At 33.8% G+C, this 72089-nt stretch overlaps 2 protein-coding genes across 2 annotated transcripts; both read left to right on the top strand.

Moving 5' to 3' along the window:
• Positions 1 to 38866: 38866 nt before the first annotated feature.
• On the top strand, positions 38867 to 48100 carry LOC149944361 (E-selectin-like). The gene is made up of 3 exons (XM_090175926.1): positions 38867 to 39013; positions 46530 to 46748; positions 47888 to 48100. Exons 1-3 carry the CDS (start codon positions 38947 to 38949, stop codon positions 48073 to 48075), a joined length of 474 nt encoding a protein of 157 aa, XP_090032052.1. The 5' UTR covers positions 38867 to 38946; the 3' UTR covers positions 48076 to 48100.
• Positions 48101 to 51977: 3877 nt separating this feature from the next.
• LOC149944360 (2-Hydroxyacid oxidase 1-like) lies at positions 51978 to 63307 on the top strand. Its single transcript, XM_090174429.1, has 8 exons — positions 51978 to 52192; positions 53337 to 53488; positions 56429 to 56684; positions 57172 to 57323; positions 58884 to 58975; positions 60058 to 60216; positions 62931 to 63000; positions 63169 to 63307. The coding sequence occupies exons 1-8, from the start codon at positions 51984 to 51986 to the stop codon at positions 63252 to 63254; spliced, it is 1176 nt and encodes a 391-aa protein (XP_090030555.1). The 5' UTR covers positions 51978 to 51983; the 3' UTR covers positions 63255 to 63307.
• The last annotated feature ends 8782 nt before the right edge of the window (positions 63308 to 72089 follow it).

The following is a 72089-nucleotide window of genomic DNA, read 5'->3' as shown; positions in this document are numbered from 1 at the left end:
GGGCACATCATCCTTTATAAAAGGAAACTTAATTTTACCTTTTTAAACAATGTATTTACATTTGGGATGCTCATAATGTGGGCAGCTGAATACACATTACTTCTCTCAAGCATACTAGGAAAGTTAAAAGGAAAAACAAGATATTTTCGCCTTTAAATCCAAATAAAGCCGGAAATGATATTTAACGCCGACATATACATATTTCCAATAATAGGTGTATCAAAAATTTATTAAAAATAGTTTACTTTAAAAGGAAGAACAATGTAACATAATTTTTCATCTACTTTGATGAACTAGGACATAAATGTTATGATGTATAATTATTCAAATATAAGTGCTTGAGATTTCATTAACATATATATTATAAAATTAAGGGTCAAGTGCTGACCCTTGCGGCACGCCCCTATTTGATACAAAAGCGACATCTGTTAAAACATTATTGCACCTAATTATATCAGTTCAATCGCTTAAGTAGCTGGTTCTCCAATTAAGTATGTGTCCATTAATACCGTAACCTTTAAGTTTATTTATTAGGATTCCGTGACCCATCCTTGTAACCCCAGCCCCTCAATGATATTTCGGACCCCAGTTCTGGGGTTTCCGGCGATTGTCTGCTGAAGTCTCTCACTAATCTCTCTGATCTTATGCTCGATGGCCTCGTTCCTCAGAAAATCTGTTCAGTATTTTACCGCGCATGCCTTACCGCTCTCAATATAAATGCCGGGGGTATTCGATAAATAACTATTGGCGTATATTCAACAAGTTAGCTTGCTTACATATTTTGCCAAATCTTGGCCCTTTCTATCTAACTAGGCCAAAGCCTTGTTCACGCCACTCGCCTCTTTGTGAACCACGTGACTCTCCTCAGGCTTCCACAGTTTTAACATAAGTTTATAATAAGGTCCCTCTAAGTCAGAATCAAAGGAAATTTGGTTGGAAATCAAACGCCCTTATGAAGGGAAACGTAAGGAATATCATACGTTACTATCTTCATGGCTACTATGATTTGAAATAAATTTTCCCACGAAGACTGCGCGCAGAAGATCATGGTGGAAATAGAATAATCAAAAATCTTTTTGCGCAAGCCTTAGAAACGTTAGATAAAATCTTTGTTGGAGATATTTAATTAAATAACACATTTTAAAGAAATTCACATTGGGTTTTTATTGATTTTTTCTTAGTAAAACTTACTTAATTAAGGTCAAATTAAACTAAGAAATAAAATAAAATAAAACTTACAATTACTGAATCTTCTACGAAAAGTCAGTCTCCTAGCGTCCCGTAAAAAAATATAGCAGTACACAACTAAAGATTGCACTCACATCGTAACTACGAAACATTTAAAATGCTTATACGAGGTCAATGCAGTCTATATGGGAGTGTATTAGGGATTCTGGCTTAAAGGAATCTTATTATAAATTTATGGTTTTACTTAAGTCGATTTCTTAAACGCCTTCATTATGATCCGGCGAGACCGTCTCCTCGAATGCGATCTATTTGTTTTTACACCAATGCTATAAGGTGCCTTTCCATCTTATAAAAGGTTAAACAATTCTCTCATCAGAGAGTTGAGCAAGGAAATCCACCGGGTTCAGCGCTCGTTTGCATCATCTTGTATAGAGTGGCTTCTCGCATGTTGTCAGAGCTAAACATCCGGTACCTCGACAATTCGTCGCTGTGCGGGTGTCCAAGCTCAGTCTTAGACGATCTGCGTCTTCTCCAAACACTTTCAGCAGATATTGGCCTAGAGCTTAACCCTTCCAAATCCGAGCTCTTACTTCTTAATTCCTGTGGCTTTGACGTTCAATACTTTCAATCTATGTTCCATTCGGAAGCTCCTGGAATTTAAATCTTAGCTCTGAATACCTCATCTTGGGAGCTTCCCTTTCTTACGAGGCTATCGGCGCCTGCTTGATTTTTAAACGAAGCAATTAAGTACTAGGGTTGGAAACTTCCAGCATATATCTGCCCATTAGTGTTTTTTTTTTTGTTGGAAAACTTCTAAGCTAAACCAAAGCTGTCATATCTCATTCGCAGTGCCCACGCGTGGTAAAATGTCTCTGGCCTTTCGTTATTTGATGAAGCCCTTTGGTCTGCGCTTCAAACAGCTATGAACACGTGAATGGACAAATCTCTTTAGGTACAACCACGCGTCTAAACTAGCTCTCCTTGCCTTTCTCTCGTCGGTTTCCACGTGGAGTCCTTAGTTTGCGCTATTCTCCCTGTCTCTGTTGACTCTATTGGCTTGGATTTTCGCGATGCTTTTACTCAGTAAGAACTACTTCCAGGAGCGGTCTAACTATCCTCTGATCTCCGAATTCATCAACGTGTGTTGGATATACTAGAAACATATTTAAAACATAATAATACCAACTTATATTTTGGGTTTTGTAGTCCTTTGCGTCGAGGATTGATACAAAGTCAAAAAAGACACTGTTAAATTAACATTTTTTTTATTTAAAATTAATTATTAAACGACGCAGAAGCGCAAGTGGTCTGACCGGTTGCGTGAGGCTTCGGCTTCATCATCAGACGAAACCGGTCAGACCACTAGTGCTTCTGCGTCATTTATTAATTGATTTTAAATAAACATGTTTAAATTTAACAGTGTCTATTTTGACTTTAAGTATAGTAATACCAGTTTGTTTACGTTCATGCTAGTCGATATGATACGTTTCGTCCATGTATTTACACATTTTATCGAAAGTTCCTAAGACTATGATCAGATAATTTGCAAACGAATTTATGATAAGATAATTTGTCTACAAACTTACCACTCAACTAGTCGAAAAGTCTATCACATGGTTTTCCTCCCATGCCTCCAGTAACAGGGACAAAGAGCGAACACACTCGGTAAGCTTAGCTGCTGGCTTAACGCCCTTTCTTTGCCGTCCCTGGGCACACTTTCAGATTACGACTTCTTCTGTATCGCGGTCAATCTTCGGTTAGGCGCGGATATATGTGTCTCGCACTCTTGCAACTGAGGCTAGTGTGTAGATTCCTTTTCACCTCACGGTTTAAGTTGCAAAAGAAGTTCTAATCGGCTTTCACGCCACGATGCCGTCGATGTCTTACTAAAACGCGCTTTCCCATCGGTTTGTGTTCCAGCTATCCTAGAACCCGCCGGTCTGTCACAAAACGATGAGAAGCGACCAGACGGGATTTTTTTTATCCCCTGGTTCGGTGGAAATTCTCTAGTCAAGGATTTTACATGCACCGACCCTCTAGACCCATCTTACTTGGCTTCTTCCTCTTCAGCTCCAATCTGGGCAGAAACCCAGGCCAAACTAAGGAATAAATCTTAATTCAAGGGTTTGGAAAATCAGTTAATTTTCACTGCGTTCGTCATCAAAAAATCTCGGATTTTTAGGGTGAGATAGTCTGATCTTGAACTATTCCATAAGACTACGGATCAAGGAGGCAACTGGCAAGTCTCGTCCGTGGCTTTGCTTCCGTAACGCGTTACCATAGCGCTGCAGAGATGCATTGTGACGTCTGTGTTAAACACATTGTTTGTTCTCCCTGCGTGTGTTTTTTAATAGATTTCATGGCTGTGTAATGAATTAGGAAAGTGTAGTTTATAATTGATAAAAAAAGAAAAGAAAAGTAAAGTGTAATATTCCAAATAGAAAGACAGATGTTCTTAAACGTTTAGTACTGTTTTAAAGCATATCAGAAGGCTTTTTATTTATTTATATGTAATCATATGTCAACGCCAAGAACTGGGCTCGAGCTCAGCTCACTGAATTCATACATGAGCCTACGGATGGTCTCGGACTCACCTTGGTCTCACCAATTATTGGCCCGGTCTTGGGCTTGAGCTCGCAATCTAAATTTCCTCGCCAATGTGAGGTTTCGAGCTCAGTAGATTAAAAACCTACAAACCGTCTCGGGCTAGAACTCACTGAAGTTACAAATATACAGGCAGTCTCAGGCTCGCGCTCTCTATATTTACAAATTGACCGGTGGTCTTGGGCTTGGGCTCGGGCTAGCAACAATAACAATTTGACATGAGATCTCAGTCTCACTCTCCCTATAGTTACTTACAAATAAAATGGTGATCTCGAGCTCGGTATCACTATGTCTTAAAAGTACTAAAGGCTCAAGCTCGAGCTCGATGTTTCAAAATACTCAGACAAACTCAAGCTCGGGATCACTATATTGTAGATCTGCTCAACATATAATTAAACCCTGTCAACTGCTCTGAGCTCTAAAGTTGCTCTTGGTGCTCAACCCGATTTTTCGTCGCACAATTTATTTATCAAATAGCCCAATTAGTGTTTTCGAGTTCCATTCCGGCATCACTGGCACACCTGGAAGACCGTCGGAGGCGGTCAGGTAGCCCTGAGCCCGCTAATCTAGACGTCTCTAGGCCACGCAAGCATGGACCAAGTAAGGGTACACCTTACTTGATCAATGGCGCTAGCTTCAAACGCTTTTTTAGCCAAAATAAATTTCGAACGTGGGCTTAGGGCTAAACAATATCGCTAATTGGAAGGAGATAGAGCTCATCCTCAGATACGAAAACAGTATTCAAATCGGTCTCGGGCTCGGGCTCAATGAGAATCGTGAAGCTCGGGCTCGCCTCCGATATGAAAAAACCAAAATCAGTCTCAAGTTTGGGCTCAACTATTATGTTCGGCTCAAGGTTGAGCTCTTAGTACGTTAATTTTTAATACGGGCTCGGGCTCGAGCTCCAAGTAATGTGAATAATGAAATGGGTTAAAGTTCAAGCTCGAAGTAATTTGTATTTTAACAAGGGCTCAAGCTCGGGCTCACTAGTTACAATATTCGTTCCACAATACCTTAGCTCAGGCTCGGTTTTAAAGTGAAAACTTATAGGTCTCGTCTCATGCTTACAATATGTATTTAAAAATACCTGAGCTCGGTCTCACATTGAGCTCGGTTTCATAGCATGAGCCCGAGCCCGTTGACCTATGCATGTAATAGTTTTTACGCTATTAACAACAATTAGAATTTGATGTAGTATATTTGTTTCAATACAAATTGTTGTAATATGTGCAATTCGATTTTTCTTACAAATCATAGTGATTTATTGTTTATGTAATGTTTGTCCAGTAGTTTTATAAAGGGTAAAAGCTTAATACCATGAAATAAACTCAACTTAAAAAATCAGTTATATATATATAGTAGAGTATATCTGTTATCGAAATTAATGTAACTTGAGACTTGAATTTTGAGAGGCCTTGTCGGATAGTGTGCTTTTAAATATATTATTAAAGCTTTCATCGCCATCGGCAACCAAAATCAAACGGTCTACTCCTTATGGGTAACTTATTTCAGATTTGAAACGATTATTAAAACAAATTTTGACAAAAATTTTGTTTAAATATGGAATTTAGATAGGTCAAGTAAAGATGGGTGACCGTTCATAACAACATTAGTAATTTTGGAGCCTCATATAATTTCGAACGTAATTAAAAAATTCCAAAAGGTGCAATTTGTCGCCTACGCCAAAGGAATTTTAGCACTAAGAATATGTTTATCTTCAAAACTGCCAGCTTTGTACTTCTAGCAGTTTTCAGATCAAATTCAAACTGATCTTTACTGTAGGTCTGTTTGGTTATAAATGTTGCGATACCAATTTCTACGATCAGTACGTACAAGAAGAACCTAAGATTAGATTGTAAATGATTATTTTAAGTAATAGTATATGATTACTTACAAAAAACCAGTATGCAATAGTAATCAATTTCTGGTGGTAAAATAATTTGTTGATAATAAAAATTGTTGTTAGTTTATTGTACATATTATCTATTTTTTAAAATCATACATTTAAGCTTAGAGAACCTTAAAGCTTTAAATTTTTATGTGTAAAAACCTATATTTGGACAACACATTTTAGTTCAAATACACATTTTAAAATTCAAGAACAAAGCTAAGTATTTCTCAAATTTAATTTCAGCTAAATATATTCAGGTAAAAAGTTAATGAACATATTCTTCCAATTAGAACACATTGGCTACCTGACTATTACATCAGTGACGCTATGAATTATTTTGAAAATAAACTAGGGCCACCCTGGTGTCGGTTATACCCACTCGCAGAAATGTAAAACATTTCAAGTGAAGTAATTACACAATCAGTTATGGTCCCTGAACCAATGATATTGAGTGAAAATATTATTTTTCTGCCACAAAATATTGGCAGACCTTTATTTCTTCACAACCGTTCAAATCTATTCTCGAAAATGGCTGTACAAAAATTATAATCGTTATTTTATGGCTTTTGCATAATGATTGTCGTTAAATGTAAATAAGATAAACTTTGTCAAAATATTATTCTCTTCGTCCACGAAAACGCCTTTTAAAGCTAATCCAAGGCTTCTGTGTGTGTACAGGTGCAGACATAGGGAAATGAATAACATTATTTCGCCATATATATAAAAAATTACTTATATTCTACGAATGAAGTTTTTATCTCTAGTTACTGCCAAAAGGGTGCCCTTCATATAAAGAGATAGATTCACGCGCAAAAACGGGAAGTATTGTTAAATAGAGCGACCACTCCAGAAATATCACCAGGAGGTCGGTAATAATCACAAAAGCAAGATGCAACACAAAGGTTTTTACGCAGTTTGTTTATTTGGTAAGTGCCCTACGATGATATATAAAGGTTAAGTTGAATCTGCGATGCAATCTTAGCCAGCGTTTGAGATGAAAATTTAGGGAAAAAGCGTTTATTGTCTTATTTGTAAATAGAGAATAAGGGAATTTCTAGAAATGGTCTCTCAGCAGAAAAATCTTTTATATTCTCCAAATTTTCAACTGTAAATTAAAATCGAAATTCGTTGTTATGAAAGTGGTCACAAGTAATCTTCTAATCTCGTGTGTGGTTTTTTTTTGTATTTACAGCTTTCTTTTCTTGTACAGTCCAACAGGAAATGAATAGTAAGGCATTGAAATTTAAAGACGTTCAGAGTAGAATCTATAGATTTACTATAAAAATAATTAATTATTAAAATTATTTATTAAATTTACAAATTAATACAATTTGACAAATTAATACAATTTGACAAATTAATACAATTTGACAAATTAATACAATTTGACAAATTAATACAATTTGACAAATTAATACAATTTGACAAATTAATACAATTTGACAAATTAATACAATTTGACAAATTAATACAATTTGACAAATTAATACAATTTGACAAATTAATACAATTTGACAAATTAATACAATTTGACAAATTAATACAATTTGACAAATTAATACAATTTGACAAATTAATACAAATTGACAAATTAATACAATTTGACAAATTAATACAATTTGACAAATTAATACAATTTGACAAATTAATACAATTTGACAAATTAATACAATTTGACAAATTAATACAATTTGACCAATTAATACATATTTGACCAATTAATACTAATTTGACCAATTAATACATATTTGACCAATTAATACATATTTGACCAATTAATACAAATTTGACCAATTAATACATATTTGACCAATTAATACAAATTTGACCAATTAATACCAATTTGATTAACTAATACAAATTTGACCAACTAATACCAATTTGACCAATTAATACAAATTTGACCAACTAATACATATTTGACCAATTAATTCAAATTTGACCAACTAATACATATTTGACCAATTAATACCAATTTGACCAATTAATACCAATTTGACAAATTAATACCAATTTGACAAATTAATACCATTTGAAAAATTAATACAATTTGAAAAATTAATACAATTTGACAAATTAATACAATTTGACAAATTAATACAATTTGACAAATTAATACAATTTGACAAATTAATACAATTTGACAAATTAATACAATTTGACAAATTAATACAATTTGACAAATTAATACAATTTGACAAATTAATACAATTTGACAAATTAATACAATTTGACAAATTAATACAATTTGACAAATTAATACAATTTGACAAATTAATACAAATTGACAAATTAATACAATTTGACAAATTAATACAATTTGACAAATTAATACAATTTGACAAATTAATACAATTTGACAAATTAATACAATTTGACAAATTAATACAATTTGACCAATTAATACATATTTGACCAATTAATACTAATTTGACCAATTAATACATATTTGACCAATTAATACATATTTGACCAATTAATACAAATTTGACCAATTAATACATATTTGACCAATTAATACAAATTTGACCAATTAATACCAATTTGATTAACTAATACAAATTTGACCAACTAATACCAATTTGACCAATTAATACAAATTTGACCAACTAATACATATTTGACCAATTAATTCAAATTTGACCAACTAATACATATTTGACCAATTAATACCAATTTGACCAATTAATACCAATTTGACAAATTAATACCAATTTGACAAATTAATACCATTTGAAAAATTAATACAATTTGAAAAATTAATACAATTTGACAAATTAATACAATTTGACAAATTAATACAATTTGACAAATTAATACAATTTGACAAATTAATACAATTTGACAAATTAATACAATTTGACAAATTAATACAATTTGACAAATTAATACAATTTGACAAATTAATACAATTTGACAAATTAATACAATTTTACAAATTAATACAAATTTTACAAAGTATTAAACATTTTGCAATTTTATATAATTTGATGAAATAATACAAATTTGACAAAATAATACAATTTAGACCAATAAATAAAGATAAGAACAATATATACAAATTTGACCAATTAATAGCAATTAGACCAATTAATACAGATTAGACCAATTAATACAAATTATACCAATTAATACAAATTAGACCAATTAATACAAATTAGACAAATTAATACAAATTATACCAATTAATACAAATTAGACAAATTAATACAAATTAGACCAATTAATACAAATTAGACAAATAAGACAAATAAATACAAATTAGACCAATTAATACAAATTAGACAAATTAATACAAATTTGACAAATTAATACAAATTAGACAAATTAGACCAATTAATACAAATTTGACCAATTAATACAAATTTGACCAATTAATACAAATTTGACCAATTAATACAAATTTGATCAATTAATACAAATTTGACCAATTAATACAAATTTGACCAATTAATACAAATTATACCAATTAATACAAATTAGACAAATTAATACAAATTAGACAAAATAATACAAATTAGACAAATTAATACAAATTAGACCAATTAATACAAATTAGACAAATTAATACAAATTTGACAAATTAATACAAATTAGACAAATTAATACAAATTAGACAAATTAGACCAATTAATACAAATTTGACCAATTAATACAAATTTGACCAATTAATACAAATTTGACCAATTAATACCTATTTGACCAATTAATACAAATTTGACCAATTAATACCTATTTGACCAATTCATACATATTTGACCAATTAATACAAATTTGACCAATTAATACATATTTGACCAATTAATACAAATTTGACCAATTAATACATATTTGACAAACTAATACATATTTGACCAACTAATACATATTTGACCAATTAATACATATTTGACCAATTAATACAAATTTGACCAATTAATACAAATTTGACCAATTAATACATATTTGACCAACTAATACATATTTGACCAACTAATACATATTTGACCAATTAATACAATTTGACCAATTAATACAATTTGACAAATTAATACAATTTGACAAATTAATACAATTTGACAAATTAATACAATTTGACAAATTAATACAATTTGACAAATTAATACAATTTGACAAATTAATACAATTTGACAAATTAATACAATTTGACAAATTAATACAATTTGACAAATTAATACAATTTGACAAATTAATACAATTTGACAAATTAATACAATTTGACAAATTAATACAATTTGACAAATTAATACAATTTGACAAATTAATACAATTTGACCAATTAATACAATTTGACCAATTAATACATATTTGACCAATTAATACATATTTGACCAATTAATACTAATTTGACCAATTAATACATATTTGACCAATTAATACATATTTGACCAATTAATACAAATTTGACCAATTAATACATATTTGACCAACTAATACATATTTGACCAACTAATACATATTTGACCAATTAATACAATTTGACAAATTAATACAATTTGACAAATTAATACAATTTGACAAATTAAAACAATTTGACAAATTAATACAATTTGACAAATTAATACAATTTGACAAATTAATACAATTTGACAAATTAATACAATTTGACAAATTAATACAATTTGACAAATTAATACAATTTGACAAATTAATACAATTTGACAAATTAATACAATTTGACAAATTAATACAATTTGACAAATTAATACAATTTGACCAATTAATACAATTTGACCAATTAATACATATTTGACCAATTAATACATATTTGACCAATTAATACTAATTTGACCAATTAATACATATTTGACCAATTAATACATATTTGACCAATTAATACATATTTGACCAATTAATACATTTGACCAATTAATACAATTTGACAAATTAATACAATTTGACAAATTAATACAATTTTACAAATTAATACAAATTTTACAAAGTATTAAACATTTTGCAATTTTATATAATTTGATGAAATAATACAAATTTGACAAAATAATACAATTTAGACCAATAAATAAAGATAAGAACAATATATACAAATTTGACCAATTAATAGCAATTAGACCAATTAATACAGATTAGACCAATTAATACAAATTATACCAATTAATACAAATTATACCAATTAATACAAATTAGACAAATTAATACAAATTATACTAATTAATACAAATTAGACAAATTAATACAAATTAGACAAATTAATACAAATTAGACCAATTAATACAAATTAGACAAATAAGACAAATAAATACAAATTAGACCAATAAATACAAATTAGACAAATTAATACAAATTTGACAAATTAATACAAATTAGACAAATTAGACCAATTAATACAAATTTGACCAATTAATACAAATTTGACCAATTAATACAAATTTGACCAATTAATACAAATTTGACCAATTAATACAAATTTGACCAATTAATACAAATTTGACCAATTAATACAAATTTGACCAATTAATACAAATTTGACCAATTAATACCTATTTGACCAATTAATACAAATATGACCAATTAATACCTATTTGACCAATTAATACCTATTTGACCAAATAATACAAATTTGACCAATTAATACTTATTTGACCAATTAATACAAATTTGACCAATTAATACCTATTTGACCAATTAATACAAATTTGACCAATTAATACATATTTGACCAATTAATACAAATTTGACAAACTAATACATATTTGACCAACTAATACATATTTGACCAATTAATACATATTTGACCAATTAATACAAATTTGACCAATTAATACATATTTGACCAACTAATACATATTTGACCAATTAATACATATTTGACCAATTAATACATATTTGACCAATTTATACAAATTTGACCAATTAATACCAATTCGATTAACTAATACAAATTTGACCAATTAATACCAATTCGATTAACTAATACAAATTTGACCAATTAATACTAATTCAATTAACTGATACAAATTTGACCAATTAATACCAATTCGATTAACTAATACAAATTTGAACAATTAATACCAATTTTATTAACTAATACAAATTTGAACAATTAATACCAATTTTATTAACTAATACAAATTTGACCAATTTATACCAATTTTATTAACTAATACAAATTTGAACAATTAATACCAATTTGATTAACTAATACAAATTTGACCAACTAATACCAATTTGACCAATTAATACAAATTTGACCAACTAATACATATTTGACCAATTAATACAAATTTGACCAACTAATACATATTTGACCAATTAATACCAATTTGATTAACTAATACAAATTTGACAAATTAATACCATTTGAAAAATTAATACAATTTGACAAATTAATACAATTTAACAAATTAATACAATTTGACAAATTAATACAATTTGACAAATTAATACAATTTGACAAATTAATACAATTTGACAAATTAATACAATTTGACAAATTAATACAATTTGACAAATTAATACAATTTGACAAATTAATACAATTTTACAAATTAATACAAATTTTACAAAGTATTAAACATTTTGCAATTTTATATAATTTGATGAAATAATACAAATTTGACAAAATAATACAATTTAGACCAATAAATAAAGATAAGAACAATATATACAAATTTGACCAATTAATAGCAATTAGACCAATTAATACAGGTTAGACCAATTAATACAAATTATACCAATTAATACAAATTATACCAATTAATACAAATTAGACAAATTAATACAAATTAGACAAATTAATACAAATTAGACCAATTAATACAAATTAGACAAATAAATACAAATAAGACAAATAAATACAAATTAGACCAATTAATACAAATTAGACAAATTAATACAAATTTGACAAATTAATACAAATTAGACAAATTAATACAAATTAGACAAATTAGACCAATTAATACAAATTTGACCAATTAATACAAATTTGACCAATTAATACAAATTTGACCAATTAATACCTATTTGACCAATTAATACAAATTTGACCAATTAATACCTATTTGACCAATTAATACATATTTGACCAATTAATACAAATTTGACCAATTAATACATATTTGACAAACTAATACATATTTGACCAACTAATACATATTTGACCAACTAATACATATTTGATCAATTAATACAAATTTGACCAATTAATACATATTTGACCAACTAATACATATTTGACCAACTAATACATATTTGACCAATTAATACATATTTGACCAATTAATACCAATTCGATTAACTAATACAAATTTGAACAATTAATACCAATTTTATTAACTAATACAAATTTGAACAATTAATACCAATTTGATTAACTAATACAAATTTGACCAATTTATACCAATTTTATTAACTAATACAAATTTGAACAATTAATACCAATTTGATTAACTAATACAAATTTGACCAACTAATACCAATTTGACCAATTAATACAAATTTGACCAACTAATACATATTTGACCAATTAATACAAATTTGACCAACTAATACATATTTGACCAATTAATACCAATTTGATTAACTAATACAAATTTGACAAATTACCATTTGAAAAATTAATACAATTTGACAAATTAATACAATTTGACAAATTAATACAATTTGACACATTAATACAATTTGACAAATTAATACAATTTGACAAATTAATACAATTTGACAAATTAATACAATTTTACAAATTAATACAAATTTTACAAAGTATTAAACATTTTGCAATTTTATATAATTTGATGAAATAATACAAATTTGACAAAATAATACAATTTAGACCAATAAATAAAGATAAGAACAATATATACAAATTTGACCAATTAATAGCAATTAGACCAATTAATACAGATTAGACCAATTAATACAAATTATACCAATTAATACAAATTAGACAAATTAATACAAATTATACCAATTAATACAAATTTGACAAATTAATACCATTTGAAAAATTAATACAATTTGACAAATTAATACAATTTGACAAATTAATACAATTTGACAAATTAATACAATTTGACAAATTAATACAATTTGACAAATTAATACAATTTTACAAATTAATACAAATTTTACAAAGTATTAAACATTTTGCAATTTTATATAATTTGATGAAATAATACAAATTTGACAAAATAATACAATTTAGACCAATAAATAAAGATAAGAACAATATATACAAATTTGACCAATTAATAGCAATTAGACCAATTAATACAGATTAGACCAATCAATACAAATTATACCAATTAATACAAATTAGACAAATTAATACAAATTAGACAAATTAATACAAATTAGACAAATTAATACAAATTAGACCAATTAATACAAATTAGACCAATTAATACAAATTAGACAAATAAATACAAATAAGACAAATAAATACAAATTAGACCAATTAATACAAATTAGACAAATTAATACAAATTTGACAAATTAATACAAATTAGACAAATTAATACAAATTAGACAAATTAGACCAATTAATACAAATTTGACCAATTAATACAAATTTGACCAATTAATACAAATTTGACCAATTAATACATATTTGACCAACTAATACATATTTGACCAACTAATACATATTTGACCAATTAATACATATTTGACCAATTTATACAAATTTGACCAATTAATACCAATTCGATTAACTAATACAAATTTGACCAATTCATACCAATTCGATTAACTAATACAAATTTGACCAATTAATACCAATTCGATTAACTGATACAAATTTGACCAATTAATACCATTTGAAAAATTAATACAATTTGACAAATTAATACAATTTGACAAATTAATACAATTTGACAAATTAATACAATTTGACAAATTAATACAATTTGACAAATTAATACAATTTTACAAATTAATAAAAATTTTACAAAGTATTAAACATTTTGCAATTTTATATAATTTGATGAAATAATACAAATTTGACAAAATAATACAATTTAGACCAATAAATAAAGATAAGAACAATATATACAAATTTGACCAATTAATAGCAATTAGACCAATTAATACAGATTAGACCAATTAATACAAATTAGACAAATTAATACAAATTATACCAATTAATACAAATTAGACAAATTAATACAAATTAGACAAATTAATACAAATTAGACAAATTAATACAAATTAGACCAATTAATACAAATTAGACAAATAAATACAAATAAGACAAATAAATACAAATTAGACCAATTAATACAAATTTGACAAATTAATACAAATTAGACAAATTAATACAAATTTGACAAATTAATACAAATTAGACAAATTAATACAAATTAGACAAATTAGACCAATTAATACAAATTTGACCAATTAATACAAATTTGACCAATTAATACAAATTTGACCAATTAATACCTATTTGACCAATTAATACAAATTTGACCAATTAATACAAATTTGACCAATTAATACCTATTTGACCAATTCATACATATTTGACCAATTAATACAAATTTGACCAATTAATACATATTTGACCAATTAATACAAATTTGACCAATTAATACATATTTGACCAACTAATACATATTTGACCAATTAATACATATTTGACCAATTAATACAAATTTGACCAATTAATACATATTTGACCAACTAATACATATTTGACCAACTAATACATATTTGACCAATTAATACATATTTGACCAATTAATACATATTTGACCAATTTATACAAATTTGACCAATTAATACCAATTCGATTAACTAATACAAATTTGACCAATTAATACCAATTCGATTAACTAATACAAATTTGACCAATTAATACCAATTCGATTAACTAATACAAATTTGACCAATTAATACCAATTCGATTAACTGATACAAATTTGACCAATTAATACCAATTCGATTAACTAATACAAATTTGAACAATTAATACCAATTTTATTAACTAATACAAATTTGAACAGTTAATACCAATTTTATTAACTAATACAAATTTGACCAATTTATACCAATTTTATTAACTAATACAATTTTGAACAATTAATACCAATTTTATTAACTAATACAAATTTGAACAATTAATACCAATTTGATTAACTAATACAAATTTGACCAATTAATACCAATTTGATTAAATAATACATATTTGACCAATTAATACCAATTTGATTAACTAATACAAATTTGACCAATTAATACCAATTTGATTAACTAATACAAATTTGACCAATTAATACCAATTTGATTAACTAATACAAATTTGACCAATTAATACCAATTTGATTAACTAATACAAATTTGACCAATTAATACCAATTTGATTAACTAATACAAATTTGACCAATTAATACCAATTTGATTAACTAATACAAATTTGACCAATTAATACCAATTTGATTAACTAATACAAATTTGACCAATTAATACCAATTTGATTAACTAATACAAATTTGACCAATTAATACCAATTTGATTAACTAATACAAATTTGACCAATTAATACCAATTTGATTAACTAATACAAATTTGACCAATTAATACCAATTTGATTAACTAATACAAATTTGACCAATTAATACCAATTTGATTAACTAATACAAATTTGACCAATTAATACCAATTTGATTAACTAATACAAATTTGACCAATTAATACCAATTTGATTAACTAATACAATAAGATTATTTTAAATTATTAATTAGGTTAACTAAATGAATTTATTTATTAATATCAGTAATTCAAATAGCTAAACAATTAGATTAATTACATCAAAATTCAATTATTAACTTAAATTAGATTAATTCATATCATTCGTTATAGTTATCAAACCAATAGAGTAATTTATACCATTTAATCAATTAATTATTGCAATTTGTATAATAAATATTATTAATTGGATTAAATAATAAATTTCATAAGTTAAATTCAAAACTATTGAGTTATTTTGCTCCATAGTGAAAGAATGTTTATAAGAGGTAAATAATAGAGTATGTTTCATCACAACTAACGACTAATTCGTAATAAAGGAAATCATAGTAATAGTAAGGTTCTTCACTGCTTTTAGTTATGATATTAACAAAGACCCAGCAGCCTTACAAATCAAGTAGCTGATAACTCACTTAAATCAGTTTAAAGGCATGAACCTTTGACCAAATAATTTTTTAATTTCATAAGCGTGTTATTAATGGGCACAATTTTAAGAAAGTCTTTGATGGTAACAGTTTTTTTCTTAATTTAAATTGTCTCCAATACTATAGGAAATAGAAATATGAGGCAAAATGTTTATTGTAATTTTTTTTTCCAACACATAGTCCATCCAAAATTTTTATCGAATTTGCGAGAAGCTAAAAACGCAAAAAAACTCCTACTTGAATTCAAAAACTTTCGAATAAGATCGCATTTGGGTGGCTATGGAAACAAAGAAAGTTATTTAAGACTGTCAGCCATGGGGCAAGGGTCACGAGGAAATAGATGCTAAAAATTAACAATTGTTCGAGAAATTTGTAACCATTTTTTGGGGGATATCAATGAAATATACACCGCAATTATTTAAGCAAGCTAATGGGACGAGATCTTCATAAAATAAGAGCATCTGTATCGTGTAACACCAGAAAAATTAGTCTGGAACATCAAATGAACATACTGAAAACACTTGACGAAGGCAGCTCACTGAACCATACGCATTTGTTTCCAGTTATAAAAACGACAATAGACAGCCGTAGCAACTCATAAATAAGAAGAAAATGAAAAAGTTGAGTCCAACGGCGCTGAGGGATAGCTCGTTTAAATTAGTTTCTGGATTTGACGAACTTGTTAAATAGCGCGGAGTTGGAGGAGAGGCAAAGGTCTAGTGGGGTTGAAATCTGTACCAAAAAATAGAAACCCCTCAAAGGTGTTCCTTTTGGGGGACAGGATACAAAAATGTTTCGAGATTTGGGAAATCCAGGGCCACTTGGCAGGACCTTTCGAATTCTGAAAAGTTACCCGAAATTTTTACATTCTGAACATTAGAAAATTCGTCAGCAGTCCGCCCTCTACAAATACTGACCCGAGAACCTTCGTCAGCACCCCACCCTCTACAAATTTTTACCTGAGAACCTTCGTCAGCAAGTTGCCCTCTATTAATTCTGACCCGACAACCTTCGTCAGCAAGTTGCCCTCTATTAATTCTGACCCGACAACCTTGGTCAGCAACCCGCCCGCTTCAAAATTCTGACCCGAGAGCCTTCGTCAGCACCCCACCCTTAACAAATTCTGACCCGAAAACCTAAGTCACCACCCCACCCTCTAAATATTCTGACCCAAGAACCTTCGTTAGCACCCCGCCCTCTACAAATTCTGACCCGAGAACCTTCGTCAGCACCCCACCCTCTACAAATTTTTGCCACGAGAGCCTTCGTCAGCAAGTTGCTCTCTATAAATTCTGACCCGATAAACTACGCAGAAACCCACCCTTAACAAATTCTGACCCGAGAACCTAAGTCAGAACCCACCCTCTTAAATTCTTACCAGAAACATTCGTCAGCATCCCACCCTTTCGAAATATGAATGGAAGACCTTCATCAGCACCTCACCCTCTACAAATTCTGGTCCGAGAACCTTCGTCAGCACCCCATCCTCTTAAAATTCTTACCCGAAAACATTCGTCATCATCCCACCCTTTCGAATTATGAATTGAGAACCTTCGTCACCATCTCACCCTCTGTTGCGAATTTCGTTAAAATATATTTATCTAAAAAGGAAATATTCAAAAGTTAATATATAAAATTCTGTAACGAATAGTTTTATACATGTATCGCGTGTCATTTATTAAATTAAAATTAGGTAACGCGGTTTTTCAAAAATAAAAAGACTCTTCCAAATACCGATACATTTTTTTTGTTTTCATAATACCCTTTTCGAATTCTGAATGGAGGACCTTCGTCAGCACCACACCCTTTTCGAATTCTGAATGGAGAACCTTCGTCAGCACCACACCCTTTTCGAATTCAGAATGGAGAACCTTCGTCAGCACCCCACCCTTTTCGAATTCTGAATTGAGAACCTTCATCTGCACCCCACCCTTTTCGAATTCTGAATGGAGAACCTTCGTCAGCACCCCACCCTTTTCGAATTCTGAATGGAGAACCTTCGTCTGCACCCCATCCTTTTCGAATTCTGATGGGAGAACCTTCGTCAGCGCCCCACCCTTTTCAAATTCTGAATGAAGGACCTTTTTCAGCACCCCACCCTTTTCGAATTCTGAATGGAGGACCTTCGTCAGCACCCCACCCTTTTCGAATTCAGAATGGAGAACCTTCATCTGCACCCCACCCTTTTCGAATTCTGAATGGAGAACCTTCGTCAGCACCCCACCCTTTTTGAATTCTGAATGGAGAACCTTCGTCTGCACCCCATCCTTTTCGAATTCTGAATGGAAAACCTTCGTCAGCACCCCACCCTTTTCGAATTCTGAATAGAGAACCTTCGTCTGCACCCCACCCTTTTCGAATTCTGAATGGGGAACCTTCGTCAGCACCCCATTCTTTTCGAATTCTGAATGGAGAACCTTCGTCAGCATCCCACCCTTTTTGAATTCTGAATGGAGAACCTATGTCAGAACCCCACCCTCTTCGAATTCTGAATGGAGAACCTTCGACAGCACCCCACCCTTTTTGAATTCTGAATGGAGAACCTTCGTCTGCACCCCACCCTTTTCGAATTCTGAATGGAGAACCTTCGTCAGCACCCCACCCTCTTCGAATTCTGAATGGAGAACCTTCGTCAGCACCCCACCCTTTTCGAATTCTAAATGGAGGACCTTCGTCAGCACCCCACCCTTTTCGAATTCTGAATGGAGAACCTTCGTCAGCACCCCACCCTTTTTGAATTCTGAATGGAGAACCTTCGTCTGCACCCCACCCTTTTCGAATTCTGAATGGAGAACCTTCGTCAGCACCCCACCCTTTTTGAATTCTGAATGGAGAACCTTCGTCTGCACCCCATCCTTTTCGAATTCTGATGGGAGAACCTTCGTCAGCGCCCCACCCTTTTCAAATTCTGAATGAAGGACCTTTTTCAGCACCCCACCCTTTTCGAATTCTGAATGGAGGACCTTCGTCAGCACCCCACCCTTTTCGAATTCAGAATGGAGAACCTTCATCTGCACCCCACCCTTTTCGAATTCTGAATGGAGAACCTTCGTCAGCACCCCACCCTTTTTGAATTCTGAATGGAGAACCTTCGTCTGCACCCCATCCTTTTCGAATTCTGAATGGAAAACCTTCGTCAGCACCCCACCCTTTTCGAATTCTGAATAGAGAACCTTCGTCTGCACCCCACCCTTTTCGAATTCTGAATGGAGAACCTTCGTCAGCACCCCATTCTTTTCGAATTCTGAATGGAGAACCTTCGTCAGCATCCCACCCTTTTTGAATCCTGAATGGAGAACCTATGTCAGCACCCCACCCTCTTCGAATTCTGAATGGAGAACCTTCGACAGCACCCCACCCTTTTTGAATTCTGAATGGAGAACCTTCGTCTGCACCCCACCCTTTTCGAATTCTGAATGGAGAACCTTCGTCAGCACCCCACCCTCTTCGAATTCTGAATGGAGAACCTTCGTCAGCACCCCACCCTTTTCGAATTCTAAATGGAGGACCTTCGTCAGCACCCCACCCTTTTCGAATTCTGAATGGAGAACCTTCGTCAGCACCCCACCCTTTTTGAATTCTGAATGGAGAACCTTCATCAGCACTCACCCTTTTCAAATTCTGAATTGAGAACCTTCGTTAGCACCCGACCGTTTTCGAATACTAAATTGAGAACCTTCGTCAGCACCCCACCTTTTTCGAATTCTGACCCGAGAGCCTTCATCAGCACATCTTTTAGAATTCTGAATTGAGAACCTTCGTCAGAATTCTGTTATTTTGGAATTCTGACCAGAACATTTTGATCAGCACCCCGTCCTCTTCGAATTCTGACCCGAGGGCCTTCGTTGGAACCCTGCTTTAAATTAAAAAAATTTCATCTATCCCAAAAACACACGGCACGAGATATTGGGTTATGTATCACAAAAACCTATTTATAACACATGGCCCAAGTATTTGGTTACATTAGAGGAACAAAAACGTTTGCTAAGCGTCTGGCAGAAATCATTATCAAAATTCGTAATATTCTTGGGGAACTTTTAGAACGAATCTCCTAAACTGCCTTTGATAGAAGACTCACTGGCGCAATCAATACTTTTGGAAAACTCAGTTCGTAAAATTTTGCACTGACATTAGTAAAGTTTCCACATTGGCTAAGCTAAAAAAGTATTTTTCTAACAAAATCTGATTTTTTATGTCGATCATTGCGAATTTGATTGTAAATGAAAGAACTGCCATTGGAGGTTTTTCCCATAAGAATTCAATTTCTTCTCTGAACTTTTTCCTCAACATTTAATAGGGTATAATTATATTAATTTAAAACTTCAAAATTAAATGGAATATCACTTAGATAAAACATGGTCACAAAAAACAATACAGATCAGCCAACCGAAAATATTAATAACTTCTTTATGATTCATTAAGGAAAGGACCCTAAAATACAATCCGCAGCATCGTAACAACGTTTTTAAAAACATTGATAATTTGAAATTTTTCCGATCAAACGTTATTTCGTCAAATATAAAATTTAAAAATAAAAGTTTTCAAAATTTGACTTGTATTTCTACCATTTTAAGTTTTTGAGAAAATTAATTATAAATTTATAACTTGTCAAATACTTTCTTAACAAAACCGTAAGAATCCTTAAAATTCTTTGAAATATTGAGGTCGAGATACCGATACGTTTTTTTTATTTGTCACCTTTTAAATTTAAACAATACTGCGACTCTTTAAATGATTTTACTTAAACGTTCACAAACTTAGTTCTGGTCCATAGGGCTTCTAACGCTGATCTGGTGTCTGATGCTTTCACAGAGGAACTGAATTATTTTTAATCCGATACCTTTAGCGGATAACATATTTTTTACTCTAACGGCAGTACGCGGATACGCTTTTGCGCTTGTCTGACAAGCCTATATGACTTTCACGGGTTGATCTGTTTTTTAAATTGTATCTTTAACCCGCGATAACGGCGGATATACTTTTTTAGTATATCTTTATATTGACTTCTTGGAACTAAGCCATTTTTTTTGTTGCTATACAAAAATTTAAAAGAATAAAAAACATTCAACTAGATGTCGGAAAGTAGACATCATATAGACAGATATCTACGCGCTTATCAGATAAAATAACTGCTTTCTATATCTGTGGCCTAGTCGGTTACCGAAACGAGATAACAAAACTAGATTGCCGCAGGTCAGACAAAAAAAGGAACAGGTAGCCAGTGAATTCAGGTTTTTTATCGGCGATATATCTTATATGATAAATAGTAATCAGATTGCCTTATTCAGATCATCGTTAGAAGCCCTAAGTTCTGGATCATTATAGTTTTTATTTTTATCAACAAAAACTGTAAAAATGATTTTTTTTTCACCAAAAAGTGTAAATGTTTCATTTCAGATTTCTATTGTCCATCCATTTCCCAGCCAGTGAATGGTCAAATAATTGGAACGTGCTCAGGAAGCAAACCTGGCGATAAATGCACCTTTTCTTGCAATCCTGGTTATCTAGTATTCGGGCAAATGATATTAACATGTACCAATAGTGGACGTTGGGATTCTAATCCGTCATCTTGCCGAGAACATAATAGTGAGTACCAAACCCGGATTCTAAACCCGAAAATTAAATCTAGAGTGGTCTTCTATCGTTAGAAGCAACTAAAATAAATTAAATATACAGGGTGTCTCAATTTTCTCGATCAGGCCATTTTTCTCCAAATGTTTTTATGCTAGGGTTCTGAAATTTTCAGGGTTAATTTGTTGGGTATGGAAGGCTTTGGTTACTAAATTTCGGAAAAATCGAACGATTTTGTGCCGTTTTGGAAAATTTATTTTTTCACCGGTAGGTGTCACGGAAAATGTTTCAATAGAAAGGTTGTAGGGCATAGTCGAAAGTGTAAAAATAATTTTGGTTCGGTTGAAAAAGACCTATTTTTCACTGAGTTTGGAGGTCGGGTGAAAAACAAGCTGTACTAGCAGGCAACAGCCTTTAACGAATTGTAGGTAACATGCATTCCAGTTATAAGTTAAAAATAAACAAATAATAATTAGCCTAAGTGACAAATGTTTTTTAATGACTTCTACAAAATGTTTTCAAAAATGCCACCTTCTGATGCAATGCACAAATATGCACGATGTTGCATATTGCGAAATGCTCCCCGAAACAGTTCTGGAGTCACCCGGCGACATGCTTCGATGATTCTTTGTCGTAAATCTTCAACGCTCGTCACAGGTGTTTGGTATACGTAGTCCTTTATGAATCCCCAAAGAAAAAAGTCGAGTGTTGTTAGATCAGGGGATCTTGCAGGCCAACGAACAGGACCAGTTCTTCCGATCCATCTTCCAGGAAACTCGTCGTTTAGATATGCAACTACGTCACGATATTAGTGAGATGGTGCCCCATCTTGCTGGAACCAGATGCGTTTGTACTCGGCTAGAGGAATGTCGTCCAACACGTTGGATATTTCATTTTGAAGGAACTCCAAGTAGTTTTGACCGTTCAGACGATTTGGCAGGAAGAACGGGCCAATAATTCTGTCACCTAACAGACCAGCCCACACATTTAAGCGAAACTGCACTTGGTGGCGGTGCGGAAATCCCCAGTGTGGATTCTCGTTGTCCCACATATGTTGGTTTTGACGGTTGAAAGGCCCATCTCTTCCGAATGAACCTTCGTCGGAGTCGGACATCAGTAGTTGATCGTGAAAATCCTGGTGTGAGTCAGCAATGAGGCAAATCCAATTGCTGAAGTCGAGTCGGCGCTGTCTATCACCGTCATGCAGTCATTGGTGAAGTGTCGCTCGATAAGGATGAAAATGGTGTCTTTGAGTGTTCTCCAAACGTAGTTTCGATCCAACCCTAAGTAAAAGCTGGCAGTCCTGACGCTCGCTCGAGGATAGGTGAAAAAGTAGGCAAGTATGGTGTTTTCCATGTCGATGTCCTGAAGACCACGACCACGAAACCTCGGATTGATATTACCCCAGTTGTCGAAGTCGCGGACCACTCTAAGAACCGTCGTATGACTTGGTCTGCAATTGGGAAATCTTCGTCTAAATAACTGACTTACTAGAGTAGCATTACGACGACCTTCTCCGTAAATTAATTCTAGCATATGAGCGCGCTGATTTGGAGTCTAAAGAGGCATACTGGACAACAATCGGCCAAGCTGAGATAATGTTTTAACTTTGAAATGTAAACGCTTTAAATACTACTCGGACAATTGATATTTCACGATAAAAAACAACAAAAGAAAAATAAGCGTAATTTTTGGTCTACAAATCTTTGTTTGATGATCTTTGTCGTAACTAGGGCTTCTAACGATGATCTGAATAAGGCAATCTGATTACTATTTATCTTATAAGATATATCGCCGATAAAAAACCTGAATTCACTGGCTACCTGTTCCTTTTTTTATCTGACCTGCGGCAATCTAGTTTTGTTATCTCGTTTCGGTAACCGACGAGGCCACAGATATAGAAAGCAGTTATTTTATCTGATAAGCGCGTAGATATCTGTCTATATGATGTCTATTTTCCGACATCTAGTTGAATGTTTTTTATTCTTTTAATTTTTGTATAGCAACAAAAAAAATGGCTTAGTTCCAAGAAGTCAATATAAAGATATACTAAAAAAGTATATCCGCCGTTATCGCGGGTTAAAGATACAATTTAAAAAACAGATCAACCCGTGAAAGTCATATAGGCTTGTCAGACAAGCGCAAAAGCGTATCCGCGTACTGCCGTTAGAGTAAAAAATATGTTATCCGCTAAAGGTATCGGATTAAAAATAATCCAGTTCATCTGTGAAAGCATCAGACACCAGATCAGCGTTAGAAGCCCTACTCGTAACCACGTCGAAATGGAAGACGCGGTCTTTGTTTACTTTGCCTAATTAGGTGTTGAACGTAATAATTACCTCTCCGAGGGTACTTTGTACCATAGAGGGGTTATTACCTCTCCGAGGGTACTTTGTACCCTGGAGGGGTTATACAATCACCGTGTCTGTGGGTGGGTGGGTGTGTGTCCTGCGAACGCGTACGCATTTTCGGTGCAAAGTGTAATCACTGCGTACGCTTTGTGTTGAAATCACCGCGTTCGCAGTTGCTAGGGCTCTTTCCGTTCGCAGTTGCAAGGAATTAGGGAGCGAAGTCTAACGGATGGCAAAACCACCGTTTAACGGTGAGCGCTAACGGATTACAATGCGTTTGGGTTTGGTTTTGATGGTTTTAAGCTCACCGTCGCGACAGTGTGGATGCAGTTTGATTGGATATTACGTTATTTTAATGTTTATGTGTAGGGTGTGAATGTTTAGTTTGTGTTATGACGGTTGTGGGTATTGAGTGTGTTATGTTAGTATGTTCTGAAATTTAGTAACCAAAGCCTTCCATACCTAACAAGTAAACCCTGAAAATTTCAGAACCCTAGCATAAATACATTTTGAGAAAAATTGCCTGATCGAGCAAATTCAGACACCCTGTATATTCAAATATAGTAAATAGTTTTTGATCAAGAATATATTGAAACCGCTGCGAGCAGATAAATATAGCATTTCAGTTGATAAATGATCCAAGAGAATTACTTATTTACATAATATAAGCCTAAAACATTTCTTCAACGTTTTTCAAATAAAATTCTAAAAACGATTGTTATTACCAATAAAACTCATTACACCAATGAATTTTTTTATCAATTGCAAATGTTGTTTTAAATTATTTTGAATGATTTCAAAGGCTGCATTATATTCTCGATTAACATACATTTAACTACCAATTTTATTTCCAATTAAGTCAATGGTAATAAAGCGACACTTGAATAAACCCTTTCAGTGACTAAATGAAAATTTTAAGGCTAAATTTCCAATGTATTTTTCTGTAAGAAAGTGTTCCTTTAGTTTCGGTTATTTAACCTTTGTGAAGCTAATTATCGTGCATTGGTATTCTTTAGAATGCCATTGTCGCGCTCTTAGTTCACCGTCCAATGGACAAAATGCTGGAATGTGCTGGGAGAGCAAACCTGGGTCGACTTGCTCGTTTTATTGCAACCCTGGTTTCGCAATTCAAGGATCTGCCAATTTGACGTGCGGCCAAGACGGAAAATGGAGCTCTGCGGCGCCCTTCTGCCAACAGCGACAAAATAACTATCAACCATCGCAAAATTATCAGCCATCGCAAAATTATCAACCATCGCAAAATTATCAACCCTCACAAACAAGAAATAGTGAGTTCTATTCCTTTTCGGTTTTAAATAAATCATTCTGTCTATTTAAGATTTTTCGACTGATAATAATGATACTGAATAATGATTGTGGGCGAAGCAGCAAGAGGAGCCGGGTTCGATCCCAGCTCGTGGCACTGGGTTGAAAACTCGGAGCAGCTCCTTCTGCGTTGAGTTTGCAAGTTCTCTCCCCACTGGTTTTAGGGTTTTCCAGCAAGCTCTCCGTTTTTACCTTCCATAAAAACTTGTAGAGGTTAACGGTAATAGTTAGTGTAAGAAGCTGTTGGCTCGCGTGGCATGAAGGGCTTCCCACCACCCTCCTATACTTTGTAACCCGGCCACCTGAATTAATGGCTCTAAAAGTCACTTGATAAAAGAAAAATTTTAAGTTTTATTTTTGTCACCAGCAATATACAGGGTGTTAACTAAAAAATGGACCAGGGCGAATATCTCAAAAATGTGTTTTAGCTACGATTTTGAAATTTTAGTTTGTTATAGAGCGCTCAGGGGTCACCCAACTATGAAAATTTTAATGACCTTAAACCATGTCTTCAAGGTCATTATTAACTTGAGAACCGTAAGAGCTACGAAGTTGGTTCCAATTAGAAAGTTGTTCCCCGTCACATTTTATGGTTAACTAGCTTTGACTCGATCAGATTTGCGAAATAGGAAGTCGAGGAATGTTAGGCCAAAACAATACGGTCGTTAAGTTGATAACGTGTAGAAGACGAGTTTTGGGAGCTGAAATTTTCAAACTAAAAACCCTCAACCACGATGAGGTTGTCTAACAAATTTCAGTACTCTAACAAGAGTACTTTTAAAGTTGTCAGTTGAACACCGTCTTTAACACGTTATCAACTTAACGGCCTTCTTGATTTTGGCCTAACATTGCTCAACTTCCTATTTCGCAAATCAGATCGAGTCAAAGCTAGTTAACCATAAAATGTGACGGGGAACAACTTTCTAATTGGAACCAACTTCGTAGCTCTTACGGTTCTCAAGTTAATTTTCAAATGACCTTGAAGACATGGTTCAAGGTCATTGACATTTTCATAATTGGTTGACCACCTGAGCGCTCTATTGGCGTTTTCCATTGGAGTCCTCTGAGCGCTCCTGGAGCGCTCCTAAATATAAAACGTGTTCCATTGGGACAAAAAGGGCAACTCCAAAAAGGAGGCACGTCTTCCATTGGCACTGTTGCTCCCTCGCGGATTGATCCGAGCGGCCCCAAATCGAGGGACGGGGCAACCAAAATAGAGCAATTTTTAAGCAAAGTGACTCCGAGAAAAATTCGTATTCCATTGGGAGGGCTGGAAGTCTAGTCCTCCGAGCTACTAGCGGAGTTCTCCGTGGTAGAGCGATGACGTAGAAGGCAAATCCGGATCACGCTCGGAGCAGGCCCAATGGTAAACGCCATATAACAACCTAAAATTTCAAAATCGTAGCTAAAACACATTTTGAGATATTCGCCCTGGTCCATTTTTTAGTTAACACCCTGTATAACCAAACATATTTTTAAAGGCTTGGACAGTTCATAGCATCATTATCTAGTTCATCTTTAGGGTAATACTGTGTCTTTGAAATAGCCAAAGAATGTTAATTCTGATTGAGATCCAAAAATTTGGCGGGGTAAAGTAGGTGCCAAAATACCGGGTGATGATACGAAATAGTTATCTCAAAGTCGTATGAGCAATTGGTTATAAAGACGTGAAATGTCTCGCCGATTATAAAACGATTAAAATTTAGGAATGATGAACGGCGAAATTCTAACCTTTTGACCAAAATTGTTTTTATTGAATTTTTAATTGTTCCTCTTTGTGTTTTAATGTTCGTTTTTTCTGAAAAGCTGAAATGGTAATACAGTCAACCTTCGACTAACTAACAATTGTAAGACGTTATCCAGTAACTTAAGGGTTTAACTTCGGAAATATTTTCTACCAGCCGGAATTTTTGCAGGCACCTTCATTTGGTCATAATGTATGAAGTGTCAAAAGTCCCCATCGTTTGATTGTATGCACAATTTTTAATGGCGGGAAATAGGTGCACGAAAATGGCTTTTGGCTAATATCTCAAACTGTATAGTATTTACGCCTATAAACCCAATTACTAAAATTATGGACCTGCTATTTCCTACAAACACGGTTCCTATGAATAATTTGGTAGAAGCTACGTTTTTTTTTGCGCAATCGCAGTTTGAAAGTTCTACCCGTCCAGTTTTGGGCCAATGAAATTTTAAAGGAAGGAAACGGTTTGGATTGTTTCCCGCCAGGCTGCTGTCAATTCCACTTAGGCCATTTGCGGATCCACCTTCATGTTCACCTTTTACGAACTACTCTTGGCCTAACCACCAAAGATGGCTTTAAGCTAACTCCAATAGAATTTCCTGTTGTTGGAAGATCCGCTGGATTAATTTTTCCTTCGCAATGCCGCCAATTTATACGTGAGCTAGTTAGTTGACGAATTTCGTTCTCTGGATTCACGATAAAAAGTAAAAATTCATCAGGTGGTCCTCTAATCCATCGCGAGACTTAAGTAGAATCCGTAAAAAGTCTTTTGTGTTCCAGCTTTACTGAAAATGTTGGCATCAGGGCGTCCGCGAGACGAGACCCGATATGCGCGCCCTTCAACTCCAGCTGAGCTAGGGTTCTCTTTCGATGCGATAAAGGACTATGTACCTTCCCGTCGTGCTCCCAGTACCGAAAGTAGGTGACCACCACGTAGCCCTTTTCACTCACGTCAACGAACTCGAGGAGCTCTAGAGTGACTCCTTCCGGTTTTCCCTAAAAAATGTGGCTCGGAATTTGAATAAATTGAATATTTGGAAGCTCCTCACAATTGTAGTATCTATCGGGGACATTTTCGTCAGTAGTTCGTCATTCCACGCGATGACCATTTCCTAATTCCTATCTTCAATCATAAATAATGTCTCAAGAAATCTTTAAAATAAAATTGACGAGAATCTTTGGAATTTCTTAAGGAATTCCCTAGGGAAATATGGGGAAAGTTGGCCCCTATTCCCCAAGAACGTTCTTAAGAGTTTTTTATGAAATAATTAATACATTTCTTAAGAAGCCCTAAAGAATGTGTTTTTCTAAAAATATGTATTCTAAAGAATACATATTAACATTTCCCAAAGAAATTTAGACAGAAATTAATGTTACTGAATAACGATGCCTTGGCATATTTCTTGACCTCGAAAAGGCATTCGACAGTGTCCCGCACCAAAAACTTTTACAGAAACTTGAATGTGTGGGCATTAGAGGCACAGCACTAAGCTGGATTGAGAGTTATTTACATAATAGAAGAAGTGTAACTAAAATTAATCAAATATTATAAGACCCAAGGGTAATATATATTGGAGTCCCACAAGGATCGGTCCTATCACCTTTGTTTTTAAACATTTTTATAAATGATATAATAAAAACCCTGCCTCTCGGAACTCTGACGCTATATGCAGACGACGCAGTCTTACTTCTGGAAAATATTAACCTAGAATTATTAATTAAGAAAGGAAATGATTACTTAGAAATCATAAATTCTTGGTTGGTTAAAAATTGTCTTAAATTAAACAAAAGTAAAACAGAGTTTATTATATTTACTAATATTGGAAAAAATAAATGACTCCCTATGCAAAATACACATAATGGGAACACCCATCAAAAGAGTATTGAACTTTAAATATCTCGGTATATGGTTTGATAACTATCTTAACTGGAATGAACATGTCAATCAAATTTGTAAAAAGATAGCAAACGCCTCATACACCATTCGTAAATGTAAAGAAATATTTCCAAGGAGTATTCTATTTCAAATGTACTACAGCTTTTTATACCCACATTTAACATATGGAATTGTAGCTTGGGGAAACACGGCTAACTATAATATAGATAGAATGAAGAAACTTCAAAAACGCTCGCTGAGAAGTATATATAATGTAGAATGGCTGTCACCAACGAAAATACTGTATAAAAAATGTAAAATGCTAAACGTAAACCAGGTGTTTAAAAACGCATGTTTAATTTTTTTCTACAAAAACGCAACAAGTGATTTTTACCCATTTTTTAAAATTAATACAGCTATAAGAAATACAAGGTCAAATATATATTTAGAAATACCCCGGTGTAAAACTCAAAAAAAATACTCTCAATTTTCTATGCTGGTGTCAAATTATTTAATGAAGTTTACTCGGAAGTAAAAAATCTCAAATCACTTGCGTCGGTTAAAAAAAAATTAAAAATTTATTGTTAAATGACCTAATCTAAAAACATTTTTTCCCTGTTACTTTTGTTTCGTAATTGTTATTTTTAAAATTTATTCATTTATTACATTCTATTTATTATATGCTGATAACAAAATAATTGCATATTTACAAAACCGGACTATAAGTCACTCATGACTTGGCCCGTAACCAAATATTGTAAATTCACCATGAAATAACAATAAACTTGAACTTGAACTTGAATAATTCTTTAAGGATGTTAAAATATTTGACAATATATTTCGATTAGACAATTTTAAATTTTAAAACTTAATAGATTTTATATCAAATGTTTTTGTTTAATTTTTAAATGGTTATATATTATTTAAACTCAATACAGTTTTATTTATATATTATATGATTATATTTGTCATTTAATTTTTTCCAGTCACAAAAATTTAAATAGTAATACAATCAAACATAAATTTTTCCAAAACTTCCCTTATTTAAGCAAAAAGTTCTTAAGCCTACTATTTCAAGTAAGACCAAATTTTTCTCTAAAATTGTCTGACGTGTTTCAAAAACAGATTTTCCCAATATTTCCCTGAAAGTTTTCTTTCAAAATTTCCATTTGATTTCCTTCAGATATCTTAAGAAATATTTTCCCAATATATTCCAAAGAAATTTATCTCAAAATTTCCCTTTAACTTTCCAAAGAGTTCTTATAATAATATTTCAAAATGTTCAAACCCCACTAAACTACTTAGATCTCCCTAGGATTTTCTTAAGATTTCTTGAGACAGTTGTTGTAAGGGTTGGTGGATATCCGAAGATATCCTGTCAGAAACTTTTATCAGGCCAACTAATGGTGAACCAGAAGTAGGTTGTGACACATTTTCAATGTACAATTAATGTACTTTCAATATAATAATACCAGTCTATTAACGTTCATGCTGGTAGATATTATACGTAATACATCCATTGCTGTTGTATTTATACATTTTATATTAAGTTCCTAAGACTATGATCAGATAATTTGCAAACGAATTTATGATAAGATAATTTGTCTACCAACTTACCACTCAACTAGTCGAAAATTCTATCACATGGTTTTCCTCCCATGCATCGAGTAACAGTGAGTTGAGTGGAAAAGAGTTCTTATGATAATATTTCAAAACGTTCAAACCCCCATAGACTACTTAGAGCTCCTTAGCATTTCCTTTAGATTTCTTGATACATTTTTTGTAAGGGTGCGCCGACATTAAAGCGTAAAATGTCTATTTCCCGTTCCATGAGAGCCTCAGAACCTTCGTGGATCTATCTGGGAGGCCGGGGTTTTCTACTCACGTCACTCCGAGGCGCTCGCGCAACTCCTCGGAGTTGCTTCTCCATTTTCCAAGTGTCACGCTGGCTGCCGATGAAATAGTCCCCCCTTTCTTTGGAGAGTTTTTAGGCGTTATCGATGCTGTCCGAACCGATAATAAATCGCCTCTGTAGAGTTTGATGGGAAGGCTTTCGCTGGTGCTAGGATATTTCTCCTTATAGCCCTGAAAGTGATGTCGTATAGGTGCTGAAAGAGCGCCATTTATCATCTCTTCCACTACGTCCAACGTCGGTGAGCTGAATTTCGCATTACAAATATTTCGCGCTTCCAAGGCAACGAAGGCAAACCACTTTCCCGGATGCCAGATGTTGGTGAAATTTTACCGCAGGAGTTTTCGCTTATACGGAACTGGTGAACCGTCTTCCTAACAATGAACGTTAATGGTATATTCTCCTAGGACCTCGAGAATGTGTCTTTGCGACAGACTTTCGATGATAAAACTAATTTGACTGCCACTGTCAAATGAAAACCATGATTTTATTTTTTCTAACGCACACCGGATGGTGGTTTTTCATCCCACCAATCAATCACTCGATCCATGACCACACTTGAAACATATATAACGCAACCAATTTCTGAATACAAATAACCCTGCGCTTTCACAAAATGGGGAAATTGTTGACATTGTTGATTCTACTACCAACCCCGACACTTACAAGGAAACTACCCGAGGTGCTCATCTCTGTTTTGGTTCAAACCCGTGGGGTTTGTAAACCTTCCAGAAACTTGAAACCCGCTGAAGGGAATACAATGGGCCATGGCAACCGAAACTGTTTTTGACCAAGAATTTTCCTATTTAAAAAACATGATAATATAACGGATGTTCAAGGTTCACCCTATAAAAATATTAATAAAATTAAATTTATCTTGGGAAAAATTTAAACCCCAAATTTATAATTATTTTGGTAAATTTAAGTAAAATTGGGTATATTGAGCAATATAAGTAAAATTCATATTTACCAAATGTTTTCATATTTACCAATTTTATTAATATTTACCAATTTTTTTCATATTTACCAAATTTTTTCATATTTACCAAATTTTTTCATATTTACCAATTTTTTCATATTTACCAAATTTTTTCATATTTACCCAATGTAAGTTAAATTTACCGAATTGTTTGTAAATTGAATAATTTTACTTAAATTTACCGAAATAATTATAAATTTGAGGTTTAGATTTTTCTCAAGAAATATTAAAATTTTTAATCTTAAAATCGGTCAAATTCTCATCGTATTATTATTCGGAAAATTATCATTATAAGTTGTCAAAAATATTTTCCGTTGCAATGGCAAAGCGAAATCCCAATGCAAATTTTCCCTTTAGCGAGTTTCAAGTTACATGCAGGTTTACTAACTGCTCGAGTTTGAACCAAATCAGAGTTAGACACATCGGGTAGTTTCCTTGTTTCAGAGATTTCTTTGAATAATTAATCTTTACTGGACATTTTTATTTTGAGGGTCTGATCTTTCGATACACGTGATTTCCGTTTGAACAAAAGTTAAAAAATCCCTAAGTTCCCATTCTGACCGCTTATTAACCTGTCTTCTACCAATAGCTTATCCGATTTCTCCGGGTTTTTACCCTTGAATAATATGCACCAAAAAACTGCCGTGACCGTAGTTTACATCCAACGCCTCTATACCTCGCAAGTATCACATAAATCATTTGAAGCTCGAAAATGTTTTGAGTCAGTTACTGATTTAAAGTTAAATGACGGCACTTGTACATATAAATATTGAAGAATTATTTAAAAATTAACCTGATGAAGCTCCCGAACGGGAACGAAACTAGTCGTCTAGTTTTTTAATAAAACTTAAATTTTATTGTACATACAGTGGTTTTTAATTTTTAAATAATTCTTCAATAGTTACTGATTTATTTGTAAGATATTATTAATGTTTTTTTTTTAATTATACACTCTGGTCTACCATATCTATCTTTCATATTCATAATCTCAATTGCTGTGCTAGCTAAGCCCGCTAGGCCCTTACAAAAATGTCTGCAGAAATCTTAAAAAATTTCTAGTGGGCTCTAAGTAGTCTATGCGGGTTTTCGCGTTTGAAAATATTCTCTTAAGAACTCTTTGGAAAGTTTAAAGGAAGTCTTGAGAGAAATTGCTTTGGAATATATTGGGAAAATATTTCGTAAGATTTCTGAAAAAAAATAAAATGGAAATTTTGAAAGACAACTTTTAAGGAAATATTGGGAAATTCGGTCGGTGGAAAACGTAAGAAAATAATGAAAATTTTAGAGAAAAATTGGTTTAACTTGGAATACAAGTCTTAAGAACTCGTAGCATAAATAAAGGTAAGTTTTGAAGAAATTATGTTTGATAATATAATTTTTTTTCGAAAGACAAGGGCCGAATATTAAGCTTTTTGAGACATAAGAAAAAATGACCTGTGTAAATATAACCAGATTTTGTTATATAAAAAAACATTGTTTTGAGTATAAATATTTAATAACCATTTAAAAATTAATCAAAAACATTTGATATAAAAATCAATAACCAGTTGATTGACAGTTGATTGAGTTTTAATATTGAAATTAAATCTAAAATTAACACAATTAAAAAATGTCAAATTGAAATAGACTGTCAAATATTTTAACATTCCGCAAAAAAATTAATATTATAATAAAAATCAGCTAGGCTAATACCTAAGGCACCACCTTAGGCCTAAGTCATCAAGCTAGTTTTATTGCCTTTAATTCAGGTGGCCGGGTTACACTGCGAAGGAGGGTGGTGGCAAGCTCTTCATGTCGCGCAAGCCAACAGCTACTTACACTATAACTATTACCGTTAACCTCTACAAGTTTTTATGGAAGGTGAAACCGAAGAGCTTGGTGGAAAACAATTAAATCAGTGGGGGGAGAGCTTGAAAACTCAACGCAGAAGGAGCTGCTCCGAGTTTTCACCCAGTACTCCAAGCTGGGATCGAACCCGGCTCGTCTTGCTGCGAGGCGAAAGCGCTAGCCACTCCGACACCTCACAATCATTATTCAGTATCATTATTAACAGTCGAAAAATATTTGGGAAATATTTAAAGATTTTTTGGTATTCTTGAGAAAATTTGTTTTTTTAGAAAAACACATTTTTTAGGGTTTCTTAAGAATTTATTTTAAACATTTCTTAAGAAACTCTTAAGAGCGTTCTTGGAGAAAAGGGGCCTATTTTCCCCATATTTCCAAAGTTTCCTTGTGAAATTCCAAACATTGCATTTTCTTGAGACATTTTTTATAAAGGTGGCTCTTGCGGCCTTTCCTTCCTTATAACTCGTAAGAAAAACCAACTTATTTAATTTCTGTCCCCAAGAGGCTTGCCACTTGAGGTTGTCTCCGTCGCATTTCGGTATTGCCATCTTTGGGAGGTACACTGTAGGTATGGTCGAAGTGGTCAAGACTCTGACTGATTGGTTATCCTCCTATCGCCTTAGTATGGTCGACCCCGATGGTCCGCCGGCTGTTGTTGTGATTGATACCAATGCACAAAACGACACGCCAGGTCCCGAGTAATAAAAAAGCCATTCGTGGAAAATAATCACTGTTTCCAACGAGGGGCTAACCACTTCCTCAAATTCTGTATTCCGATTACAGTGAGTACAACCTTTGGTAGTGCTTAATCTGTAATCGATTACGTAATCACTTTAGTACCGTCAAAGCTACGGGCTTGTACACCGATTACGGATAGTGATCAGCCCCTCGGTTTCCATTTCCTGGTCCCGTTTCTCTACTTCTTTCCATTTTTCGTGTTTAAAAATCCGATCCAATCTTCCAGAAATATTAAATACGGGTCCGATAATTTTAAATTCGTCTCGATCTTGTCCAATGTTTTAGTTTTCCACGCTTTAACCTAGGAGCAACAAACACAACACCCCACACAAGGAAACGCAACCCGTCAAAAGTCGTGGATTTTCTTGTGTACATTTTTCATTGGCTAGACGCTATAGCGCCTGCTGCCGTCGGAAGGGGAAAATTTGGAAATTGTCTTCCCCCCCGCCCGTAAAACGTTCAGCTTAAAGGCTCGTGACGCTCGTCCAATGAAATTCGTACACAACCCTTCGTTAGCGTGTTTAAAGGCTAGCTGCGTTCTAATTGTGTTTGTTGCTCCTAGCTTTAACCAAACCCTCTGAATAGCTAGGCGCACCAGTTTCTTTTCTTCGCACGAAATAGTGAAAAATTGCAGTTAATTTTACCGGAATTTACTGGGCAGAAAATTAACAGGAAAGTTCCTGTAAATTTACAGGTTATTTTTCCTGTAAAAGGTATCCTACTTAACTGCCAGCCTTCATATGTACCCCGTCACTTTAGTGTGTTTAAGCATCCGGTTACCGTAATAATAACAGCTGTTTCTAGACTGACTCTAATCAACTCTGAGTTTTAATTTTCAATTTAAATTTTTTAATTTTAATAGCGAAAGATGTCATATTTAGAAAAAACAATTATTGTTTTTGGTTATCTTCATCTAGTCCACAATTGTCGTTTAATGATTGTTAAAAATATAAATTTTTACTTAAAAAATTATACGTAGAATTTGGGGGCATAGGAATGCTGAGTATTACTATTAGCCTAGCCTCGCAGCCTCGAATAAAGGGTGTGAATTTCTTATGAATTTTGCCCGTAGGAAATACCATACCAATTTCCAATCATTAACTAGGTACGGCCGACTTCAAATGCGATAAACATCGAAGTTGGAAGTACATTTATAGCGCCCGATACAGCCAACTTCGACCACGGGTGAAATCGAAGCTGGCCATACCCAGCGTCCTGGACCTTTTTTTATTTGACTACACTACTTGTGTTAATTACTGAAAATTTACTGTAAATATTACGATCAATCGACTAACAGGACTAAAGCTGCTGTTAACAGTAAATATCTAATTACCCTTAAGGTAAAAGTTGGTATTTTAATTTAACTGTAAAAAATTTACAGTAATTTAACCGGAAGCTATGGTAATTGTTAACAGTGTTTATAAGGTATCCCACTCTACCAATTAATTTTTGAACCACTAATCTGATGTAGGTACAATATTTATCCGCCACACGTTAACGCTCCAAAAGCTCAACTGATTTTTACAGAAAAATCTTTTCTTTTCCTGGGGCGCTTACTTCTGGACACGGGAAGCGCGAAACATGCCACACCGGACGTCACTTGGATTTACTCCAACAATACACTATGCGCTAAGGCAAAAGTCCAAAATATTTACAACAGATTTTTACGGAAATGGGTTCTTCCATAAGTATATATAGTGTAGGGAGCTGTTGGCTCGCGTGGCTTGCCACCATCCTCCTCCGCATTGTAACCCGGTCACCTAAATTAATGGCTTTAAATGTCACTTGATGACTTAGGCCTAAGGTTGGACCTTGAGTATTAGCATAGCTGATTATTATTATTATTATTATTATTATTATTATTATTATTATTATTACAAATAGAAAATACAACAAGAAATACAAAATAACAATGAAAATAATACAGGATTTATATAAAATGCATTATAAAATTTTCCAATTTAAACATGTAATTAGTTAAACATTGATTATTCTCATTTATTTACTAAAAAGGAGTAAGAATTTTATTTTCAACAGGCGATATTTGTCAGTTCACAATTTACGTAACGTAGTTAAAGATAAAGTGCCTTTTTAAAGGTTTAAGGGGTAGAATGATTCCCGGAAATATTTTACGTCACTTCTCATAATTCTACAGCGGAACCTAAATACACAAATTTTAAGGTACACAAGGAATAAAATTGTTGTTATTTTATTTCAAGTACGTGGTTAGTTTTTTGAGGTAAAAATAATTAACACCAATTTGGAAGTATTTAACAAATTACTTAACTTATTATTAAGAGGGTGACAATATTTGTTACATAATTCAGGGGGTGAGTGGTCTGGGCAGTAGTTTGTGAACAGCCCCTATAAAAAAGGCAGAAAGATATCTTAGTAATTATAGGTTCCTATCTTCACTTGCATAAAAACCAGATTTACTGTTGAGCTCGATATCTCATTGTTAATATGTTTTATTGACGATAAGTCAGACAGTTGTTAGTGGTCAAAGTTTACACGTTTGTGAGAAGAGCACATATTTTACGAAAACAATTTTAATAACAAAACAATAAATGACGGGAACTGAGTGAAACATTCTCATAGCAGAAATAGTTTATCCAGGTTTCCCAAATTGCTGACCGCATTCGGAATCTATTTCTCCATTAAATGAAAGCGTATAGATTATGAATTATTGACCATCATCAAATTTTTTAACATAGCGGCTCGATGTTTCTTATTGATCGATGTTTGTTATGGATCTTTTTACGAAATAATTATTCTCACCCGCATAAAATAATAAGCTTTGACTATTCCATGAACGCACGGAGCGACGCCAAAGAAATTTCAAATGAAGTGTTTGAAAATTCTTCTACGATTCCGATATTTGCAACCCTTTCTCTAGCGCAGGACCCCTGCTCACTTGGCTGTCACTTTGAGTTTTCCAAAGAAAGTTGATGAATACAAGTGGAGGCGCGAGTTCTTCATGCCAATGATTTATTTTAAGAATTGGGCTATGGAATCGGAATGTGTGTGTCATCAAGCGATACAGAACTGCTATTTTTGAATATGAGCTGATATAAAAAAATGCAAGTTTCAGCGTCGTTACAACGACATTTTAAAAAAGTTTGCAAATTTTAATTTTCGTGATTCTCGGGTTTTTTTTTTCAATAAAAAGCTGTTTCGTGTGCTATATATTTCTAAAATTTAAATTTGCGTGATCAGATTCATATTTTTACATTCTTTAGTTTTTGAAAAAAAATTCTAAGTGGGAATTTTTCACCTGTCAAATTCTTTATTAATACAGTGAACAGGTATTTTAGAAGTGGTTTGCTCCTTGCTTAATTATTTGCGCTCTACGACAATTTATATGTTCATTTGCCAGGTTAAGTTGAGACGTTTAAAGATTTTAAAAACCTTCAAGATAGACAGAATATTTTGAAACATTCGGTCTGAATTTCAAATAGATACTTCCATTTCGTCATCTTTAAAATTTCAACCACTCTGTGGCTATTTACATAATTACACTTTAACGTTTGCGATTAAATAAATTACTGAAAACGTAACAGAAAAGAGTAAAAATGTATTCACTTCTTCTTGGATCTGATTTTTATTATTCTTGATGAAAAAAACTTAAATCAGAATAATTTTGAACTAAAACGTAAATGCGATATTTCAGAAATACGTTGTGCAGAAACTTCTGCGCCAGTGAATGGTCAAATAATTGGAACGTGCTCAGGGAGCAGACCGGGCGATATATGCACCTTTTCTTGCAATCCTGGTTTTGAATTAAACGGAGCAATGCAATTGACGTGTACCAATAACGGACAGTGGGATTCTTTTCCATCATCTTGCCGAGAACAAAATAGTTAGTACCGAACCTAGCCGCCTTTTTGGGGCTCAGCGCTAAAAGTAATGTTTTATTAAGTAGCTAATCAGCTTTTATATTAAGAAAGATGATATATTTTCAAAATACCGGGTGACCACTGAAAATTCCCAAAAATGTTATTGCAATTAAAGGATATTTGAAGTCGATTTATTCGGTTTTATGGGATATTGTTTAGCAAATTAAAGGAAAATATAACATTAATTTGATTAAAATTACAGGAAAATATATTTAAATTATTTACGAATTGAAAATCTAGGGTTTTTGATAATTGGTTAAGCAAGCGTAGAGTTCTAATATTATAAATCTTTCTTACTTTGTGGATTTTGATATGTAAAAGACAGGTGACGCCCGAAAAATTCCACAAATATAGGTAACAATAGTAAATAATGTCAATAAAGGAAGTTATAGGAACACAAAAATTATGAAATATAGGAGTTGTGGTCACCCTAACAGTATCATAGTTAATTTATAAATTTGATATCTTTAGATACATATATCTAAAGATATCAAATTTATAAGAATATTAACAAAAAATGAAAACAAAAAAGGTATTACTCTATGGAAGCCCCCGGAGGAAAGTGTTCAAAATGGACATCGCATTGCCGCGCTGCATTTTTGTAGTCTAGCATAGCTTAAAAAAATTCCTGTGTCCACCTCAGTCAGATAGTCACCCTCCCTCTGGTTCTAATTGTAAAGACCCCGCCCCTAAAAAAATTAATACATACTAAAACCTTGTAAAATCGCTAACAACTTTGAAATTATTCAATTTATTTCAAAATAAAGCCTTTAATTTATGGTTTAACATCTGAAAAGAATTCATACCATTATGGACCAGGAAAAAAATGTAGTTATAATTGTGACTACAAGCTAAAATCATTTAACATTTTTCAATAAAATACAGAACTTTGATATCTTTCGTAATATTTAAGCGCCCCGTTCCTTTTTAAAACTAAGATGCGATTAAGCAAACCCACCCACAACCTTAGTGAATTACGCAATTTTTTAAGGATCCCTTAGGAAAATAGGCGGAACAAGCATATTTCCGTGCTTGAATGACTTTTAAATTTAACACTCATCGAAACTATATGACTGAAATAGTACAGGCGTTCTACTTAAATGTGTTTATTAAAATTATACTCCATGAAACTTAAACGTTACTTGCCAGAACCCTCCTACGCATTGTAACCCAGCCACCTGAATTAATGGCTTTAAAAGTCGCTTGATGACTTAGACCTAAGGTGGTGCCTTGGGTATTAGCCTAGCTGGTTATATGAAATCACGGATCTTTTAGGTCTATCAAAACCAGATGAACCCATTTTATCGACGGGGTGGGTCTAACGGACCAAACGACCGAAAGGGCCCAACGGATCGAAATCTCTCGGGCCGAAGTAAATAAGTTTTTAAGGGGAAAAGGTTCAATGGACCGAAAATAAATACACCGCTAAAATTATTTTAAATGGTGTCAACGAATCGACTAAGACGGCATGATTTAATTATTTAGTTTTCTTATTTAAAAAAGGGTTTTGTTTTAAAAATTAGAGATATATCCAGGTAGGTTTTGGGGAAAAGACATTTTTTGCAATTTTAGGCACATTTTCTTTTAGGCATTTTTGTCGTATTATCAATGAATTTTTCGACAATTTGAATGCATATCTGTTGGTTTCCCAACATCCGAAAAGGACTAAAGCAAAAAAGTGCCTTTGGGTGAGGACAAATGTTCAAAGAATTATACGGGTATTTTTGGAAAAAATACATTATTTAACGAGAGAATAGTGCGTTTATCGACGATTTCGCTATGTACTGTCCTCTAAGTCGCGATGCTAGACCAAGGAGGATAGGAAGGGAGGCGAAGTAGGAGGGATGAACGCGCCAGCATCCTTGTAAGAAGCTTAGCGCACGTTCGGCGGGAAAATTTCGGAAAAATGGCGGCGAGATTGCGGCCGCTACGCTACGTGTTGCCGCCATTTTTCCGAAATTTTCGCGCCGAGCTCGCGCTAAACTTCTTACAAGGATGCTGGCGCGTTCATCCCTCCTACTTCGCCTCCCTTTCTATCCTCCTTGGCTAGACGGCCCACCGTTATAAGCAAGAATGGGGTTGGCGTGGCGCCACGAGCCCCCATCGCTCGAGTGAACGTGCGGCGCCGTCAGGTGCCAATACTTAATTTTGATTCGTTGAAACTTTTTACCTTTTTTTAGTAAAAAACATATTTTAAACTTTCGATCGGATGATGCTTTCCTTCAATTCGACGGGCTTTGAACCGTTGGACCCTTCGATCGCCTGGTCTTTGAACCATCGCTCCCAGACCATTTTAGACCATCTGTAGATAGGAGCTTGTTCTCAGTTATTTAAAAAAAAAGATAAAAATCACTATAATAATTCTTTAAGTAAACGTTTCTTTCACTTAATGGGGGCAAATGCTGGCTTAAGAATCTGCTTTAGCCTAACATAAAATATATATAAGACCAGTAAATAGTAAGTAATGTACTACAGAGACAGATACTTCATGGTTTAAAATAAACTTTTATTAATAACTTTTAATAAAACTTTATTTTAAACCATGAAGTATCTGTCTCTATAGTACAATACTTACTATTTACTAGTTTAAATTAACCATGGTTAAGTTTTGCGTCTATGAACTAATAAGACCATTTAATATTCTAAAGCTATTATTATCTACTAATATGACAATTTAATATTCTAAACCTGTTATTTTTATAATAAAAATACAAAAAATTTACTTAAGCTATTGTTTACTAATAAGACAATAAAATATTCTAAAGCTATTATTATTTAAAAAAGAAGACAAATAAATATTCTTAATCTATAATTATTATATTAAAAGGCCATTAAATATTCTATAGCTATTATTATTAACTTAGAAGACAGTTAAACATTCTTAATCCATTATTTACTAATAAGACAATTGAATATTCTTTAGCTATTATTACACACAATGAAGACAAGAAATATTCTCAAGCTATTATTATTTACTTACAATGCCATTATTATTATTTTTTACAAATAAGTCAATATAGGGTCAATGGAGGTAAGTGTTATCAAAATATTTTTTTGAGCGTTTACTTGAAATTACTCTTAAACTAAAAATAGCACCCTCTTTAGAATTCGTACCATTAATACGGCCACTTTATCCTACACAACCACGCAATCAAATATAATATCAATTAAATAGTGATATAAATATTAATTATTTAATTTAACTCGGTTACTGATCACACTTACCCCCAAAATAAATCTTTATTTTTTTCGTAGATCTAAAATAATATCTTCGTGTGTTCACACCTACCCCCAAAATGCGGGGCAAGTGTGATGGGGGGGTGGGGTAATTTTGATCACTTGAAATCCTTGACCAATCGCAACGAATTTGCGTGGCATGCAGGGCTTGTCACCAGCCTCCTACGCATTGTAACCCGGCCACCTGAATTAATGGCTTCAAAAGTAGCTTGATGCCTTAGGCCTAAGGTGGTGCCTTGGGTATTAGCCTAGCTGATTATTATTATTATTACAGAGGTTAAAAATGGTGTCCCAATAAAGCTTATTTTTTTCGTAGATATAAATAATATCTTTGTGTGGTCACACTTACCCCCAAAATGCGGGGCAAGTGTGATAGGGAAGTTGGTTAATTGTGACCTTGTGAAATCCTTGACCAATTGCAATGAAATTGCATACAGCGGATAAATATGGTTTCCCAGTAAAGCTAATTTTTTTTCGTAACTGTAAAATAATATCTTCGTGTGGTCACACTTACCCCGCACTGCAAATTTTGAAAGATTTTTTTCAGATTCAATTTTGAAAACCTCAAAATATTAGCAAAAACACCAAATTTTCCTAGCAGGTAAAAGGTTAAGCAGACTTCTAAATACCAAAATGTAAAACCGGTTTGTCAGTTAGAAAAAAAATTACAGAAATTTTCTTTTGGGCATAAAATCTCTAAACACGAGTAGAAGAGTATAATATTTTTTTAACTAAAATTTTTAAAAACTAAATTTAATTTAAACTAATATTGAAAGTAAACAAAATGTGTATAATTAAGTATATTTCAATATCCATTCATCAAATATTTTTTATAATAATATTTGGGGACATAATAAGGGGTGATCACACTTACCTCCATTGACCCTAACATTCTAACTTTAATTTAATCAGATAATTTAAATTAGGGATTGAAGGTTTTTTTTCATTTTCGTTTCAGCAAGTAAAAATATACGTTTAATTTTTCATTAAAGATGAGATTATGTAATGTAATATTGCGAAATATACCCCTAACATATCCAATTCCATAGTAATCAGATGCTAGTAATTCCAATGGTATCGGTTCATGTTTTAATAAAGGGGAATTTAATTATTGGACCCCAGAGCCTCAAATCCTACTCACCGAGTCACCCAATTCCATTCCATACTTAAAGAATATTTTATAACTGAAATGTTACTCTTTTGAAATTTCCTTGAGATTTCGATTCGCGGATCTTTTTCAAAACAACAACGACCCGCGGGTCGAAAGTTCAAGCCTCAATAAACATTCCATTTAAATATCCAAGTGCTTCCTTCGATTAAATTTTTTTTAATAATTTTCCATAAAACCATTTTAAAATTGTAATAGATATTACCAACTAATTTGTTTGAAAGATATTTTTAATTAACGTAAAACGTTTATATTTTTGGAGTGCCAGATACCTAGTAAGTAGTGTATTTGAGGAAACAAATATGTCTTAAAGAAGATTTAATATTAAATGTCCCAAACTAAAGCATAAAAACAGTCTCAGATACAACTGAATGACAACTGCAAGTGTTTATTGCCAATAACTTTATAATTATAACAAAGCAGTTTAAAGGCAGATTAAAGGGAGGGGGGCTAAATTAATTATAAAAAAAACGTAATAAATATGTACATTCGAGAAATGTACGTTTATTTTGCAAACAAACACTAACATATTAGGAGGAAGATTTTATAAACTTCGATATTAAGTATCGAATAAACTGCAACCTTGTACCTCTTCGTGGTGGAAGGGAGTAACAGGTGGAGGGGAAACCCTTCATGCTGGCCAACTAAGGCTCTGCTTCTTCCTTAAGCTAAGGTGTGAGGTATCGTGCTGAGGGCTGAGTGGTACCGGGGAAGCGTAAATACGGTATCGTGAACGATCCCCTCGGGGCACCAGGCGACACCCCGTTGTATTTTAGCCTTCCGCCAGGACAGAGGATTAAGGGCGGTGACCTTCTACTTTCCTCTTTTCTTGTGGGACCAAATATGGAAACACAAAAAAAACAAACAAAAAAACAAAAACCGGGCAAGGGTTCGAAAGAATCCGGCCTTAAGCAAGGGGAGGGTTCGAAAGGACCCAACCCAAAGCAAGGGGAGGGTTCGAAATAACCCGACCCTAAGCAAGGGGCGGGTTCATCTTCGGATGTTACCCCCCCTGTTTCTAACCTGGAGGGGGGACTTTCCCCTACAAGAACCCGGCCTAGCCTTCAAGGGTCTGCCTCTGGCAAGACCCAGTCGGTGAAGCAAGAGTTCAAGGGGGATAAACCCCTCAGTAAAACTCAAAAGCGGAATCGACGCCGCAGGGAAAGATTGATGCAGGAGGAGGTCCCTGGTAAGGACGACCCCCCGCCATCACTTTTAAAACGTTCCAGGGAAAATGACTCCCCCGATTCCCAGTCTCAGGTTTCCAAAAAGGTGAAGTCTCACGACCAAACCTATAGCGAAACCTTAAGCTCCACAAAGATGGCCATCGTTAAAGAAGGCTATCCTGTGAAGACCATCTCCGCAGAGGAAATGGGCACCATCCAGCGTGAGGTCCTGAAGCGGATAGATGGGTCACCTTCGGGAGACCCTCTACCTCGTTTTGGGAACTTTCAGCTGGTTGGGGGCGCCATTCACTACCTCTGTAAGGATGCGTTTACAGCGGATTGGTTGGTGGGAGGATTTGACCAGAAGGAATTGGTCTCCGGGAGGTCACGGCTTTCAGTAATGAAGGCCGTCGACCTACCGAAACCTTTCAAGGTAGCCTTCCGCACCAAGGACGTCTACACCAAGGATGGCAATGTCCTCCTTCGTAGACTCAGGACCTACAACAACGCGCTAAATAAAGCAATGTTGGAAGGTCGTAAATAAAGCCGAAGAGCCGACTGCCATCCGCTGGATCTTCCAGGTGGATGGAGAGTCGTTTAAGGCTATCAAGGAGGCAGGACACCGAGCCTTAACGGGTCTGGACAGTGGTATCTTTAAGATACTTCATGAACCTGACCCGACAGCTCCGGTGGATCCTGTAAAGGAGGGTGGTCCAGTCGAACCCTCTGCCTTGGAGATCTCAAGGATGGAAGATGAGGCTCTGGCTGGCGGGGACTCCGGAGAGGACATTCCAATGGAAGATAATCTCGTGGTGGAGCTAAAGGCCTTTGCCTTGTCGGACACCGACGAGATCAAAGAGGTTGTACACTATGGCACTGGTGCTGGGATGTATTGCCTTACTAATAATTTCGGCTTTTATGAAAGCCTAGGGATACACACTAGTGTATTCCAGGCTGAAATTTTTGCCATTTTCTCCTGTGTTGCTCACTGTTTACATCAGGGGTATCATGGGAAGGTTATCCAGATTTATTCAGATAGCCAGGCTGCTCTTAGAGCTCTCAGCCAGTATAGTATTCTTTCTAAACTGGTTTTTAGCTGCTTAGATCCCCTCTGCACTCTTGGGTTGCACAATAAAGTTCAACTTTGTTGGGTACCTGGGCATAAGGGGCATCTTGGGAACGAAAGGGCCGACGCCTTGGCCAAGGAAGGTGCGAGGGCTGGGTTCATTTGTCCAGAACCTGCTCTCCCCATCTCCCGAGGACTTGTACGCGGCTTAATCTCCAAGTTTATGTCGGATCGTCAACTCAGACAATGGTCTGAAATTGAGGGTCAAAGGCAGGCCAAAGAGTTCACTGTTGGCCCATCTAGGGAGAGAGCTAGAGAATTACTCTCGCTCTCTAGGTCCAGTATTAGGATTGTTACTGGCCTACTTACAGGCCACTGCCATCTTAACAGACATTTAACGCTTATTGGGGTCAGTGATGACCCGATTTGCAGATCTTGTCTAGCTGAGGAGGAAACTGCCTCACATGTACTCTGTAGCTGCGATTACTATGCAGCCCAGAGGTTTGAGCATTTGGGTATGCATCGGTTGGAGACGTATGACGTCTCTAATATCACGGCCGGGCAGATTTTAAGCTTTATGTCGGCAATAGGACTTATTTAAGTCACCCAGTTTGGGGATGCACAATGGACCTTAGGTCGAAGTGTTTGGCTTGCCACCCCACTCAATAATAATAATAATAAGTATCGAATCATATTTTCAGAAGCATAAATGTGTTTGGTCTAAAAATAAAAAACAATAACACGCTATTAGTCAAATAAAAAAAGCCTTTGAAAATACAGAACCTAATTTTAAATTAGATGAAGCTTGTTTTCTTTTATAATTGGGCCTTGGCTATTTTTAGAATTCTATTGCCCGACTCTTGGGCCTCCTGGCAATGGCCAAATGGCTGGAATGTGCACGGAGAACAAACCAGGGTCGACTTGTGCCTTTTCTTGCGACTTGGGTTTTGCAATTGACGGATCTGCCAATTTGACGTGCGGCGACAATGGAAGATGGAGTGCTATGACGCCTCGCTGTTTTCAGCCAAATCGACCTTATCAACGTTTAAAATACACCAATAGTTAATGTGGTTTTCTTAATTCTGTACACCCTGTAGAATGATACTTAATTTGTAATGCCATTTTAAAATTATTAAGACCGAAAATTCCACTCTCACTTAAATAATCGGCAAAATTTTAATGATTTTTAATGATGTTTAAACAACGTCGACTTACTTTAATTGGTCACGAGGTAAATGTTCAATTATAAAATGAACCAAGTGGTCTCAGAAGCGAAGATCGATTAAGATAATCTGGGGCTTTGAAATAGGAAACCGAATCAAGTCACTTCATGAATAAATTATTTTAAAGCTGTTGGCAAACTCCGGGACCGACTTCTGGATTTTTTAAATTCAGCATTTTCAGCTCCCAAATTATCATTGTATCAAGAAAAAGCAATGCTTGCAGGTAAAACGTCTGTTTGATTTTTGTAAGAAGGATATAGTGATATCAAGAACGCAATTACGTAACATTAGCTCCTGGTTACATGTTCTTGTACTGTAAAGCTTCATCATAAATCTCACCGGAAGCAGCATTTCAATATTGCAAAACTAAGATATTATTGTAAGTAAATGACCCAATTTCAAATCCTACACTCCCAGGAAAACATTTTTTATTATAATTTAATATATTTTACCATAAAGTATGTAAAAATAAATATTTACTCCCAAAACTTTATAACAAAATTCTTAGCATTATCACTATAGTTACAGCAAAATATTGAACATTTTGTTAATTAAAAAAAATACCCATTGTATTGTAAACATTATTCGTCTCAGAAAATTACTTTTTAAAAAATGTTTAACTGTAGGAAGAATAATTTGATCCTCGGCCTTTCAATAACAAAAATGTTTCGAGTTTTTAACCAGCAGATGATGCTACATTCAGATTGCTTTTCTGTTAAGTATAAAAGCATGATTACGAATTGTCTTGATATCGCGTTTTTAGGGTCCAATATACACTTTAAGCAAAATATAATTGACTTAAAGTGTTTTGGTAGCGAGTATTTGATCGTGTTCAGTGATTTTTATCTCAGTGCTCAATTATATAAAGTTCAGACTATCTTGAAATAAAAGCTTCTACAATTTGCAAAGATAATAGTCAGCTAATTATTCGACTATGAAATATACCTATTGTTTTTAATGTGTTTTTCTTTGATCAGACGCGAATATGTGTCCGGATATTCTAACTCCAAGTAATGGATGGACGAACGGCGTGTGCGTTCAAGCGACCAGGAACTCTATCTGCAAATTCGAATGCCGCCCAGGATTCAAACTACAAGGCTTGCCGTCGCTGCTGTGTAATCAAGACTGTAACTGGTCCGGAATACCTCCAACATGCAGGTGGTAGCATTATTAAAGAGATGTACCGTGCCTAGTACGAATATTTTGATTGAAAATTGTCAATTTTGTACAATTAGATTATATTTCATTAAATTTCTTTGCAATATATGATCTTAGCACATTTAAGTATTCTGTATAGAAATTAATATATTGATTTTCATTTTTTTGTTAAGATGACTTCTGTGTTATATAAATCAACATTTAAGAATACATAACTTCAGTAACACAGCTTTTTGTTATAGCCACCAGGGGTGCTTGAATAGATCAAAAATTAATATAATCCACTTTGCCGCGTCCAAATTTTAGAAACTCAAATGATTCAATATAAAAAGCCGACAGTTTTAAAGGGCTCCTCTGGCTTTTTAAAAATGAAATAGCTTTACATCTTTGTGATAGCAAGTCTGACCAATTAGATTCATACATTTTTCTTCTCCTTTACGGGGAAAAGCACGCGAAACGAATGAAACTCGCAGGCCTTTGTGTTCGTTTAAGAAATAAGAATCGAGAGTTTACTAGCGATAGTTATATTTAAAAAAATGATTTAAAGAAGCTTGAAATAAAAATTATTTGCTAAAAATATCGATTGTGGCAATGGCCTAATATTATCTGCATCATTTTGGTTTAATATATTGAACCTTTTCATTAAAATATTTTCCGCCAAAACTATATTTCCCAATAAATTGAATATTTAAATGGCTGATTTGTTCTCACCTAGAGATATGCATTAAAATGGAATTGTGACGTAAAATATTACATCATACGAAGAAATTGTTTGAAGCTTGTTATTATATTATGATATAATCTTCGTTACGATCGTATTTTATACTCAATAAAGTTGAGAAGATTACAGTTGTCGGGCATTTTTAGGGATTGGCAAGTTAATGATATGTCGATGTTCATTTTCTTCAGTCTATCCCGGGTAAATTACCTCGGGAATGCCACAAAAATAACAGAAGTTTCCGTCTAGTTTTAGAAGAGTCACGATTTTCCGAATTGACTTTCTCTCTTCTCATCTATTATAAAATTATTTCTTTCTATGAATTTGTTCAGAGAAAATAGCGTCATAAAATTTGTTATTCCTATTAAAAACGATTTATATATTTGCGAATAACCATACTACTTTTTTCACAGTTTTCACGGAAATCCACATCAGGGTTAAGTAAAAATATCCGCTTAAAATATATAATTTATACAAGAATTACTATGCAACCAGCTATTTATGTTGGCCGCTCATTTCTAAGGTTAACTTTCTCATTCAACCCGGAATTCAATTATATTACTTGGCCCTAGAAAATTTGGTAAAATTTAATAGTGGACCAGTAATGCCAATAATTAAAAGGATATTAGGATTTTCTATAAGAAAATTATATTCCACACATTTTACGTTTGATGGTTATAATGTTTAATGTTTAATTTAGAGTACACATAAGAATTGATAATGTTCCATTTAAGGTAAAGATAAGAATTTATAGTTAACTTGAGAATTTATAATCGTTTATTTATAGTAAACATAAGAATTTATAATCTTTTATTTATAGTAAACATAAGAATTTATAATATTTTATTTATAGTAAACATAAGAGTTTACATTCCATTTATAATAAACATAAGAGGTTACATTCCATTTATAATAAACATAAGAGTTTACATTCCATTTATAGTAAACATTCCATTTATAGTAAACATAAGAGTTTACATTCCATTTATAGTAAACATAAGAGTTTACATTCCATTTATAGTAAACATTCCATTTATAGTAAACATAAGAGTTTACATTCCATTTATAGTAAACATAAGAGTTTACATTCCATTTATAGTAAACATAAGAGTTTACATTCTATTTATAGGAAACATAAGAGTTTACATTCCTTTATAGTAAACATAAGAGTTTACATTCTATTTATAGGAAACATAAGAGTTTACATTCCATTTATAGTAAACATAAGAGTTTACATTCCATTTATAATAAACATAAGTGTTTACATTCCATTTATAATAAACATAAGAGTTTACATTCCATTTATAGTAAACATAAGAGTTTACATTCTATTTATAGGAAACATAAGAGTTTACATTCTATTTATAGGAAACATAAGAGTTTACATTCCATTTATAGTAAACATAAGAATTTCTATTATTCCATATAAGTACAAAATTCACAATTTACCATGTTCAATTTATAGTAAATATACAAAAGCACAATGTTCCATTTTGAGTAAACAAATAATTTCTAATATTCCATTTATAGTACACTTATTTAAAAATATTCCATAATAATTAAATTTATTTAAAAACCTTACATAATAATGAACTTAAATTAAAATGTTACATAATATGTATAAAATGATTTTGAATAGACTATTTAATAGAATTATGATGTTCTTGAAGGCAAATTTATTTTTTTACACTTCAGAAATAGGCAAATTAAGAAAATTAAGAGCTCAATAAAAAGTAAACTTAAGAATTTTTGCATTTTTAAGTTCCGTAAACATTGAAATTAATTTAAAGTGTCCCATTATTAGTAATCTTTAGAAATTATAATGCCGAATAAATAATTAACTTAAGATATTAAAATGCTCATTAAAAAATTAAACTTAAGATATTAAAATGCTCAATAAAACGTAAACATAAGATATTATAATGCTCAATTAACAGTTAACCAAAGATATTATAATGCTCAATAAATAGTAATTTTAAGATAAAATTATGCTTTTTAAATATAAAACCTAAGCATGTATAATATTCCGTTAACTTTGAACTTAATTGATAGTGTTCCTCAAATAGTGAACTTATTTTAAAATATTCCTGAAAAAATAAACTTAATTTATAACATTCCTTAAATAGTAAGTTCGTAATTTATATTATTACTTAAATAATGAAATTTATTATAATAGTCTTCAATAGACAACTTTATTCAAAAATTTAATGAATAGTAATCTTAATTTAAAGTAATAAATTAATAGTAAAATCTATTTTAAATATTTATTAAATAGTAAACTTTATTTAAAATATTAAATAAATAATAAACTATTATTAAAATATTAAATAAATAGTAAACTTTATTTATAATATTAAATAAAAAGGAAACTTAATATAAAATATTAAATAAAAAGGTAACTTAATTTCAAATATTAAATAAAAAGGTAACTTAATTTCAAATATTAAATAGTTAAAGATAATTTACAACATTCCATAAAAGATAAACTTAATTTTTAACCTAATTCGTGATGTTTCATTCATATTAACTCAATTTTTAATTTTCCCATAAATATAAAACTAAAACAGATTCTTTAAATGGAAAATGTATTCATATATCGTTTGCTATATTATGTTTCAAAACATTGGAAATGGCTAAAAAAAAATTGTACGCCCTTCTCTTTTAAAAAATAGTTTTCTCCGGTCTTTTATGTGAGTAAAAAAAGATACCCATTTCAATATCTAAATCATAAAACGTAATTTTTTTATTTTTAACTCCTCTGCCAAATTATCAACCTGCGAAAATTGTTTGAAAGACGTCTTTTGGATTATGGCCATAGTGCAGCTGTAGAGCCGTTTTCATCAATCCGGTTATTTTTCTCGGTATAATATAAAGTGTCAGGCTTTAACCGCAGTTTCCACGCGTGACTAACAAAAAGGAGAGGAAATTTGGTGCAATTGCCCATTTGAGAGTAATTTTCGTTACAAAGTTTTCACTTAACCATTTATTAACTACCGATAGGGATTTATTAAAAAATAAATTCTTGGAAATATACAAATTTCAGTAGAAAAATTAGTTTCCCAGAAATTATTCATCTCGTGTTTAAATAATACCATCTCAGTCACCAAAAGAAAACGGTCTGATTTGGATTCGACGGCTCGTCTTGTTAAGACCTCATCGTTATCGTTAAGTACGAGTCGTTCAATTTAAGGACTATAATGCGTTTTATTTTAATTGGAGCTTCGATAATTTGCTTTCTTAAATTTTCTGCCGGTGACGCTGTTGATTTGTCGTGCGATGGTTTCGTGAACGTTGAGGATTTTCACAATTACGCCAAACAGAATGTCGAACCTCGGGCTATGAATTATTACGATGGCACCGCTCTGCTTGGATTCACTAACGAAGAAAATATTAAAGGCTTCAGCAGGTACGTGAAGTTTTTTTTACGCAACTCAATCAACCAATTTTAACTGTAGGGGTTAAGGACTGTGACCCATCTAATAATGTAGATTAAGCGTGGTGCTTCAACCGATAATTCGAGCGACGAACACTTGGTTCGTTAGTCTTGAGGTGAGTCTTTACCCGAATGGTCAATCACATCTTTCTGTAGCCCACAAAAATAATATATGCTAATCATCTATCTCAAATACCCATCTTAAATTTTCCTACCCGTACACGCAGCTAACCCGTTACTTTCGAAGCCGTTTTTAACCTCCACTTTAATTTGGAGCTTCCATTACTACAGTCTAATCTGCTCGTTCAAGTAAATCACCAAAAAATTCATCTGATTTTCCACTGTTTTGTGAAATATTTTTTAAAGTATGATCTAGATCGAAAATTCGTCTACTAACACGCGCTACTACTTGATTTAAACTTAAATGGCAGCGACCACGACTAACTTAAAACCTGTTGGCAGTAATGTGATATTCGTTTATCGTCCATATTGATGGAAAGTAATACTACTTTTATCGGTGTTTAAAGTATTTTCAAAATTGAGCCTAGCTAAAAATGTGTAGTATTTTATTTGAACATTTTTACCACACTAGGCCTAATCTGCGCTTTTCTGAAAATTAACCTGATGCACAGTATTTCGAAAAGCCTAACGTACATTGTGGTCCGATTCGAAAAACTGTAACGTTTTAAGATTAAGGCACGGTCAAGCAGCGCAAAAATTATCAAGCTACGCACCCCCCCCCCTTAGTAACCAGGTTAGATTCGCATCAGCAACAGCGGGTTTTCTTTAATGACATTCGATAGCTGTTAGGACATGGGAAAGAAAAACAATATTAGTAAGTTACTTCAAACCCTGACTTACAGTATTTTTAGGATTTCAAATTGAGTACTAGCAAGTGGATTTCTAGAATTTTTCAAAACAAATATTTTAATAATCGGTCATTAAACGACCCAATATATTATCTAATTAACCTATCTGGAAACGAAAAGCGTTCCGTTAACAAGCGAGTCCACAAGCCATCGATGATTGGTTTGGCCACTGACAATTAATTTTTCTGCAAAATGTAATTTGATAAGATAATTGATTATTCTATAAAACAGTTATTTTTTCTTTATAGGCTTCGTATTAAGCCACGTTATCTAAGAGATGTTTCGAACAGGAGTTTGGCCACTTCCGTTTTAGGACGAAGTGTTTCCGTTCCTATTGGCATATCTCCTCACGCGGCGCAGTGTGGAGCCCACCCGGAAGGCGAGAAAGCGACCGCCCGAGGTATCGAAATTATTTAGCGAAAACATAAAAAATCTAACAGATTATTTATAACGAAGGATTTTGGCTGAGCCAGAAAATGTTTAAAGAGGGTCATAAACAATTGGCATTGAATTTTTTTGTCGTGGGGCTTTGAGAACCTTAAAACAAATTTTATTTCATAATTTTCTTAAGCTGTGGCAGTTAGTTGAAATATTTACGGTAATTGTTAGTGTAGGGAGCGGTTGGCCTGCGTGGAATGAAGGGCTGAATTTATGGCAATAAAATTCACTAGCTGACTGAATTATTATTATTACTATTACTATTATTATTGATTTTTATTTTTAAGATATGGAAAGAATTGCCATTATACGCCAAATAAAAAATGACCTTTCTCAGATCATACCCGACAACAATGACCTTGTCCGAAATTTATCAAAAAAGTGTGTTCATTTTGGAAATCCCTTTCAGAAATATTTAAAACTATCTTATTTCCGTATCTTTCATGTATAAATGGGGAACCAAAATTAAGGAAACGTAAAATTTGTTTTATTGAGTTACGCGACATTTGCTTTTCGTTAGTTCCCGTTTTTAAAGCAAACCGATTGCTGCACGCGCTTGCTTTTAATTACTTACGTGCCAAAATATTGGTCGTAGTTTATAAGGTTTATATCAAAATAATATATGTCATCTTTATAAAGCAACATTGCTATCATGAACATATTAAATAAAAAAGAAAAGAGTGAAAAGTTTAAATTTAATCTCTGCAATATTAGGGTAACTTACATCTGGTAACATAAGACCTCTTAGTATGTCACTTGTAGCCTTGCTCAGGTATTTTTCTGACATCCTTTCTTCACCCACTTTTAATCTGTAAAACGACTAGTAACTCGGTCACCTGGAAGTTTAACCCTCTTTGTTATCTATTGGTCATCCAAAAGAAGTAAGCTCAAATTCAGCGAACCATATATTTCTCCAGAACAATTGTATGTTGCATAACCATAGAGCGGCTAAATACTCATTAAGCCTAAAAAAGGCTTTTATTTGAAATCAAGAGCCTATTTCCCGGAATATCACGTGACGGAAGTTGGGTTAGATTAGTTATTGTCGCCGCTACCGAGGGGTGCTATTCACCCAAAAAATTGGCGTCACTGTAAAGAAAGGATGTAGTAAAAAAACTAATGTCATACTTAGGGGTATTATGTTACTTATGCTGATATACTACAAACTAGCCTCTTTTATCGATATACAGGGTGTCCGCCAAAAATTATCCAGGGCTCATAATTAAAAAGATATTTTCGCACGTGCTAATGGGGTCATTAGATGATGTAAAACCATGTAATCAAGGTAATTTAAAATCTATCTCGAGAACCGTTGGGCTTAGAGACTCTGTTCCAATTAGAAAGGTGAGCGCAACCATCTTTTATGTGAAAGTGGCACCAAACTGTTGTAAAATGATCATTAGGAAGGTAAGAAAATAAAAACAAAAAACAAGAATGTCAACAACAAAAATGTCCAGGAGATAATGCTTATGTGTTAATTATTTAGAGTATATGTACTTCGGCATCGGCATTGGCAGTAGCATTTTACGGGAAATCAGTTAGCAAAAGTAGTTTTTCAATTGTAGCCCCGGAATCTATTTTGGTGGACACCCTCAATTTAACCAGAATTTTATCCGGCAATCAATTGCTTTTAAACCGATACGGTGTGTTAAAATGGGTGGTCATTAGAAAATGACCAACTTAACCTTCAAATGTTTATCGAAAATGTACTAAGCCGTATGAAAAGAAATAACTGCTATAATCATGCCGATCTCCATCGTTATTTAAAATTGAAATCATTCGTGTCGTGGAAGCTATGGTTTCTATTCATCTATTTTATTTTATTTGATTTAACAAACTTCAGCACGATATATTTTGTCATTTGTTATTAAATAAAATCATGTTTTCTCCTAGAAGCTTGACCTTACTTCGATTTAAATAGGAATACGTAAAAACTAAACCAAGATAATATAACTATAAATTTTATAACTTAAAGCTTGGCTATTGCTAATTAAAGATTAAATAATTTATTTTGTTGTAGTATTAGAGCCCTATTTTGTTTGTAAAAACTAATTTGTGTTATAAACGATTATCAACGTACCCCCTAGTAGCAAAGATATTTCAACTTAAGAGCGTTTAGACGGTTTAGGCTTAAGTTGGTGCCAAGGGTATAAGCCTAGCTGATCAAAATAAGATAAAACTTTAAGATATCATTATTCGTTTAAAATGAATAAATTAATTTAAAGTTATCAGTTTTGAAAAATAATAATTTGAAATGGGACATTACCTATTTAATGATGTCCGAAACGTAAATTTTTAACTGCGTGTTTCCGAGATAAAATTTCTAGTGTTAGGGGGACGGTGGCCATCGTGATGACGTCATAATTTAAATTGCACAACTTTCTTTCTCGGCAGTCGCTAGATTCGTGATCCGCATCCCCAACAATTTTCGAATTAATTAAAAGGCTTTTGTCCGTCAGAATCTTGACGTTTACATAAAACACTGGCTTCATAAAACTGCCCCCCCCCCCCCAGCATATTATAGTTATAGAGGATAAATTGATAGCTTAAAATGTTTATCCTATGTTAAGAAAAAAACAATTTAGTATAAATATCCCGCAAAATAGCTCCTAAAGGCTTCATTTTCGTTTGTTAAACCGATGTGGTCTATGCCTGAGAAATGGCTGGTTTTCAATATAGCGAAAATGCAGCGATCATTAATTAATCAAAGGAAAGATTTAAGTCTTAAAAATTCCTAAACCATTTGACTAGTTTGACTTGGGTATGGATTGCGGTTGACTATTCTATCTAGCCAGGCGAAGATAGCAATTGACCCACCAAAACTTATTATCCAAAGTTAGCGCTTTGGTTTAGTAAAACGGAGGGTAAAGTGCTTTTTTCATTGTGCTTATTTGTACTTTAGCCGCGAGGGATTCCGGAGCCATTATGGTTCTGAGTACCTACTCGACGATATCGATGGAAGAAGTCGCCGAAGCTGCGCCTGGAGGAATTCGCTGGTTCCAACTGCATTTATTTCCCAACCGAGACCTCACTTTAGACATGGTCAGACGAGCCGAAAGGAACGGATACAAGGCTCTGGTCCTTACCATCGATTTCCCTTTGCAAGGAATTCGCTATTTCTCGGACAGAGATCATTACGGTGTACCGGACGGATTTAGGTACACATTTTTACATATCTAAAATTTTATTATTTCATGACTTCAGTTTTAATGAGATATTTGCTTCATATTTGACTAGATAGCACCAATTTTTAGGAAAAGATAGGTTTTGATTTTGGTTAAATATAATCAGAATTCACGAAACGCGGGGAAAACAAGTGATGCTCTAGTGTCAAAAGTTGTTACCGCTAAAAAATTATATCCATTATTTAACAAATGATATATGATTGATTTGTATATCTAGTTAAAAATCTACTTTAGTGGCCAATTTAACTGTTCCAGATTACGAAATTTCCCAACCATCCAAAATTAGTTTATATATTTAAGATAGCAGTTGGCTTAGAAAGGTGAAAATATAAATCTTTCGAGCGTTAGTTCTAAGCCACTCCATCGTTGTGTTGCATTTACACTTGTTTTCCTTCCATATAATTTGCGCCTTTACCAGTTTTACTTCCAGGCCTTAACTTATTTTAATATTATTTTTTAGCTACGCTAATTTTGATATCTACTTGAATGGAAAACACCCGCATATGAAACTGGCCCACGTCGTTGGTCCGGATGAAAATACCAGCTGGGCCGATATCACGTGGCTCAAATCAGTCACTGCTCTTCCCATTGTCTTGAAAGGAATTCTAACAGGTAAGTGTCTTTTAGTTGTTTTTACTAGCCAAAATGTCACCAAGTTTATTTGTTTTTGATACTGAAAATTACGATGATAATTTAAATAAAATAAGGGCCATGTTCATGACCCCTAAAGCGATCTTGGTTGAGGCATTGCTTTACCCACAAATGCTCAAAATACGGACCTGATGAAATTTCTTTAATGTTGTAAGGCATTGATGTCATGGCAGTTAAGCTGGTAAATTTACGGCAAAACTAACTCTTGGCTAAGGGCCCAGTGATATAAACCTAAATCCACGATCACTCAAGACATAAAAATAGTTTAAATCGGTTTGATTACCAGTTTTGAACAACGAATTTTGGAGAAACTAGCCATTTATTCAAGAGTCAGTGCATGAAGTTTCAATCAGTTTGATTCACGCTTAACTTAAAAAATTCAGTTATTATTACAAATTAGGGTACGAAAACAATTTTATATATACTAGAAATCACCATCGTCTGCGATGGTTAAATGCAAAGGTCTAAATTATTTCTTTTACATTTTGGGGGATCATCTATTATATTAAAAAATATTAATTTAAAGGGTTACAGAACCACAAAGCAGACGTAGTCTACTGTGATATAACATAACGGTTTATTTGGTTATTTCAAGTTTGACTAAGGGAAAATTAACTAAAATTATATCCGAAATATTTCTACACCTTTTAAAACCTCAGAAATATTTATTGTTTTGCCTTTCATAAACGATTCTTCTGTCACTTCTACAGACCTTAACAGACGTCCAAAGACGACTCCCAAAATTAAATTTTTTATTCAAGCTTTTGCATTTTAGTTTCTATTAACACAAGAGATTTCCGTACACCAAATTAAACTAGGAACTTGAAATTCATTGGCTTAGCTTAAATCAGTGAACAGACAGTCGTTTTTAAGGAAATCGGTATCGAAATAAAACCATAAAATGGATTAAGTCGACAATAAGTTCTTTGAAAAAACGTTGTTTGGCTAAAGAATAGTTTGTGCACATTTTAAAAAATTGGTTTACTAATGGTTAAATCGATGGGCCCTTATTAATCGGCAAGGCTAAGCCCTTGACCGAAGTCAAAGTAACGTTTAACGACAAATGTTATGGGCTCAAGTGGACGCAAACCCTTGGTACCACGCGAGGTAACATCTACCTAACCTTAAAACTACCCTCAACCCAACAAGCTTTCATGGATAGTGCAGAGTAATTTTTTAAGTTAAATATTTTTTGCTGCATGGCAATGTTAGGTTTTATAATTTCAATTGTAAGCTTGATATAGATTTACGTACTTATAAACCATATATCCCGGATGTAATAGTTCTACAAAATGACTTTTATCTTGGGCACTCCCTGTATGAGATATATTCAATGTTAAGGCTTTAACATTAAACCTTTGGGCCATTACGAGCACGTTAAGAAAATAAAGTACATCAATCACGCGCGTAGAATATGTAGATAAAATTAAAATGTTGGTTTTTGAAAGATGCGTCTGCTTTTTATTTTTTATATTTATTCTAGTTTTCAAGTGATTTAATTGTATCTTTTTTTTCTAATAGCTGAGGATGCCAAATTAGCTATTCGTTATGGAGCGTCTGCTATTTTGGTTTCGAACCACGGTGGAAGGCAATTGGATGGTGCGCCAGCCACGGTAAACTACTTTTTATCTCATAAATTTTAGGAGGTGCCTAATTTCCTGAAAAGGAGACCGCTTTAGGCTGCTATCTCCGATTCTGTTGAATTTATGTAGACCATAAAAGAAACACTACCTATTGTCAGCTGTCATTACAATAAATATGTAGAATTTCCCCTTAAACTTACAATTTCCAACAATTTGAAAATTTAGTATTTGAGCGAGATAAAATTTGGACCCTTAAAAATCTTTTTTTTACATGATAATCACGGACAAAATATTTAATTTGGCAAAAAACATTCGGTTACCATGGTAAAACGAAATTTCTATTAATTTAAAAAGTTACATAGGTGATATGTATTCAACCAAATTGGTGGTTATTCTCCCGGTGATCTACTTGGTAGTACGCAATAAATCACCATTTTAGAGATCCACCGCTCACCTCGTAATGAAAAGTAACATTTAGCAGGACTTTCACCGCCTAAAGCACCCAACCAAAAATACAAACCCTTTGAAATACAAAAGCACCATTAGTCTTATCATTAGCCTGTATTGCTGTAATGTAGACAACGTATGACAAAAATGAAAAATAATCATTAAATTTGTTATGTACTTTTAAATAATTGATAATCTAACATTTCAGCGCAGGGCTGAACTGACCAGTAGATGGCAATCGTGTAGGCCCCATTCCCCATTAATACAAAATATTCCCTCTATGGCCCCAAATTTGAGTTGGCCCCGATCTGACCGGCAATCGGCAGTTAGCCACCCGGGCCTGTTTCAGCGACACCTACCTTCCGCATGTTACCTTTACTTCTCTTCTTACACAATTTGTGAACGGCCTCGTATTAGATTCTTAGAAATATTCGATAATCTAAAAAGGCCGTACTGAAAACCCCCAAAACCAGAAAACCAAAAATAAATCGCTAGTACAAATTCTGTACAGGTGTTAATTATTATTTCATAAATAGGGTTAGGTTTAGTAAAGGTTACTTTGATCTTGGTTCTTAGGATTTACTGTGACAGAAGCGGCAGTTGCCTTAGTTGTGGGTCCCCAAGTGTTGTGCCTCATTTAATTGCTGCGGGAATTATCTTTCTAGATTGACGTGTTGCCAGAAATAATGACAGCAGTTCGAGATCGAATCGAAGTGTACATGGACAGTGGTGTTCGTACTGGTGCCGACATGTTCAAAGCGCTCGCTTTAGGGGCCAAAGCGGTTTTCTACGGAAGACCCAATGTCTGGGGGCTTTCGTATCAAGTAAGTTTGGAATTTAAATAAAGTGGTTGAAGTTTTAACACCACAAGTCGGGGATATACAGGGTCTTTTTTTTTGCTCGGAAAAGTTTTTTTTTTCAAAAACTATTTATAGTACCGATTTCAAATTTGGAAGGTCAATTCTCTATACCGGGGGACATCAGTTTGAGAAATTTGAGCGTTTTCGGTAATGTTTTTCACCAATTTTGACAAATTATTTTTCGACCACTAGGTGCGAGATAAAAAAATTCTATTATAAAGTTGTAGGCCGTCATCGAAAACCCTTAAAAATTGTTCACTCGACGAAAAACAATTTATTTATCAGTGAAAATTCGAGCTTGAAAAATTTACAAGTTGGTGAAGCCAAATTACGATTGTTTGAAACGATAATTGAAACCGAATTACCTAATCCAGTTGAAACTTTGGTTAAAAAAACGACCGGATTTAAAAAACACGAGGCTATAGGTCAATCCTAAACATGCATTGGGTATTTAAACGAAAACTTTGGGAGATTATTATCAGTGTTTGATAATATTTCGAACAATGCCTCGTTATTCAGTAGCTGAGCGTACCGAGATAGTTGCCATTTACTATGGAGAAGCAGCGCAAAACCTTAGAAGAGTGACTGAAATCTTCGCAGAAAGACATCCAAATGGAGCACCATCTGTAAATACAGTAAGACGAGCAATTCACGATTTCAATCAATTTGGTAACTTGCAACCTAGGTTTCGCGGATTGGGTCAACCGGATTTAGACTTCGAGAACAATGTACTCGCGTACTTTGTGGCATATCCTCGTCACAGTTGCGCTAACGCCGCTTCTGATTTGGGTTGTTCTGCAAATCGTGTGTGGAAAATTCTTCGTAAGAATCGCTATCACCCATACAGAGCTACGCTCCACCAAGAACTAATTGACGGAGACCATCAAAGACGTTATGAATTTAGCAACTGGTTACTAAATGCTGTCCAAGAAGATAGACAATTTTTGCGCCATGTTTTGTTCTCCGACGAAGCGTCATTTTCTAGAGATGGGCCCTTTAATCATCAAAACAGCCATCTTTGGTCTGACATCAACCCACATTGGGGTTTTGAATATCATCACCAGGTTTAATTTGAACGGGTCAATGTTTGGGTTGGACTTGTTGGAAACCGTTTGATTGGTCCCTTTTTCCTGCCGACGAACCTTAACGGCCAAAGGTATTTACATTTTCTACAGAACGAACTGAGTGACGCAATCGACGACCTTCCATTGGCTGAAAGACGTCAGTTGTGGTTTCAGCAAGATGGCGCCCCTACGCATTTTTCCCGGCAAGTAACTGAGCACCTCAACAACGAGTTTCCTGAAAGGTGGATAGGGAGAAATGGTCCAGTGCATTATCCAGCAAAGTCACCTGACCTAACACCGCTGGATTATTTTCTCTGGGGATTCGTTAAAGCAAAGGTATACGCCACGCCCATTGAAACTAGGGAGGAACTCATTAGACGAATAATCAGTGCTTGCCGAGACGTCACACCAGAAATGGTAGAGAAAGCGTTTGAGAACTTAATTGTCCGCGCACAAACCTGTGTTGCAGCCACTGGTGATATTATTGAAAATGTTTTGTAAAAATTTATGTGAATAAAATATCTGCATTTAAAAACCAAACGTGTACATTTTTTCAATTGTGAAAACTCTACTACGTTTGTATTAGACTTGTTCCCTTTTCAATTATCGTTTCAAACAATCGTAATTTGGCTTCACCAACTTGTAAATTTTTCAAGCTCGAATTTTCACTGATAAATAAGTTGTTTTTCGTCGAGTGAACAATTTTTAAGGGTTTTCGATGACGGCCTACAACTTTATAATAGAAATGTTTTATCTCGCACCTAGTGGTCGAAAAATAATTTTTCAAAATTGGTGAAAAACATTACCGAAAACGCTCAAATTTCTCAAACTGATGTCCCCCAGTATAGAGAATTGACCTTCCAAATTTGAAATCGGTACTATAAATAGTTTTTGAAAAAAAACACTTTTCCGAGCCAAAAAAAAGACCCTGTATCATTTATATTGCGTGGGATGAACTATTTTCTGTCGAAACAATTAAGCTGAAATTAGGGTAGGATGCGCTATTTTGCACCAAAACGAAACCACGATTTAACCCTACGAATTTGGTTATTACTAGGGTTAACAAGGTTTCGTTATTAAATGATTATTTAGAAAACAAATCAGAACTATTTGTAACCAAAATAGGATTTTAGGTAGCCAAATAGATAACTGAAAACTTTTATTATTTAATACAATGTGATATTATCACAACGGCGTTTGAATTTCAGATATTGATTTCATTTCTAAGTCTAAATATCAAATTAAATTTCTGTATTTCTATAGCTAAAGCTTGTAGGCTTTAGACGTTCTTCTTTTCGACTTTGCAATAAATGTAGATATGCCACAAAGTAAAACGCTAGTTGACTCATGTGCCAATTCAACAGGTTTCTTGCAATACGTGATTTAAATTTGACATTTTTAATGAACAAAAACTTATAACTAAAATATCTTACATTTTAATGGGAAAAGTTGGGATTTCGAAAATCATTGAGACTTATACTAATTCAAATTCTTGATTTCTCGAAACTTATAATGACATCTGTTGATAAATTATTTAAAATTAAAATTATTTAAAGTTTAAAATTACACACAACACTGTTAAAAAAAATTATTAATATATTTCCGTGTTTACAGGGTTCAAAGGGAGCAAAATGCATTATTGACATATTTAGAAGAGAATTGGATACAACGATGGCCTTAGCAGGTGAGGGAAATTTCACATATGTTTTGAAATAAAATTTATTGTACTGTTTCCGTCTTTTACCTTGAAAAAAAATGACAATCATAACACTATTATAGATTTTATTGTCCAGGTGATGTTAAAAATTATATATTAATTTAATTCAATAACAATATATATTTTATTTCTTAGGGTTTAAAAATGTAAATGCAATTACTGGAGATGCTATTGGAAAAGGATGCCAGAATCTCCACCGGCCATGGTCAAAATATCTTTAGTTTTTAAAGGACTTCTAGAGATTTTTTAGATTTTAATAAATATTATAACAAAATAGATGGTTTAAAGTTTTTTAATCTTATTATGTCATATTAAATTCGTTTTCCGGGTGAAACGTTATTAACAATTGATATTTGAAATTCAAAATGACATAGATTATTTTACACCATTACACATTCGAAAAATGGTTTTGATTTTTACTTTGATGAACAATAGTCAAGAATGAATAGATAACTTCTTTTCTTTCAATTGTCCACGATTCATTTGAGTCCCAGTTAAGGTTATAGCTAGTTTCAATTAGAGGTGGGCAAACAGATAAATTAACTGCCAAAATATCGATTAACCATAAAAATGGCGGTCAACTGTTTATTTATAGATATTATCAACAGATAGAAATGGATTTAACATGCAAAAAATAATTTTATTTTTCGGATAATCGTCGGTTGTGGATAAAAAAATATGAAGTGATTAATTCTTATCCAAACGCCGACCTCTAGTTTCAATTGCCAATATGCCATCTGCTAGTTTGAATATAATTGAGTAGTAAGTGGTATTTATCGAGGGGTAGACATTTCAGCAAACAGGTGAATAAATGGGGTAGGTCCAATGGGCCGAAGACCAACCGATCGAAGGGATCCAACGGATCAAAAACTACCGGCCCGAAAAAAAAGGACCAACCGACCGAAATTTAATATACGTTTTTTAAAGCAACAAAACTGAAAAGGTTTCAACGGACCGAAAAGTTGTATATCGTTAAATAAAAATAAAAATTTTTTACTGTTCAAGTTTAATGTTTTGTTTTTTACTTCTGCCCCGAGATATAGCAGGGTACGCGAAAAACGTATTAGATTAGATTAGGTTGGGTTAGGTAAGCACGCAGAGCATGCACAGGTTAGGTTATATACGCGCGCCGAAGGCGCGTAGGCACCGTTGGATACGTCCGTGACTTATATATATCTATAATAAAAAACCTTAATTTGATGTACTAAACAAAATATAATTGTGCAAAATTGGACTGTAAACCGCACAATTGGGGTATTTTCAATCGATTGGAACTCAATGTTAAATCGTTTTCCAACGAATTGGATTTCGGTCGAATGGGTCCAAAGCAAAATTATTGCATTAAATTACTATTCTTAATTACTATTCGAAAGGAAAGGCCTTCGAGTGAAAAACAAAAACGCGCGCCCTTTCAAGATGGTCTGCTTTGCATGTTCTTGTTTTGATATTTATTTTTAACAGATAATGCCAACATAATCCACCTGGTTTCAATTATAGTAACGTTTTTTTTTTCAGCTTTTTAAAAATATATATTTCGGTCCGTTGAAACCTTCTGCAATTAACTCATAAAAAAGAAATTTTTTAATTTTCGGTCGGTTAGTGCTTTCCTTCGATTGGATGGACTTCGTAGGTACTCATACATCATCAGTGACTTGTAAAGATTTTCTTTGAGAAATAACTGGAAATCAGTGAAAATGAACGAATAATTTTTGAAAATCAGTATTCGGTACAAAGATTAAACGAGTGATGACTTAGGCCTAAGGTGGTATCTTCGGTATTAGCCTAGCTAATAATGATTATTACCCCATGGCTATTATGCTCATAGTATCTTAATGGCAGTCTCTCAACCCTTCCAGTTTGAATCTTCAATTCTCCAACAAATTTAGCATAGATTTTGTCTTTAATTAAGTATATAGCCAGTTCAGCTATCGTTAAGAGCATTGCTTTTGTATATTTGATCAGTGACATTCGGCAGTCTTGAACTTGAAAATAAATAAACATGAAAACACACCACTTCAAAAAAAAAGCTTTTTGTACCTCTTATTTTATAAGATAAGGGTAAAGTATCAGTTTAGCCACTACAATTACATTCTAAGAAATTACCGTAACCAAACGGTTATTGCATACCTTAAATTTACGTCATATCAACGTATCAAATTTTGCCGTAAAATTAAATGTCAAATTAAGTGTTATATTACTTAACGGTAATCTGAAATTTAAAATTACGGTGAAATGGAATATGAAAATTTTTACCGTTAAATAGTGATGCTATATTATTTTAACATTACAATAACACAACATTAAATAAAAGTGTTAACCGTCGAAATAAGTTTTAACCTTAGAGCTGATGTGAAAATGTTTCTCTACGGTAACGCCACATAAAATAAAACACTCGATCAAAAGGGTTCAAAGGAAACTAAAAGCTTATGTTTTGAAAGAGCATTAAATAGTCATTTTTATTAAGTATCCTGGCCTTCTTGTTTAAATGTGGCTCTTGCGTCACAGGCTCTTAACTTTTACAAGTCCAAGAGTGCGCGCTTCAGACCCAAGGAATATTGGTTTTTCTACCGCGCGTGCAAATCGCCCGTGCGAGGAACATTCTAATAAGGCTGTGTCTTGTGATAAAAGAGCAACATATATGTTTTATTTTTATTCATTTTATAGAAATATCTATAGAAATAAAAATTTGTTTCAATGAGTTTCCATAAAATAAAACCCTAAAAAATTAAAGTGTTAAATATTTGTCTTTACGTCAAGAGCTTAAGCTTTTTAACACAATATTGCACGCCATTGTAAAGTTAAACTGAGAAGGGATATTCTATAAAGGAGAGGAAAGTGTGTAAGAAAGCGTATACGCGGCGGGAAGGCGTATACGAAGCGGGAAGGCGGATACGAGGCGGGGAGGCGGGGAGGCGTATACGAGGCGGGGAGGCGGATACGAGGTGGGAAGGCGTATACGAAGCGGGAAGGCGTATACGAAGCGGGAAGGCGGATACGAGGCGGGAAGGCGGATACGAGGCGGGAAGGCGGATACGAGGCGGGAAGGCGGATACGAAGCGGGAAGGCGGATACGAAGCGGGAAGGCGGATACGAAGCGGGAAGGCGGATACGAAGCGGGAAGGCGGATACGAAGCGGGAAGGCGGATACGAAGCGGGAAGGCGGATACGAAGCGGGAAGGCGGATACGAAGCGGGAAGGCGGATACGAAGCGGGAAGGCGGATACGAAGCGGGAAGGCGGATACGAAGCGGGAAGGCGGATACGAAGCGGGAAGGCGGATACGAAGCGGGAAGGCGGATACGAAGCGGGAAGGCGGATACGAAGCGGGAAGGCGGATACGAAGCGGGAAGGCGGATACGAAGCGGGAAGGCGGATACGAAGCGGGAAAGCGGATACGAAGCGGGAAGGCGGATACGAAGCGGGAAGGCGGATACGAAGCGGGAAGGCGGATACGAAGCGGGAAGGCGGATACGAAGCGGGAAGGCGGATACGAAGCGGGAAGGCGGATACGAAGCGGGAAGGCGGATACGAAGCGGGAAGGCGGATACGAAGCGGGAAGGCGGATACGAAGCGGGAAGGCGGATACGAGGCGGGAAGGCGGATACGAGGCGGGAAGGCGGATACGAGGCGAGGAGGCGGATACGAGGCGAGGAGGCGGATACGAAGCGGGAAGGCGGATACGAAGCGGGAAGGCGGATACGAAGCGGGAAGGCGGATACGAAGCGGGAAGGCGGATACGAAGCGGGAAGGCGGATACGAAGCGGGAAGGCGGATACGAAGCGGGAAGGCGGATACGAAGCGGGAAGGCGGATACGAAGCGGGAAGGCGGATACGAAGCGGGAAGGCGTATACGAAGCGGGAAGGCGGATACGAGGCGGGAAGGCGGATACGAGGCGGGAAGGCGGATACGAAGCGGGAAAGCGGATACGAGGCGGGGAGGCGTATACGAGGCGGGGAGGCGTATACGAGGCGGGGAGGCTATACGAGGCGGGGAGGCGTATACGAGGCGGTGAGGCGTATACGAGGCGGGGAGGCGTATACGAGGCGGGGAGGCGTATACGAGGCGGGGAGGCGTATACGAGGCGGGGAGGCGTATACGAGGCGGGGAGGCGTATACGAGGCGGGGAGGCGTATACGAGGCGGGGAGGCGTATACGAGGCGGGAAGGCGTATACGAGGCGGGAAGGCGTATACGAGGCGGGAAGGCGTATACGAGGCGGGAAGGCGTATACGAGGTGGAAAGCCGATTTTTCGTATATCAATGTGAAAGCAAAGACAAATAAAATTCATAAAAATCTTACTCGGGAAATCGAAGTGCTTTACAATTTTCTCTTCCAAATGCGATTTTGTTCTGTAAAACTGCCATTTGGTAGAAGTGTGCAAATACCATTTTTGGGGGATCGAATCGAATATCAAATTTTTTTTTCAAGGCACGTCAAATACCAAATCGAATATTTATAACGTCAAATAGTTTGGTCGAATATTATTAGAGTAAAATTTTAAGCCAGTTCATATACCTATAAATATTTCGAATACCAAATAATTCGTCATAAATGGTTTTGAAATAACGAAATAGTTTGCATATTTGTCAAAAAAATAAAAAAGGAATTGAAATCACTGTTCATTTTACTTGCTATAGTAAAATACTAAACCAAATGTATAATTTTTATTTTATTTTATTTCATATAATAATTTGAAACTATAATTCTAAACTTTTTCAAAGAAAACATTTACAAACAAAATTTAAAATACATTTAACTACCCCAAGTCCAAGTCAGCTAGTATTTTTTATTCAATAGTAACTACTAACTAAAATTAAAATCAAAGGATCTGCTTTATTTTTCATGCTTTGCAAACACTTCATTAAAAACACTGAGGAGCAGATCTTTTATTACAAATAAAAAATATTTAATTTAATTTATAATAATTTTAAACCAATAATTTAGTGAACTCAAAAATTCAAAACCGATAAATTTGAAATGTAACTTACTTCAACCTTTCTTCCAATTATTAGTTTTGTTTTGAACCTAGTTTTCGTTCTAGAAAATTCCATAACATTGAACACGTGATAAATCTAGCTAATAGGTGCTAGAATACGCAGCTTCTGCCTTTCGCTAAGAAGTTTTAATACACACGGTATGAATAATGGACGTGCCAGTTACTCTTTATATGGTCCTTGCCGCTGGGGCCTAAAGAGAGGTGCCAGAAATAAGGACTAGTTCGGAAATTTCACAGCGTTCTCCTCTGATGGCCTTGAAACTCAACAAATTTTAAAATACCCGCTGTTATTCGACCAGTGGGCAAACTATTTGAAAATACCAAATACTTTCGAATATTCGACTATTTGATCAAGAAAAACGAATATTCGCAAACTTTCCCAAGTGCTATTCGATTCGACGAATTGAATATTCGTTTTGGTGTTCGATCGAATTATTTGGTCTAACCAAATATTTGGCACACCCCTATACCAAATATTTAGACAAAGTACAAAATCAATTTTTTTTAATTATTTGATACACTTCTCAAGAAAAGAATTCAAAATAATTTTTATTATTGGATAAATCGCAGTTCGAATCGATAAAACAATCTTAGTTTCTGTAAGTTGACCTAAAAACCGCTGGTAAGACTCGATGTTAAAATGTAGATGTCACTGAAGTCCAAAAGAAATTTCAATAACTTTGATTGCGTTTTTCCCAAAACAACACTTTTGCCGAAGGCCGGACATTTTAGCTAGTAAATTATATTTAACAAAATTATGATGTTCGAAAAGAAGGTATCCTTTAGCGATAAAAAATCATAATAATTTATATAGATTAATGTTTTATATTTAGAACGATAAAAATTAGTTTAATCTGATATTACGATCTGGACTTGAGCATAACGTAGGGTCGGGTTGGAAGTAACCCAAGCCCACTTCCAACTCGAACCCGACCCAACCTGAAATTTGTCGGTTCGGGTCGGGTTTGACCCCACCCGACCATACGCTTAATGCATGCAGACTGTTACTGATCGGGTCCGGTTTGCAGTTATTCGAACCCGAACCGTTCGCCTGCAAGCCTAACACTTACTCTAAGCCTTTCCTCAAAAGAATTTCGTGTGATAAATCGTGAAAGCGCAGAAGACGTGTGCGAACATTCGCTGTATACAATACCATAAGTAACATAAAAAAATAAGTATTACAATTCACTAGATTCATAACCGAACTTATTTTTATAGTTATTGCACCATCAAAATGTTTTACCAGCACAGAGCGCCCTACACTGAGAGAAAAAAAACCCTGTTCAAATTACATTAAAGTGTTGGAAGCAGGGGATGCCAAGACGTTTCTGTAAATATAACAGATTATTCCGTATTATAATATTCCAAGTAATTTTATGTTAATTTAACATGATGAAATAGCTGTAAATAACACAGTCATAAAATCTGTCAAATCAACATGAATAACAGTCTGGAGTACGTTAACCTTATACGTAATTTTATTGGCATATTAAAGTTGCTTTTACACATCCGTCGGTAAAAATACTTTTTATATCTCAGTAAATTCGAAGTATCAAATAATTAATTCAACACACACTATTGTAGAAAATACACTAACGCGTTTAGTCAAATTTACGAATATGAAACGGAATTTTAGACGTGGTAGCTAGGACAAAACAGCTAATATGCAGGGCCGATCTCACATTTTTCAATAAAATATAATTAAAAGGTTATCCGAACAGACAATTCGGGGCTAAACGGGTCAAATCTCTCAGGGAGACCCTATAAGCACAACTTGTTCTTTAGTTTTTAACAACTTGGCTTATGTTCAGTCCTTTTTGGCTAGTATTTTTTAAAGTTTCACGCGTAAGGTTGATTTCTAGTATATAGCTAAGGTAGCCTACGTAAAGAGACTATATTCCAAAATATAGCACGATTATAATTTACATGCTTACGTAATCACTGATACACAGCTATTTCACTAGTAAAAATGATTTTGTTTAAAAAATAACAATAAAATCAAAAGAATGTTTTACGAGGCAAGTGGGTTTTCAAGTTTTCCAGATAGGTACTAATATAACTGTGAGCCTCTCTGGTTCAAGAGAAATCGGGCCAAGACTTTGGCCTCTCTATTAACCAAAGTAAACCATCGCGTAAGTAGTATTTTACCGAATTGTTTATTGCTGTAAATCAATTCGACAAACGACTAAATATTAAAACGCTCGCTCTTTTCCGAAAGAAACACTCGCTTAGGTTGTATCAAATATCTCATGGTTTTTATATTTATTCATTTTTCTTATTTATTTCGTACAATTTCTATAACGTTTTAATTAATATTTAATTGAAACCATTTGAGGCCGATAAGGGATGGCTATAGCCACAAAACATATCATGACTCTATCATTAATAGATTTCAAAATAGAGCTATTGAAAGTCAAAGTTTAGTCAATCCCTGCCTTGGGCAGTGCACCCAAAAATATAATTTTGGGTAATGTCGGAATCGAAAACATTTCTTTATCACTTCTTGGTCTGCAGGGTGAAGGATTATCAAAAAAATTACCATGCATTTTGCATAATTATATTTATGGGGTTCAGATGCTATTAACTAACACGTGTAAGTAGATGAAGGGTGATCGTACGGGGCGCGCCCCCACAGCAATGAACAAATAAATACAAATGTTTAAAACATTTGTGTGCTGAAATAACTAGTTTTTCAAAAATACTGCCTCTCCGATGAATTATACGTTTGAAGTTTGTAAATTGAAATTATTGGATTCCAGTATATCTACAGTGTCAGATATGCTAATAGTTTTTAAAGAACTTCCGTGTTAATCTTACTGAAGCTAGCCGTTTAAGTACATATCTGTTATTCAAGTAAATTTGACGTAATGAACTGTTAATTTTACACTCTCGGTGTGTGTAATAAATACAGCTGCAAATATTCCTGAACATTTTTACAATGTCCTTCTGTACATTTTACAAGACCAACCCATTTTTATAGAATACAGGCCATTTATGTACTTATGTTCCTGTATAAAATAAAGGAAACGTGTAATTTGTACAGGATTATTCTGTACAAGTTGTACACACACGTTTCATGTAAATATCTTCTGTTAAATTAAAAGATAACAGTAATTATTACAGGATTATTCTGTGCAAGTGATATACAGACGGTTCATGTAAAATTATCCTGTTAAAACTAGGGTTTTTTCTCTCAGTGTAGTGTCTAAAATATGCGGAAATGATATTGAAATGATAATAAAATGATAACGAAATCTTTATTTAGAGTGTACAACAACAGTGCGAATAGCAGCTACAAGGCAGTACACTACAATTTTTGCAATTATACAAAAATTAAAATTACATCAATAAAAAAAGAAGTTTCAATTTATTGTTGTTTTAGATTCATAATATTGGAGTATTTACACGAGAATAGATCTATTTTATTTACGTTATCGTTATATGTTCGTTGAATTCGCAACAACGGCGTTAACATTAAAAGTCACATTTTGCCGAGTTCCATGGCTAGGGACATGAAAGTTCATTGATGGCAAAAGTGTCGGTAAAATAGAAGTGTTTAGTAACCGCCATAAATCCAAATTTCGCGATTTCTGACGAAATTACGTATAGTTTCCATACCAAAGCAGCTTACTAGATGGTTATATACATAGGGTTCTTTTTTTTAGAAAATCCGTATGTGCAATTTCGATAAACTTCCTTTGCACACCCTCGATTGAAGCGAAGAGGTATTCGGCACAACCACCCCAGGTAGAAATATCGTAGGTCAGTTTTGACCGCACCAAGCTGTACATAGTAAAGAGTTTTAAAACAATTCACTGAAATAAGGGCTCTCGCTAGCTACAGGACACCAAACAGCGTTGGTATCGATACCGATTTGCCATCGTTTGAAACATGAAATCGGTATCGGAATCGGTTAAATTACGATATCGGCAAACACTAATATATATTTTATATTTCGATCAAAAACGCGTTTTCAATCATATTTATCGCTATCAACGTAGCCTGGACCTTAAAGTATTAAGTATAGTGTTTAGTCTTTGTAGTTTTGACGGCCTTTAAA

Source organism: Leiobunum rupestre, chromosome 5 (assembly GCF_980474605.1).
Source record: "Leiobunum rupestre chromosome 5, qqLeiRupe1.1.hap1, whole genome shotgun sequence".
Taxonomy (NCBI): Eukaryota; Metazoa; Arthropoda; class Arachnida; order Opiliones; family Sclerosomatidae; genus Leiobunum; species Leiobunum rupestre.
This window is presented reverse-complemented; position numbering and strand designations above follow the sequence as displayed.

Coding starts and splice junctions, on each gene's coding strand:
- LOC149944361 (XM_090175926.1), top strand. CDS start 38,947: ATGCAATTGACGTGTACCAATAACGGACAGTGGGATTCTTTTCCATCA. Junction 39,014..46,529: donor ATCTTGCCGAGAACAAAATA/GTTAGTACCGAA, acceptor GGCTATTTTTAG/AATTCTATTGCCCGACTCTT. Junction 46,749..47,887: donor ACGTTTAAAATACACCAATA/GTTAATGTGGTT, acceptor TTCTTTGATCAG/ACGCGAATATGTGTCCGGAT.
- LOC149944360 (XM_090174429.1), top strand. CDS start 51,984: ATGCGTTTTATTTTAATTGGAGCTTCGATAATTTGCTTTCTTAAATTT. Junction 60,217..62,930: donor TCTGGGGGCTTTCGTATCAA/GTAAGTTTGGAA, acceptor CCGTGTTTACAG/GGTTCAAAGGGAGCAAAATG. Junction 63,001..63,168: donor TACAACGATGGCCTTAGCAG/GTGAGGGAAATT, acceptor TTTATTTCTTAG/GGTTTAAAAATGTAAATGCA.